Source organism: Canis lupus, chromosome 3 (assembly GCF_003254725.2).
Source record: "Canis lupus dingo isolate Sandy chromosome 3, ASM325472v2, whole genome shotgun sequence".
In the NCBI taxonomy this organism is placed as follows: domain Eukaryota; kingdom Metazoa; phylum Chordata; class Mammalia; order Carnivora; family Canidae; genus Canis; species Canis lupus.
Window position 1 is genome coordinate 57882633 of NC_064245.1, and position 71146 is coordinate 57953778.

Consider the following 71146-nt stretch of genomic DNA (forward strand, 5'->3'; position numbering starts at 1 on the left):
CAGCGAGCAAAGCCATCCCCCTGCCCCACAACCCCATGGTGGACCTTACATCCCACGAGGCACGAGGGACAGTACATGCACAAGTGAACATCTGTGTCAGTGGTGACACATAGCTGAGAAGTGAAGCAGGGGTGGGGAGGCAGGAGGCAGGGGCAGGTGGGGCGACCCCATCTTGAACGGAGTGGTGAGGGTCGACCTGCGGGTAACATAACATCTAACCATGATACGATCACACAGGTATCAGGGAGAGGTGTTCTCATGGGACACTGCGTGTGCAAAGGCCCCAGGGCAGAGGCATAGCCTGGTGCGTGGTAGGAAAAGCAAGGAGACCTGGGAGGGGTGAATGACGACACGGGGTCGAGCAGCCAGTACCCAAAGAGGCGAGACTTCACAGGCCCCCATGGCCTGAGGGACACGAGGAGCCACGGAGGGTGTCGACCAGGGAAGACATGGTCTGACCTAAGGTTTACAGAGAGAGACCAGCGTGGCTGCTGTGGAAATGGCACGCAGCACAGCCACTGACTGCTCTGCTCTATCCCCTCCTGTCCTCAGCCCCTGTGCTGGGACAACGATCAGATGCCTCCACAGTGACCTTCGGAGTCTGACCCTAGAGGATAACCAGCTCCCACTTCACTGCTTTCATCCATGGGAGGAGGGCAAATGACCCCAGGCTCTGCTCCCCAGCAAGCAGCACCTCGCACACGCCTCATGGGCAGCAGGTGTCCCCCACCCTGCACGCCCACGTTCCCAGGACACTGCACGCTCTGTCAGGGCAAAGAAATACAAGCACTAGGGTCCATGGGGCTCCTGCTTAGTTTTTATTAGGCAGAGTGCTGCCTCTGGGAGGCACGCAACTCACCTCAGGCAGCACCCAGCCACAGGCCCTTGCTGCTTACTCAGAGGTCTCCTCTGCTCTCCATGGAGCCCAGCCACATGGATAGCCCTTCCCCTCCATGGAGGACAGGACACACACAAGCCCAGCGATCCACACTCTGTGGAGCACAGTAAGCGCCCTGAGCCGCCCCCAGGAAGACTGGGCACTGGGGGTCCTCATACAGCCAGACCATGGGCCCTGCCCTACCGAATGCCCTCCTTGGGGCCACACGGGCTGCTGGGCTCTGCAGGCACTGGCTGCTGGGGGGCCACCTGTGTTCCCTGCCCTCGGGGAGCCCCAGGGCCGCCCTGGGGGAGCCGCTGCAGCTTGGCGGCAGGGCCCGGGGCAGGACGCAGACCTAGGAGTGCACCGCCCGGGGGCTGGCTCGCTTCTCCGTGAAGAAGCTCTTCAGCAGCAGCACCTGGCTGAAGCTGACCACGAACAGGGCAACCGTCTCGCCAACAGACCAATAAGACACCCGGCTGTTGAGGTCTTCTGCCCGCGCCCGGTCCTGGGCCTCGCGGAGCCGGTAATGTGTCTGGGAGTCAATCACGGTCTTCAGGGCCTCGTGGATGGTCACACAGGCGGACTCCATCTGCGCAGGAAGAAAGAGGCAGTCACACTCCCCCCAAGAGAGGAAGGCGGCCCACACCCTGGCAGCACGTGTCTGTGCGAAGGGCATCTGCACCTCACTTCCATCTTCAGGTGAGCTAACGGGCTCAGGGAGGGTAAGGACCTGGGCCACCCTTGCAGGTTGGCATGTGGCAGTCAGGCCTGCACTCACCACCTGAGTCCCGAGCCAAACGCTTTCAAGAGTGTTCTCTTCACACTCCTGACACCCGACAGGCAGGGCCCATGGCCCTTACCACGCTGGGTGCCGATGAGGGAACAGAGGCTCAGAGACGCCATGTGATGTGCCCAAGGTCACACAGCTAACAAGCAGCAGGGAAGTAAATGACAACCGTGTGGGGCTCCTCTGCTGAACACAATCTCTGCATAGTGTCCTGTACACACACACACAGGAACACGTGCCTCTCATATACATCACACACACGGGTTTACTATACCTGCCATAAAGAATCCTGAAACCATCCCAGCAGCACTAGGACGCCCGGCCCTGATGGCAGCGCCTGTGACAGGATGAGCTCTCCTTCTGGATAGCACAGCCTTCCTCGATGTGGCAACCACCCAGGGTGCCCGACCTGATCCCATAAGCCCTCCCAAGGAGTAGATCAGGTGTGCCACCGCTGGCCCTGAGGATGGAGAGACGCATGCAGGGACCAGAGGAAGGCCTGGGGCTGGTGCACGAAGCCAAGGAAATCAGGCCACGGTCCTTCAGCTGCAAGGAACTGAATCCACCGACAGCCTCCCAGAGCCCCGTGATGAGGTCCCACCAGCCACGCCCTGACCCAGCCTGGGAGGACCCCAGCCAGACCCAGCCGAGTGGCCGGACTTCCCACCTGCGGGGTGGAGGTAATAAAAGGGTGTGGTTTGAGGCCATCAGGTGCATGGTGATCAGAACTCATGTACATACATCTGTGGTCATGAGTTCTCACAGGCAATCTCTAACATGTGAGTTCATCCAAGACCTAGTAAGTTCTATCCCAACAACACGTTCTCGGGCTGCAGCAGTTGCAAAGCATCCAACATTCACCTGCTTCGGTCCCCAGACTGCAGAGGTGAACCATCCACACAGTGAGCATAAGGAGGGGAGACCGAGTCACTGCGCCACCACCTCACTGACCCCCAAGACCCTCCTCTCTCTCACAAACTAAACCGTCCCCAGGAGACAAATGGGAGACTCCAGCCAAAAAGTGCCATTGGCTTATTCCTCTGGCTGGGAACTCCTGACTCTGGGCCACATGAGGAAAGACAAGGGCGTCCCCTCAGCCTTGTATTCAGGAGGCTGTGTCCTGGGTCCGTCTGACAACCAGCCTACCTCCCAGGGCCACGGGTCTCCTCCATGCACATGGCTGGCCCTCTCCTCTGGCCTGTGGGTAAGAGGTGGGAAGAGCCACACAGATGGAGTAGTGACAAGGTCACCAAGCATCAGATGGAATTCACAGAACCCTGTGGGCAGACTCCATAATAAAGGACAGCCTGTGTGGCCTCCAATGGGCTGCCCAAGGGGTACCTCTATACTGCTTTCTGGGTGGCATCCTGCAGGCCCTGCCATCTTGGGTCATAATCTCTAGGCCAAAGTAGTCGGCACTGGGTAGATAGCTCGTACCTACTGTTGCTTGATGTTGAGAAACAGCCAGCTGATCCTAGAAGGGATCCTGATGTCAAGAAGCTGGTCCCCAAGGGGACTTTCAATGCCAACTGGCTTCAATGACAGCCTTCAGCAGGACCACTCTGGGCACAGACCTCTGTGCTGGAGGTGATGGTAGCCTCTGCAGGCACGTTCCCCTCTGCCCCCCAGGCCTCTGGCGATGCCTCTAGAGCTCATGAAAGCACAGCCACCGTCACAGAGGGAACAGGGTACCAATCTGGGAAGGACCAGGGAAGGGGCAGCAGCACAGTCAGGCTTATGCTCTGGGAGCCTGCGTCCAGGTCAAGTCAAGACATGGCATTTCCAGGAGCCTCCCTAGTGCTCACTTCTGGTCACTCCCTGTTATGCAGGAAGATGTGAAAAGTCAACAGGGTCTGCGTTCACACTGCCCTGCCCATCCCTGCAAGACCCGAATCACTGCCGGGGGGTGAGGGCTGCAGATGAGCACCTGTAGGAATGAGACAAGGACTTCAATGGTGCTGGCTGTTCTCTCACAGTCTGGACTTCCACTAACACATTCACTCACGTGTACGGCGATTCATGCCTCACCAGCTTCCGGGCACTGTGCTAGGCCCCAGGGATCAAACACAGAGCAGGCTCAGGCCAGTCCTGGATGCCACAAGTTCACAGATTAAAGGACAATAGAGAAGACTGGATGCACCCTGAATGGGGCTGGCCAGGGGGGTGTAGCATGGTGGGACCACCCAGGGCTGGTCCTACAGGGGGAGGTGGAGGCACCCTTCCCACAGGAGTGCCCAAGGGGCAGACGGAGGGAGGAAGAGGAAGGACTCAGAAGTCATGGGTGTAGAGGACACATCAGAGATATGCCATGAGAGGCACCACCTGAGCCCTGGGTCAGAGGCCACGGGCCAGATACCGGCCAGAGACAGTTCTGGGCAGAGAGCCGAGGCAACTGCAAAGTCTCAGATCCAACTGGTGACAGGGAAGGGGGCCAGGTCCCAGAGGGTAAGCCACAGCAGGTGCTAACACAGCTTTCCTGGCATCTAGTTAGGACCTGGCACAGCCCCACAGGAGACCCGATGGCACATACCCGGAAGCGTCAACCTCCCACAAGAGCACACTCCATCCCATCCACAGGGACCTTCCACCGGTGCTGGTTTAAGAGGCACCTCCTCGGCCTGGTACCACAAAATTTCAGTTGGGCAATCCGTCCAGCTGCCCGCATAATCCATTCTGTCTTCCCAGAGCCATGCGGCCTGCAGGGTGGAGTGCAGCCTTCTGCTCTGCCAAGACCACCAGCCCTAACTGCTTTCCAGGGTCTGAGAGCCCCCCGACGAGGATCCTGGTCGCTGCTCCATCGTGACAGTTGGTCCCTGGAGACACCCTGACCTGTCCCCTACCCAGGACCATCCCCTTCCTCCACTGCCCACTGTCATCCTGTCTTGACCACCTGGTGGTGCTCAGGCCTTCAGCCTGTGACCACCAGCACATTCCCCCAGGCCTCGCCTCCAGAAGTCCTCCACTGGCAGGACTACTTGGTTCTTTACAGACTTCAAGAACTCAAAGATGGGGAAGCACGAGCTGACCTCAGAGCAGGCAAAGGAAAACATTTAATCCTCCCAGACCACCAGTGAGGCAGCCCCAGGCCTCTGACCAAGTCCCCGTGGCCTCCAGCCCTGGCCTGGACCTCGGTCACTCTGGATCCTGCTCTTTCATCCTAGTATGGATTCCTTTGCTAACATAGCTGACAGGTTGTGCAGGCTCCCACACAGAACCTGCCCAGGCTGCATCTTCTACCAGAGTCATACAGCCAGGCTCAAAGCCAGTGCTGCCAGCACACCTCTCCATACGTGGCCACTAGCCACCTGTGATGCTGAGCACCAGAAATGCTGCTAGAGAGCCAACAAGGAAGGGGTTTTTAAATTTAATTTTAACACATTTAAATTGTTACAGCCATGTGTAGCCTGGCCAGTATGCTGGACAGCGCACCACTAGCCTTCCACCACTCGGAGAGGGCAGAGGAGCCCATGGGCAGAGCCACGGAGGAGCAGGGGCCACCTAGAGGCAGCCCAGAACATGACCTGGCCCTGGTGGAGACTCAGATGCTCTGGCTCTGGTCCAAGAACAGTGGCCACAATGATCCATTCCTGTCTTGCAGGGTTCCCTGGGCCCTGTCACTCAGTGACTGGACAAATACTCCTTGCCAAGCTCCAGGCACTGGGATGCAGGGGATAGCAAGGTAAATGACATGGAGCGCTGGCCTCGGGAAGCTGGGGGCCTCCACGTGAGAGGAGCTTTACCAGCAGGGGTGGGGGGAAACAGATGAAGGAGCCTGGGATCAGATTATCACTGACCCCGAGAGCCATGCACATGGGAGAGGACTATCTGCCCCGATTCCAGAGTATAGGGCCCCTGCTAGGAGTGCACCACCCAGTGGGACATATCTACCAGCCTGCCCTGCACACAGATGCACCACATGACTGTGAGCGGCAGGAACGCACATGCTGTATGTCACTTCTGGGCAGGGGCTTTAAGAAACAGGTGGGGCTTTCTCATGCCCCCTTCTTCTGTGGTCAGGGATAGAGGGGCCTGGAGTCCTGAAGGGCAGCAGAGAGATGACAGGAAAGAGAAACCCCAGGTTCTTGAGTCAGTCCCTGGAGGAAAGCTCTCCACCAACCTAGATTATCACTTGAATGAGAAAAATCTTCCACAGTGTTAGGCCATCGACACCTGGGGCACCCCTGCTACAGTGGCTCCTGTTACCGTAACTAACACACCACACAAGCAGGCCCCCGGCCTCTGATGCAGACACACAGTGTAAGGAGAGGGGAGCACAGCACTTCTAAAGCAGTGCTGCTTGCAAGCCTGGGTGGGAACCGAGGAATTCCAGAGGAGAGTACCCCAGGGATCCCGCTAAACAATGCAGGGGGGCCAGAGGGGAACAGTGTCCTCGAGGACTGAATGTGGGGAGGAATGAAGCCCACCCTGAGCCTTCCAGCCCTGCAGCTGGATGGGGTGGTGACGCAGAGCAACAGCCATGACAGGAGTGGAAGAGGGACAGGCTGAAGGCTGAGCCGGCCTATGCCCTCCAACGTCCACTCACCTGCGTGAGAGCTGTGACCCTGTTCCCCATGTCTGGGAGAATGGGGGGCTCGTCACCAACTTGAAAGTCAAAGTAGACGGTCTTATGAGAGAAAGTGGAAAACTCGTTACTGAAGCAAAACTGATAAACGCCCTTGACTTCAGCCCGGTGCGTGAAGCTGTCATACTGCTTCTTGGTCTCTCGGTAGATTGTGTTCCCCAGCGGGTCCTCCACGTAGCAGTCCACGTCGTAGTGGCCTCCAGTGATGACCTGACAACCACAAAGACACCCACAGTGCGCTGTGACCAGCGGGGCAACCACCCAGTAATACATGCCGACCAGGCACCACCATCAGACTTTAGGAATGTTTTTGTTTTCAGGTAATCTTCACAACGTTCTAAAGTAGGTGCCAGGACACTCTGTTTTACTGGGGACTACACTCAAGCTGAGAGAGAAATGGGTCATGGTCACACTGCTTACAGGTGACAGGACTGAGATCTGAATCCCTGTCTGCAAGTGTGCACTGAGCTTGATCCTCTCCATTTTACAGAGAGGACACTATGGCACCAAGCTCAAGTGGATTGCAGAGCGGGTCTAGGAAACAGTATCCTTACTGATGGGAGTGCGAGAAGGCAAGTGCAGATTAAAGTGGCCGTCGGAGGTAAGAGGGTCCCGGGAAATTCGGAAGTTCAAATTCTCTTTATAAACCTAGGAAGATGGGCACCCGGCAAAGTCACACAGGCGGTCAACAGCTACAACCCAGGTCCGCCACGGGACGTATCAACTGCCTCCATCTGCCTCCAAACTTCCAGAGTTCCTCTGCACAGGTGGGAGAATTTACTTTGCGGAGTGGTGAGCGCCCTGCGGCTGGAGGGGTTTGGACTAAGCTGACCGGCCCTTGGCAGGGGATTCCTGACCCTGCAGTGACCTCCCAGGCCCCTCCAGCCTCCTAGTGAGCGCTCTGCAGCGACAGCGCCTGGGGGACCCCCGCAACCCAGCCACGGTTTCACGCTGCGCACAGAGCTGAAGCCGCATCAGCGACCCGAGCCCCCCGCCCCCCCGCGGCACAAGCCTGTCGCAGCGGCGGCGGCCGGCCAGGACCGGGGAGGGGCCCGCCTCGCAGGGAGGCCGGGAGGCCCGGAGGACGCGCCGCGCGGGCAGCCGCGGGGGATCCGCCCCACGCAGCCCGGCCCCAGCGCACCTGCCGCGCGGCCCCCCATCCCGGCAGCGGGGGGCTCCCCGGGCCGCCCCACCTGGTAGTCCAGGGAGAACCGGACGCCCCGGTCCACGTCCTCGTGGAAACACTGGCGGGCGCTGTCGGGCAGCTCGAAGGTCAGCTCGGCGCCCCGCGGCCGCCCGGCCCGGAGCAGCAGCAGCAGCAGCAGCAGCGCGGCCGAGGCGGAGGTGGAGGCGGAGGCGGAGGCGGAGGCGGACGGCGCGGCCCCGCGGCCCATGCTGCTCGGGGGCTCCGCCGGGTCCCGGGCCCGCGGCGGCTGCGCTGTGCGGCGAGCGGGGCGCGGACGTGGCGCGGCGGCGCTTCCGGGGGCGGACGGCCGGGTGCGCAGGCGCAGACCCGAGCGCTCCGGCGGGGCGCCGAGCCTTCCCCGCTGCGCGTGCGCGCCGGCTCCGCGGGCGGGCCACGCCCTGCCACGCCCCTGCCACGCCCCTGCCACGCCCCTGCCACGCCCTGCCCTGGGCGGCCGGGCGCTCCCGGCTCTGGCCCGCCGGCTGCCGCGCGCCCCCGGGGCGCCCCAGGTCCGCACCCAGCCACGGAGGCTGCACGAGGCACGGTGCGGGCCCCGCAGGTGCTGTCTGCACCTCCAGACGCGGCGGGGTGCACGGTCCACCCGGGTCGGCCCAGGCCCGCACGCCTCCCCCCACCCGTCGCAGCGGCTGCACGAAGCACGGTGGCCCACACCGCCCCTCCCTGGAGGACCAGCCTCCGGGTGCAGCAGTAGGCGCCCCCGCCCGCACCGCAGCTGGGGGGCTGCAGAAACAAGGCCTGGGAACACAGAGGACGCCACCTCCGCCTCCCGGTGGAGAGGCTGCAGCGACGCGGGGAGGCGACCTGCGCTTGCACACCTGCGCTCACACGGAGGCGGAACTCGGGTCTCTCTGGCTGGGCAACGCAGAAGTCCCGGCCATCACAAGGTGAAGGTTGTCCTGGCATCACACCCTCCCTCTTTCCCTTTGACGTCTCAAATGCCCCGAAGCTGATCAGTTGATTTACTGCCTTATCCACTACCATTGGCTCCAAAAGATATTTTGTATAATCATTACTACAGGTTTTATAGTCTATGATCAGATAAAACAAAGAGAAAAAGACACTGATTGTGGTCTGGCTACTCAGTAAAGGGTTTTTTTTCAGGCCAGCATTATCAGATGTGCATCTTGATTTCAGCAAAGATTTTAGCTGCCCATATAGATGTCTACTCAGATGACGGAAGAACTGCCACCAGGCTCGCTGGGCGGTGCATTAACACGCAGACAGATGTGAAAGCAATCACGCATAATGCTGTTGTTAATATTTACTGACTCTGTACCAGACTCAGAGAAGTTATGGAGGACTGTGCCATGGGACTCTTGCCCTGGCTCTGTACTGCTGAACATTATTTTTTTGTTACCCATTTTTTTAAAAAATGTAAGAAATAACCATTTCATATGGACACAGCCAGGGAAGAAACAAATGACAGGTGTAAGAGCAAGATGAGCTTGGCCAGCTGGCGGGCTAACAAAATGGAATTTCACCGGGTTTAATGTGAAGTCCAGGTATAAGTTCCAAGAAAACACCTGCATAGGATCAGAGACGGGATGCCTGACTTGGCAGCCGCTCAAGTCAGAGCACTGGGAGACTGATCATCAACAGGTAGCAGAATGTCAGTCAGCAGAAATGGATGAACTGGAAAAGGAGCCTTGACTTGTGCCTGTGAATCAAGAGCAGAGCTGTTTCAGCACCTGCAGCGAGCAAGCAGCTATTCCTGGAGGCCACTGTTGCCTGGTCCCAGGCGATGATCAGAGTACATGTGTCATACTACTTTAGGAGGGGGCTAGTATATATAGTAAATTGCCAGGAACGCTTCTCAAACCAGATGAAGTCCGAGGAAACAGGATTTAACCTTAGAGAATAAAATCTAAGAATGAGGAAAGTGATAACTTTAAAAGTTTGCATAACAGGGGTAGCCCCGGTGGCTCAGCAGTTTAGCACCGCCTTCAGCCCAGGGCCTTATCCTGGAGACCCAGGATCAAGTCCCATGTCAGGCTCTCTGCATGGAGCTTGCTTCTCCCTCAGCCTGTGTCTCTGCCTCTCTCTCTCTCTCTCTCTCTCTCTCTCTGTATCTCATAAATAAATAAATAAAATCTTTAAAAAAAATTAAAAAAATAAGTTTGCATAACAGCTACCATTTACTTAGCAAATACAGTGCACCTCCTGCAGTGCTAGCTACGTATGCACTTTGCATATTTTGCATTAATTAATCCTCACTAGCAATCGTGCAAAAAATATTATCTTCCCCCTTTGATGATTAAGAAACAGCAGCTCAGGATGTGTAAAGAAATCACATTTCCGCTTCTGTCGGCCTTTGCTGTGTAACACACTACCCATGGCTGAAGCCAACAATGATTTACAATTTCTCCGAGACAGCATCAGTTGGCTGGATGGTTCTTCAGCTGGCTGGCTTGGACTTATTCATGCACCTGCCTTCAGCTGGAGGACCTCTGAGCTGGAAGTCCAAGATGGTCCCACTCACGTGTGCACCAGCTGATGTGGACTGTTGGCTACAGCAGTTCAGCCCTCATGCATCCTGTCACCTCTTGCAATTATGTGACTTCCTATATAGAAGGCTCAGCCCTCATGCATCCTGTCACCTCTTGCAATTACATGACTTCCTTATATAGCAGGCTCAGGGTAGCATCCCAGAGGCCAGGGCAGAAACAGCAAGCCCCCCCTCAAAAAAAAAAAAAAAAACTACACCCCAGTGTCTCTTTTGCCAAAGCAAGTCCCAAGTCCAGCCCAGATTCAAGGTGAAGAATTAGACTCCATCTCTGGATGGGAGCAGCTCTAAGTCCCATTCAGAGGAGGAGCATACTGGAACGGCAGGAATTTGTGGCCACTGAACAAGCGGCCATAGCACCCAAACTCACTCAGCTTATTCATGGCTAAGCCAGCAATTGAACTCGATGCGCCTGATTCTAAAGGCAACATGCCTCCCAAACACACTGTGTCCACCTGTACCTCAGGGCATTTCTATCCTGCGTGTTCCATCTTGTGTAACCTGGAACAAAGCATGAGTCTGACAGTGAGGTGCACTTTAACTCAATATAAGAAAGGACTTCTAGCAAGTAGGGCTTTCCAAAGCTTAATGAACAGGGATACTGGTTTTTTTCATCATTAAAATATTCAAGCAGAGACTAGATAAGCAAGCAATTCACATAGTGTCCAAAGGAAATGAAAAACCAACTTTAATTAGATTAAAGGATACAAGGATATCTTCTTTCATGTAGCAGAAAATTCAGAGGTGAGTGGCTGCAGACATAGCATGATCAAAGTGGATCAAGGCTCCACTTTCCTCCCAGTGCTACCCTCCTCTGCATGTTGGCTTCATCTTTAGACTCTATGCTCAAAAGAGAGTCATCAAACTGAACAAATAAGCTTTGAAACAACATGTTTATTTGGTCATGTCTAATGGAAGGAACAGCAAATCTTTCAACCATGGGACATATGTCCTTACCTTCAGCCCAACTGGTCCAATTAGGCAACCTATCTGTCTCTGGACCTAAGGCACTGACGCGAGGGAAGCCCCATGGAGATTGGTTTAGATTGGATCCTTTAGCCAAGGACTGATAAGGAGAATGGACTTGTTCTGATTAACTGTGACCAATCAGGCCTTCCCTAGGGGTGACTAGGGGTGGAGCAAATTTGCTTCAGTCAAAAGAGAGGCAGGGATATACAGCAACTACACGAACACAATCAGGTTTGTTAAAACAAGAAGGGAGAAATCGAACCAGACAGGCAACCAACAGTGCATACAGTTGCAAAAGGTGGAGGCCGGGGCGGTGGGGGGGGGGGGGGGTTAAATACTTATTAAATTCTAATGGGATAATTACAAAATCAATTCAGCTCCCTTAGCTCTCCCCATATGAGAAATCCTTTTTGCTGTAGATCAAGGGTGTCTGTGCTTCCTGGGTCCATCACCCCAAGGGAGGCTGAGGACTCCCGGATGGAGATCCAGGAGATGTTTCTCCATGTCGGCTCCCACCCACCTGCAGGACCTCGACCTCTCTGCCCTTTCCTTCTCATCCCCTCTGTTCCTCTTCCTTCCTTGTCCTTCCTCACAATGCTGACCCTTTCTTTTCTCCAGCGGGTGGCGCTACATTTTTACTGTATGATTTCAAACCCCACATCCATCGTTAGCGACTAGCGTCAGATCAGGGAAGCACTGTCAGCGGAGGATTCCCACGGAGAACTTTCGGAACCCTCCTCCCTGGGACCCTACCTGGCATCCTTACAGCTGGACAGTAGCCACCTCCCTTGTCTTGCCTGAGGTTTTCCTCGCCTTTGACCACCTCCCCCAGGCAAGTTCCAGGTGTGATGTAGGTGTCTTCCTTCTGACACTGTGCTATAGAGCAAGGATTGCTACAAATTTCATGACCTTTGGATATAAGAAACATCACACTTCTTCACTTTCTTAAATCAAATTAAAATGGATCTGGTCCCCCACCCCCGACCTTAACAAAGACGATAAGAATGTTCATCTCAATCATGGAAGAGCTCTCCTGGCCTCATTCCTTTTTTTTTTTTTTTTAAGAATTTATTTATTTATTTTGAAGGGAGGGAGAGAAAGCACAAGTGGGGGGAGGGGCAGAAGGAGAGGGAGAAGCAGACTCCCCACTGAGCAGGGAGCCTGACACAGCTCCATCCCAGGACCCCGGGATCATGACCTGAGCCGAAGGCAGATGCTTCACGGGCTGAGCCCACCAGATACTCCCAGGTGCCCCCTGGCCCCATTCTGTGGCAGTCTTCAACAGTGCACAGCATTCAGGCTCTGGGTGCCTTTCCTCCTCCTGCTCACCAGCCATGCTGAGGTATACACTGTCCAAGCTGGAATGTTCCGTCAGGGCAAGTGGCTTAGAGTCCTTCCTGCCCAGCCTGACCCCCACCCGCCTCCCAGGATGCACCACGTAGCCTCTCCCCTCTACGGTTTTGCTCTGGAAGGGAACAAGTTCTACTCAAGGGACCCCAAACTTCTAAGCCTTCTATCAATCTTGGGAATGCATCCTCTCCCTCTGGTGGGCCACTGTGGCCTTGCCCCTCATCACCTTTCCCCCATCACTCCCATCAGTTTCTCTCCCTTACCCCTGTAGGCTCCCTCAGGGATTTGGAGATGACCTGGGCCCGCCTTTCCCGAAGATAGAAGTGGGGAACAGATATACAGAACCTATTCCTTTCTTTCCCTTTTTTTTTATAATAAATTTGTTTTTTATTGGTGTTCAATTTGCCAAATACAGAATAACACCCAGTGCTCATCCCGTCAAGTGCCCCCTCAGTGCTGGTCACCCATTCACCCCCACCCCCCCCGCCCTCCTCCCCTTCCACCACCCCTAGTTCAAAGAGTTAGGAGTCTTCATGTTCTGTCTCCCTTTCTGATATTTCCCACACATTTCTCCTCCCTTCCCTTATATTCCCTTTCACTATTATTTATATTCCCCAAATGAATGAGAACATATAATGTTTGTCCTTCTCCGATTGACTCATTTCACTCAGCATAATACCCTCCAGTTCCATCCACGTTGAAGCAAATGGTGGGTATTTGTCGTTTCTAATGGCTGAGTAATATTCCATTGTATACATAGACCACATCTTCTTTATTCACTCATCTTTCGATGGACACCGAGGCTCCTTCCACAGTTTGGCTATTGTGGCCATTGCTGCTAGAAACATCGGGGTGCAGGTGTCCTAGTGTTTCATTGCATCCGTATCTTTGGGGTAAATCCCCAACAGTGCAATTGCTGGGTCGTAGGGCAGGTCTATTTTTAACTCTTTGAGGAACCTCCACACAGTTTTCCAGAGTGGCTGCACCATTTCACATTCCCACCAACAGTGTTAGAGGGTTCCCTTTTCTCCACATCCTCTCCAACATTTGTGGTTTCCTGCCTTGTTAATTTTCCCCATTCTCATTGGTGTGAGGTGGCAACTCATTGTGGTTTTGATTTGTATTTCCCTGATGGCAAGTGATGCAGAGCATTTTCTCATGTGCATGTTGGCCATGTTTATGTCTTCCTCTGTGAGATTTCTGTTCATGTCTTTTGCCCCCTTTCTTTCCCTTTGTGTTGACATAATTCATTTCAGTAGTCTAGGGGAGAACCTAAGGAAAGGTTTGAAATGTTCAGAGAATCAGGGATTGTGGGTGCAACGTGAATCACAGAGCCCTGTACTTTAAGAGACGAGGGCTTGTCCTCTTGATGCTCTGCCCTCAAGTGGGAGTTTATGTTAACACTGGTTGACATTAGACACAGGCCTCAAGGAGGGAGAGCCAGTGGCTGCATTGGGTGACAGGTGCAGCCCCAGGAAACCCAAGCAGTGGGGGCAGAGCAGACACCAGCTCTCACCATGAAGTGCACCTTCTTGTCCTTTGCCTTTTGTTTAACCAAGAGAGAAACTATAATACTTGGGTAAGTAAAAAAAAATTAATTTTTAAAATTATGCGTGCAGAGCACCTGGGTGGCTCAGTGGTTGAGCATATGCCTTCGGCTCAGGCTGTGAAACCAGGGTCTGGAATCCAGTCCCACATTGGGCTCCCCACCGGGAGCCTGCTTCTCCCTCTGTCTATGTCTCTGCTTCTCTCTCTTGTCTCTCATGAATAAATAAATAAATAAATAAATAAATAAATAAATAAATAAATAAAATCTTTAAAATAAAAAATAAAATAAAGTTATGCATGCATAAAATACTGGGTGTCTGCTGAGGTTAATGTTCCTAAGCAGTCATGTCAACCCCATTGTAAGGAAAAGTTAATATCTGTCCTTGAGATTTCACTACAAAAAATGGGGCAGGCTATGGAAGGATTGCAATATATCTTTTATTGACATGTTAGAGGTACCTAAAAAGCTCCATTACTTGCATTTTGAAATATCTTTGAGCACATTGTCAGCTTGAGACTAGAGTATAATGCCACAGAGAACCGATTCAAGCAACACACGATATGTCCAAAGCACCAACACACACAAAGGAGGAAGGTCAGACACAGCCTGCATTTTGCAAGATACTGTTTACCTGATGAAATTCTAGAATAATTGACAATGGGTTTGAACAAACAAACAAAAACTGGCTTTGGAGTGTCTAGAAACTAAACTGAATTTCCAGACTTTGAAACTTTAGGCTCCTGTTCTATAATATATTTTGATAAATATTCCAGAAAGTTAAGTGGATGGGTAATTACAACTAAAGTTTGCAGCTAACTTCTGTAGTGATAGTAGTTTTCCAAAAGAAAAGCTAATCTCTGGTCTAGAAAACATAGTTGAATCTAAAGTACACTTTTAAGAAGCATCCTTGTGAGGTCTGTCAACGTGGACAAAATCACCTACTTACGCACTAACCGTGATAAAGAGTTTTGGTCGCACTGGTTTGGAACAGTCTAATCCAGCTAATGCATCATTAAACAGGGATGAAAGAAGGTTCTCTCCTGGAGACTGTCCAGAGAAAGGCCAATGGACAGGTCATAACTGATGGAGGCAGGCTGTGAGTGCCCTGAGAGCACCTGCTGTAGGCATTCGTGGGACAGACAGGTTATTCTGGATAAATAGCTATCACGTTTCATGTCTCATGTAAGCTAATTGTTATGAATGTGCCTCACTCACTATTTAGGATAAATTAGGCTTTCAAGTCTTAGCTAAAGGTTTGGGGAAATGGACATGTGCAGTGGTAGATCTACTAGCAGAGATCTAGTAGGTCTATGAGATCCCCACGACTAGATCTACTAGCAGACGTTAGTTTTCCCTGGCACTAACGACAATTGGAGTGTATGTGTGTAGCATGTGTGTGCACATGAGTGTGTATGGGTATTTAATGAGCTGCTGAGAACAATGGTTGTCTGTGTGATTCTCTCTAATGCATTGGAGAGTTGTTTCTTTGCCTGTAATCATGTCCATTTGGTAAGGACTTTTCGTGACTCAGTGGTCCCGAGAAGCATATGGATTGTCCACGCTAAACCAGGTTCCTGAGCTCTGTTTTCACTAGTTTACATGCTTTTCTTCCCCCCTGCAAAGTACAAGAGGCCACTAGCAACCCATTTGTATTTTGCCAAGAATCCTAAGGGCCCAAGTTATGAATCGATTAATCATCCTACAAAAGCACAATTCAATTGGCTTCAAGTCCATGCGAGGGCTGACCCAGCCAGACCCACACCTCCATGCAGCTTTGTTGGTCTCCACATATTTCTGCCAGATGCACTGTCAGCCTCCCAGAGCAGTGGTGATCAGCCGAGGTGATGGTGCCCCCAGGACATGTCTGATCATGTCTGGAGACGTATTTGGTTGTCACATGTAGGAGGAAGATGCTACCCGTGTCTGGTGGGTGTCAGGCCAGGGCTGCTGCAGAACCTCCTACAATGCACAGGACAGTCTCCCATAACAAAGGATTATCCAGCCTAAAATTTCAGTAGTGCCAAGGTTGAGTATGGGCCTGCCCCAACGGAATGATTAAAAAATAAATATTTGATTTATTTGTAAACATCATCAGCATTTTTGTTTGGGATAAATGTCTGGCAGATGTGGCCAAATATATTCTACTTTGCCAACATACTGAGAGCTCAGTATTATGGAATCACTGGGAGTCTCAAGGAGACACTTGAATTTTTCAGCTGGACTTTAGTCCATTTTGTGTAGGATATCATGCATCATGTGAGATGGGGAAGCCTCAGAGGTCTGAAGATGTGAATCAGAATTAGCTACCTCCCATCCACTTACTTATCCGTGCCAGGCACGGCAGCAGGCTCTCTCGGGCACACTGCACTTCACTGTCCCTTGCCCTTTCAAGTTGAAACACTGTCAACCCCCTTTTGTGATGAGGAAGTGGAGGCTTAGGAAAATCACAAAGCTGGTGAATGATGAAACAAGGATACAAACCCAAATCTCAGAGCCTTTACTCATTCCTCCTGGGATGAGATGCCCAGGGATCACCAAATTCTTCTAACCCTAGAGCAAATGTGTCTGGGCAGCAGGAAAAGAAAAGTAGATGGGAGATAACCAGGAACACCTTCATCTGAAACACAGCTACAATCCTCCAAATGTACCAAGTCTCTGCTTCCCTCCTGGGGTGAGTGCAACGTGGCTGGAGAGGGTCATTCAGGGAGGTTATTTTTACAAATCCCCTATCACGTGGAAAATTCAGGCAAAGCAGAAACTGGATTTTTCTTGAATTACCTCTACAAGAGTAGCTGAAATGACAGTCTGCACCCCTTAGCATTTTCAGGCTATATAATTCAGTCCAGTCCCCACTGCTTCTGGCCTGAGAACCACCCACTTGTGCTTTTCATCTGTATATACCCCATCATTAGTTACCGCTCTGGCTTTGGGGATCTCTCATCAAGTTTTCTTAAGAACAAGCATGAAACAGGTCTATTCTGGAAATTGTATCACATTCAACACATTCCAAATTAATGAACAGACCCTGACTGTTTTTTCACAAGCTTTCAACGCAGAGCTTGCTTCGGGGCGGGAGGGAGGCAGGACTGTCTCTCGGAGGCATCAACGAGTGTGGCACATCAGAATTTGGGGGACATGTTATGATAGTTGGGGAAGCACATCCAGATATGCGTGCGAACACAGTGTGTAACTGGGGTTTGGAAAGATCTCAAGTGTGCCGTGCTGGATGGTGCCCTACCTGCTAGAGCCCCCTGACAGGGGAGCTCACTTCTCCTTCCAACAGAGCACAGCTACCAGATTTCCTGGCTTCAGGGTTGGTTTGGAGCTTTCGCACATCCCGACAAATGTGAAAGCCTCATCTTCTTTGTAGGCACTTTATAGATTTATTACAAAGGGCATACTTTGAATATTGTTGTAGGCTCTAAGTTCTTGTCTGTCTGGCAGAGGAGAACTGAGCCTAGATCATTGTGCTTGCTGTGCTCCTTCCAAACCCCGGAGGCTTTCTTCCTTTGGAGAATTTTTTTTTTTTTTTGTGATGATTTCCTGTCTAGAACCCAATTATTCCAAGCTCTCTTCAAGTAAGCCCGTAAAAACCCAGAGACCATTTCAGAAAGGAAACAGCACTTTGTTCCACATCTTCCACCAGCCCTAAGGGATGAACGGGATGCACAGGGTCTGCATGGCTCTGTTGGCCAAGATTACAGAGCCTTTCATTAACTACAGTCTTTTTTCAAAACCCCTCTGAAAGCTTCTAGGTCATGATTTCTTCAAAGTCAGATAGCTGCTTCATCTGCTCCACTTGCATAGAGTGCCTCCTGAGGAGCTTCTTTTTACTTCTCAAGTCAACTCTCTTTGGTGAACTTGGCGCAACAGGAACCATGGATTTTAAGCCGCCAGCAAGTGGAGAAGGAGGTTTGCTGCTAGATCTGATATCTGGGATGGGTGGGTTCAGATTTACATTTAAAGGCGGGAGGAAGCCGGGCCTGGTGTGCGAAATTCGATCCAGCAGCAGAGTTCCAGAACCTCGCCTCTCCAGAAGATGCGGTGGTCTGCGGCGTGCTGAGCTGGGGGACGTGCTGGGTGCAGCGTCCAGGGACTCCCTTGAGCCATGGAAGAGGGCCAGGTGGGAGCCGTTGAGCCTCTTCCTGTCCAAGGGTCCTTTGCTTGGCTCTAGGGACACAGAGCTGAGCTGCTCCGCTGCTGCCTGTAAATCTAAGTCATGCAGGTCATTCTCTAGCCATTTGAGGGACACTGAATCTTTGAGAGCGGGGGACCCTGTGGCACTGACACCAGCCTTCTCCTGGTCGATGGGGAGAGTTCCTCTTCGGGCCAGGCGAGGGTGGGAAGCCTGGCCCTTCTCATAGACTGCCTTCCAGGATGCTGGTGCCGGGGAGGCTGGGATCTTGAGAACCTGCTCTGTGACTGTGGGAAAGAGGGTGGGGTCTTTGCCATCGATACTGTTGGTTCTGGAGAGTGGCCCCCTTTTGGGGAAGGACATATCACTAATGCTCTTGATGACCTCACCATCTGCGCTAGCACCGTAGGTCTCATCCTGACGCGTGTTGGCAGCCAGCACGGACGGCGCGATCAGACCCCAGGGTTCAGACTGGAGCCTCTTCAGTTGGGGCAGGCGGGCCCTCTTGGGGTTCCCTGCTTTCCTGGTGGGTGACCCAGGCTCATTCAGAGCCTTGGCAGTGTTGCAACTACTCAGATGCCCTGTTTGGAGGCTGAAGAAATCATCTTCCCTCTCACTGGGTGGAGAGCCCAGGCCTGGGGCTTTCAGTTCAATATCCGAGGGCGACATGCACAGTGGAGGTGGCTGTCGGTCTTCCACTTTGGGTGAAGGAGGGACATTGAGATACTGTTTGGTGGTTTTCGTGCCTGATGATGATTTATCTGTCGTTATAATAATCACCTCCTTCCCTTTGGCTTTGCAGGCGTCGAGCAGGTGTTTCAGGGCGTCTTTGTCATCTGCATTTATGGCGTAGACCAGCGCTGAAGCCCCAGTGCGGTCCTCAAGGCTGGGATCAGCTCCGTTCTCCAGGAGCAAGGAGACCACTTCTCCGCCAGCCCCCCTGATGCAGGCATGGATAAGAGCTGTCTTGCCAGACTTATCCTGGATATTGGGGTCAGCCCTCTGGTCCAGCAGGTACTTCACCATCTTGGACTTGCTGATGCTCTGCTGGTCCACATGTTTGGTGATGCAGGCCACCATGAGAGCCGTCTCCCCTTTGTCATTGCTTTCGTTGATATAAGCGCCCCCCTCCAGGAGGAGCCTGGTCAGCCTGAGCCTCCCCAGCCACACAGCCTTTAGAAGCGAGTTTCCATCAGTCCTCAGCTCTGTGTCGTCATCCATCCTACTGGCGCCAGCGCCTTGGGGCCACCGTGGCGATCAGACCTAGCGAGGGAAGAAGAGAGAAAGAGTGTCGTGTGTTCTGGAGGTGATCTGAGTGGTGCGGCTATTACAGGGCTGGATGCGGTCAAACCCCAGCTGATCCTGAGTGATGCTACCTTGGCCAGGTGACCTGGCTTGTCTGCATCCTTTTCTTCATCTGTACTGCGTGAGGGCTGGAAGGGTGGCAGGTGCTATAGAGCCAGCATGGATATCAAATGAGAGCACACACAGAAAACCCTTAAGCACAGTAAAGCAGCTGACACAATGCTACACCTAGTAACCAGGACAAGCTGCCGTCACTGGGCTATCTGCTCCATACTTACCTCAGTTGTCGTATAGGAAACTTTGCTTCGTGCCCGTAGGCACCACTGGCATCAAGTCCCACAAGGAAAGGTGTGTGTCTCCCTTGTTTGCTCTGCAGCCCCAACATCTAGCAGCGATTTGCACATCATGTCACCTCGTAAATGATTGTCTGCTGCATTGTTCTTCCAGCAGGAAACACACCAGAATGGTAATGGAATTATGGGCAGCCTTCATCTTCTTTTTGCTGTACTTCCTAAAATAAGTGTGCATTACCACTGTAACAGGGGAGAAATCAGGAAAAAAAAATCATTATAAGGCAAAATCAGAAAAAAAAATCATTACAGAGCTACCCCTATCTGGGTAGTAGTCTCTGCTCTTCCAGCAGATGTCAGAATCCTCCTCATCCTCCTCCCAGTCTTCCAGAATGATGCCACACCACATCCTTCCCATAAACAGGTATAGAGCAGAGGACCAATGGATTGCACGCCTGCCTGCACAGGAGCTTCCTCAACCTAGCCTGTCAAAGCTAGGTTTTCTGGTCTGGCTGTCCCCATGTCCATCACCCACTTCCTGCGCCTGGAGCCTCCAAACTGGGTGTTACTCGAGAGGACTCCCACAGATAAGTAGAGGTGGGGGCCCGGGCACTGGCACCCCTGCCAGCCCATGGGTCCCTCCCTGGCCCCTACCTGTGCCATCACAGCCCCTCCCCATGGACCCTGTGCCCCCTGGGTCCTGCTGAGCAAACAGCCACAGCTCTGCCCCCCACCTTACCACCTCAAGCATTACTGATCAGTTTATGATCCTCTATTAAATTGGAAGTCAGGAGCCTTTCCTGGCTGAAGCTGAGAGATGGATACATAGCCTTTATACATTTGTAATGCATTAATAGATACTTGCTATTTTTTAAAAGCCCAAACCACATTTAATTATGTGAAGAATGGAGATCCCTGGGTGGTTCAGTGGTTTAACACCTGCCTTTGGTCCAGGGCGTGATCCTGGAGACCCGGGATCGAGTCTGTCAGGCTCCCTGCATGGAGCCCGCTTCTCCCACTGCCTGTGTCTCTGCCTCTCTTACTCTCCTCGTCTCTCATGAATAAATAAATAAAACATTTAAAAAATAATAATTATGTGAAGAAGAGCTCTCCTTATGCTTGCGTGTGAACACACACACACATGCCACACACACACACACACACACACACACACACTTGCCTCCTTGAAGCCACTGTCTTCAGAAGCGACTATGTCTAAAGGTCTAAGGAAGCATTGTTCTAAGAGCTACATCTCAGCAGGATCTTGTTGCAGTTCTGTTTGTGTTCCCAGGAGATCTTTTCTGGAAATGTTTCCACCCAGGGACCACATGCTGTTAATTATGTGTGCAAGTCTATGTCTTCCTATCTCTCTGCTTCCTCCTTCTAAAGGTTCCTGCTGACCTGTGGATGTGTGTGCAGTATGAGTGTGCACACATATGTGCGTATGTGAGTGTGTGCACATGCGTGTGTGTGTACACGTGTGTGTGTGCGTGTGCATGTGGGGTATGTGCACATGTGAGTGTGGGTGTCTGCACACATGTGGGTGTGTGCATGTGTATACATGCATGTGTGCTCTCATGTGGATTACATGGGTGTGTACACGCATTTGGGTGTGCACATATGTGAGTGGTTGTGCATGTGCTCCCGTGTGTGTGTGTGCACAAATGTGGGGTGTGTGTGGATATGCAGTGTGCGTTCATGTGGGTATGCACACACATGGATGTGAGGGGTGTGCATGTGGATGTGCATGCATGTGGGGGGTGTGGATGTGTGTGCACATGTGAGTGTGTACATGTATGTGCACACGTGGGGTGCATGTGTGTGGGAGTGTGTGTGCACATGTGGATGTGGGTATCATGTGGGGGTGCACGCGTGTGTGAGTGTAAATGGATGTGGGGGTATGCACACATGTGGATATGTGCTCATGTGTGGATTCTGAGGGTGTGTGCACATGAGTGTGCACACATGTGGGTATGGGTGTGTGTGCTCATGTGTGCATGTGTGCTCACATGTGGATGTGTGTGCACATGTGGGTGTGGGAGTGTGTTCATGTGGGTGTGTGCGCACGTGTGGATATGGAGGGTATGAGCGTGGGTGTGTGTGCCCATGAGGCATGGCCTCTCTTCTGTTTCCACCATCACCATTCCTCTCTGGTCCCACACAAACAGATCACTTTCCTGAGGTCTTCCGTGTTAGGGGTGCCCTCCCTGCACTCTGGACACCTGAAGCAGGGTTTCCACACGTAGGCGAAGGAGCGGAAGTAGCCAGGAGCAGGTCGCCTCTGCTCTGTCTCCTGCCCCCTGTCTGTGGCCCAGCCTCCCTGGCACCACCCACTGCGGCTCCTGCCCCCCCAACACACACTCTGTGGACCTCAAATCTGGCTGCTTCTCACATGCCCGACTTTGTCCCTTGTAGCCCTCTTCATGTTTCTAAATGTAAGGCCTCCCTGACCTTTAATTATTCATCAGCCTGCAAACCTCAGCTCAAATGTTACTTCCTTTTTAATCAGGAGGAGACTAGGTGGAGATGGAAGCGGGAGGGCGGCATGAGATTACCACTGACTCACACCCAGGCTATGGAAACAACTCCCACAAATCACTTCCTCCAAAAGAGGATGCACAAATGGCCAGTAAGCACATAAAAAGGTGCTCAGCCTCATTAGTAGTCAAAGAAAATCAAATTAAAGCACAATGAGATAGCACCACACCTGGTGTCTAACTCAGCGGGGCCGAAAACCAGACCAGGGATGGACGAGGGTAGAAGGCAACAGGAGCCCGCAGCCGGGGCACAGACCAGCCCTCCAACCCCGGTAATTCCCTGCCTGCACTTCCACTTCTGGTAGATTGAAAAGCTTGGCCACAGAGTCCCCCCACCCCTGCCTGTACCCCGTGTGCAAGGAGATACTGGCCCTCCTCCCGTCAAGAGGAGGAGTCGGCGTGTGACCTGCTTCGACCAATAAAATGCAGCCAGAGTGACTTTCAGGCAAGGCCTCTGTGGATCTGACAGCTTCCAGTGTGCTGTCTGGAGCCAAGCTGCCTCAGACAGATGTGTCAGCTGTCCTGCAGAAAGGACACAGGGAGCCCCAGCTGACCACCCCGGCTGACCACCACCCTGTGACCCACCAGCCAGCCCCCAGCTAGTTACAGCTGCGGGAGGGAACCCAGGTGGGGGCAGTAGAAGTTTCCAGAACCTAGTCCAAACTGCAGAAATATGCATGAATAAATGGTTATTGTTTTAAGCCTTTCATTTTGGGAAGGTTTGTTCATATCAGCAAATTACCAATAAATCTGTATAGCCACACATATATGAAAATGTTCCCAGCAGCGCTATTCATAAAAAATAAAACCTAGAAACAGCCCCCCAAGAAGAAAATGAAGAAACGGTAGTATATTCACACGCTGGAGTGCTTTACTACATCTTTGCATTCTCGCTCTCTTTCTCACACTCACACACAGCACGCAGACTCTTACCCACACACACAACAAAGACACACAGCCCACACTCACAACACAACACAAGAAAAGCTGGATGCTGCATGGGCTCCTAGATACTTCGCAAGCTTCTTTGCTGAGCATTGGCTTGTTAATCTCCTGGGCAATGTCCTCCCCAGAGCACTGAGCCCCCTTGCCCCCTCCGAGCCCCCAAGGGAGAAATGAGGTCTTCTCTCCCTCATCAGTTGTGCCACAGTTGAAAGAAGAATAAAGGAAGAGTCAAAGGGAAGGAGGAAGAGACAGGAAACGGAGGGTGGGGAGGACATGAGGATGGACTGTCGAGTGATCCCTCTGTGGCACATGCTCGGGGCAATCCCAACCTTCCAGAGTACTCCAAAGTCCAGGGTAGGGAAGGAAGGAGGAAGGGCGAGAGGGAACAGGACGGGATATCTAGCTCTTCCTTCACTTGGAATGAGGGGTCACCTGCTGTCCTGAGCTAGGGCCTCGTCCCAAATCCTAGCTCCTAAGGAGATAACAGAATGCAGACAAAGCATTGGGTTGTTTCCCAGCCCATCCATGGACACAACACCCTCTGTGTGCAGGGAGGATTTTTCTCTTTGTCCACAACCATTTTTCCACTGTGAGCCTTGCAACTGGCATTCCTGAATGACAAAAATGCAAGAGCTTTGAGTGAGGACAGAGTTGGACCCTGAGCTGACCCTTGCAGCACTGATCCGAGGCCAGCTGACTGGAGTCCTGCCATTCACTTTTCTGCCTCCCCCAGACCGACAAGGTCACGTTGACCTATCCATCTCAGAGCGGTGGCCACTCACCTGGCTTTCCCATCGTCATGGCCTCAGATCAGTGCTACAGGGGGCAGGTGGCCCGAGCCCCTGGTTTTAACTGATCAGGAGCCACGGTTTCCCCAGTGAGGCCACTGGGCACAGAAGTGGGGGCAAGTTAACCTTTTCTAGAGCAGACATTGACTAGTAGGGGGCAGAGTAGGAAGGAGATGTCAGGCAGTCTCCTCTCCCTTTCTTCCCCCCAGAGCCTGTGGGCAGGTGGGTTTCAAGGATTTGGGCGGGATGTGGTAGAGGATGTGATTTCCACAAGACTGAGCTCTCAGTGAGCTTGTTGTCGGGCCGCAGGCTGGCTCCATGTCCCCCTTCTATTGGCTCCTCCTCCCTCTTCACTCTACTTTTCATTCTCCTCACTCCTACTCCCCAGGGTTTGATATCCCCATAAAGAGCTGATAAAATGGCATGTTTTTATTTAGGAAACTTGAATTAATTTCTATCACTTATAATAAAGCAAACCATGACTGACACCCTGGCATTACTTGCTCATCCATCCATCCATCCATTCATCCATTCACCATCAAATATATACTGGGTGTCAGTATACATGCTCAACATTAAGGACAAAGGAATGTGTAGAAGTCAGATTTGGAAGAGTCTGGCTGGAGGCTGGAGGTCACTAGGAGCCTCTGAGGGATGAAGAGGGTCAGAGGCACCAGTTCAAGGAGGTCAAGGAAGCATCGCGCGGGAGAGGAATTCTAAAGGTAGATTTGAATAGTGAGCCGCTGGATGGTGGGTCAACCAAGATCTAATGTATGTTGATTTGGGAATTTATCTCCCATTGTGCACAGTAGAGAAGAATGTGAGGAGCACCGGACACAGGAAAGATCAGATGCCTTCATGGTTCCTCAGATCACCGGCGGAAGGAAGCAATTCTGACTGGACAGAGCTGACATGTGCCCAGAATTTTGAAACCCCAAGCGTTTCAACTGCTAGGCATCATGTTTTAAAATTAGCAACCCCAAAGTGGGTTTTTTTCACATGTTTCAGAAACAGAGTTAAGTGATAAGTAAGCAAAATTTGGGGCGCCTGAGTGGCTCAGTGGTTGAGCGTCTGCCTTTGGCTCAGGGCATGATCCTGGGGTCCTAAGATCAAGTCCTGCATAGGGCTCCCCACAGGGAGCCTGCTTCTCCCTCTGCCTGTGTCTCTGCCTCTCTTGTGTGTCTCCCATGAATAAATAAGTACAATCTTAAAAAAGTGAGCAAAACTTTCTGGGTTCCTTCCCTGCTCCCTGCCCCCCCGCCACCCCTCCGCTCAGGGTAGTTTCCTCCCTCCCTCAACCACAGCACAATGGACCGAACACACCTCCCAGAAGCCCAGGGACTGTAAGAGAAACACTGAAAACTAAAACATCACCAACACCAAAAAAAACAAATCAATGCTTTCCCTGATGAAGTGGGTGGGTGGAAGCAGTTGCCTGTTTTGTCCAGAAGCCCTTGCATTATTTTACTGTCCACAAAATTGTGAAAGTCTAAGACTTTTGAAGCTGCGAGGAGCCATCTTATTCAATTGTTCCCCATTTAGAAATAGGGAATTTAAAGACAGAGTCTTTTATCTTGCTGAATGCAAGCTCTTGCGCCTCTGCACATCTTTAGCCTGAGCAGCGTAGATCAAGGCTGTACAATAAAGGGCTGGGGGCCAAGTGTGGCCCCCAGGGACATCTTGCTTGACTGGCACCATGTTTTAATGTTTTTAATTTGAAGGTTTTAAGATGCATCATTCATTGTTCAGTTTGGCAAAGGCCCTGCCATTCTCTGTAGTCTTACCACTGGCCTGATTCACACATTCAGGCCATTTACCTCTGCAGAGATGTGGTTTTATGACACTAGATATAAAGTCAAATACTTGAGGGTGCCTGGGGGGCTCCGTCTGTGAAGTGTCTGCCTTTGGCTCAGGTCATGATTCCAAGGTCTTGGGATAGAGTCCTACATCGGGCTCCCTGCTCTGCGGGGAGTCTGCAGCTCCCCCTGCTTGTGCTCTCTCCACCCACCCCCTCTCTCAAATAAATAAATAAAATAGTTTCTTTTTTTAAGTAAAATACTTGGAATACAAGTCATGATGCTTCATTTTTCCCATCACTTCCTAGATTCTTCTGTCTAGAGGTTTGTTAGGAGGATCCAGTGAGCTAATAGATGCAAAAGCCCTTTTCATAAACTTTAAAGTATGGTTTGCTTCTGTGAGCCATTATAAACTAGGTAATCAACAATTACTTCAGTGCGGGGATCCCTGGGTGGCTCAGAGGTTCAGCGCCTGCCTTCGGCCCAGGGCATGATTCTGGAGACCCGAGACTGAGTCCCACATCAGGCTCCCTGCATGGAGCCTGCTTCTCCCTCTGCCTGTGTCTCTGCCTCTCGCTCTCTCTGTGTCTCTCATGAATAAATAAATAAAATCTTTAAAAAAAATTACTTCAGTGCAAATAAAATACCATCTGCTTAATCTCTTCTTCCTTGAGTCATGGGGCATCAGATTTCCAGTTAAACTCCCTGTTTGGCACCAAGATAAATCAGAGGCTTGAGGCATTGCATTCATTTGTGTTTGACCCCAGTGGAAAAATGATGCAAAAGGAGGAAGGCCAACTGAGTCCTGCAAACGTCTACATAGTGCCTCATGTTCCCAAGAAAGGGACTGGAAATACACAGGACTGTACTCAGTGCCCCAGAGCAAGTCTCTAGGACTTTCTAATGCACATGCTTTGTATTCATCTTACTTCTGGTTATGGCCTTAATCTTGTTGCTTGCCTACTTTCTCAACTTCCTCCTCCTCCTTTCCTCCTCTTCCTCTCCCTCCCCCTCCTCCTTCTCCCCTTTATCCTTCCCCCCCTCTTCTTCCTCTTCTGTTGTTGCTGAAGGACGAGTTCAATGCAGTGGTAGTCTCAGGGAGATAAGCATATGGCTGTTCTTATGTTTGCACACATAAGTTTGCACACAATTAAATCTTAATGAATCTCAACTACTTCTGATATGTGTCAACCTAACACCTTGTGGATCTTTATAAATTGCTTTAAAGTCTTTGTAGAGGGGCATTTGGGTAGCTCAGTCAGTTAAGCATCTGCCTTCGGCTGGGGTCATGGTCCCAGGGTCCTGGGATGGAGCCCCACATTGGGTTCCCTGCTCGGCGGGGAGTTTGTTTCTCCTTCTGCCTCTGTCTGCTGTTCCCCCTGCTTGTGGTCACTTGCTCTCTCTCTCTCTCTCTCTCTCTCAAATAAATAAATAAAATCTTTAAAACAAGTCTTTGTGGAACAAAATAAAATGGACTCAATGAGCATGCATTCGGTTAATCTATATGAATTTGCTGTTTCTGTAGGTCAAACAGTGGTTTAAAAATCACTTTTCTTTCACATGGTTTGTCCTGATATTTATGTGTTTCTCTAAATGGACCCTAGTTCTGTAATTGTTCCACAGTCTGAGCTCCCAAGGATGGACAACTGTGGCAGAAAGATTCCAGAGTAGAGAGGCAGGTGACCTGGATTCTAATCTCAGCCCCCAGCTACTAGGTAGCTGTGGAGCTGCTGGCAAGCATCATTTTGCCAAAGAACTTCAGTTTTGCCTTATAAGATTGTTATGAGGGTCAAATGTAGGCAATATGTGAACACTCCCTACAAAGTCCTGTAAATAAGGAATTATTATGTTGAATTAAACTCATCCAGGATCCTCCCTCTGAACCCTCCCACTGGGGTGCCCAGCACCCACCCCAGTGCCACTGCCATTCATCACCCACCCTCTTCCTCTTCCAATCACCTGCTCCTCCCTTTCTGGCCTCCACTTCCCAACCACAGTCTGCAGTTTGCAGAGTTTTCCCACATCCATGATCTCTTCGATCATCTTCCTCAGCACTCTTGCAAAGGAAGCATTATTATCCTAATTTTACAGGCACTGAGCCTGAAGTTCAGACAGGTTGGGTGATTTTGCCCAAGAGCACACGTTCGTAAGTGGTACAGCTTTGGTTCAAACTCTGCTCCTCTGAACCCAAGCCCGGAGCTTTCAGGAGGGAATTTCACCCACTCAGGCACACCTCCCCAGGACCGCAGCCCCTGGTGGGGTTTACAGGTGCGGGACAGCACTAGCCGGTTGTATAGAATGGGAAGGGCTACTGAGCCTCTCTTGCTGCGGTTTTCCATCGATCGATCGATGGAAGATAATAGCACCCAAGCTCGCCGCGGGCCATGCGTAACAAGAGCAGAGCGCATGGAGAGCGCTTAGCACAGGGCCCTGGCGCAGAGGAGCGCTCAAAAAATACTAGATTTTGGAGGAGTTTGGGTACGCCTTTCAAAATGCAGGAGGAGGGGGTATAGCTCAGTGGTAGAGCATTTGACTGCAAAATGCAGGAGGCCACACCGTTCCGGAGTAGCATTCGCGGAAGCGTGGGGATGTTTTATACTCCGCCTCTTCCTTCCGCAGCCACGGGAAGCAGTCAGAGGCGGATCAGAAGCTGAGCTCCACGTTAGCGTTAGCGATTCAGGAGGAGTCCCTTCTCCGGGGCCTTCGGGCGGCGATGCGCAGCGGGTCCCGGCGGCGGGGAGCGGGGCGCAGGGCGCGGGGCGCGGGGAGCCCGGGGCTCAGCGCGATGCTGGCGCTGTCCGAGGTGCTGGACGCCGGCGGTGAGCGCTCCGGGGCCGCCGCTGTCCGCGGGCACCTCCGCGAAGGCCAAGCGTGGCGTCAGGTGCAAGCAGCGCGGTAAGTGCTTCTCCATCACTGCTTTGAAACGCTCACATTCAAACTCTTTACAATTTCTCAAACGTGTTCCGGATCATAACCTCTCATAACCCGATCCTCACAGGTTTCTGCAAAAATGTAGGCTTTGCTCCCCCTTCAGTCCTTGCAGGAATTCAGACGCCTATCACCCAGCACCACTCCGCAACCATTTCCTACAAAAACCCAGGCCCCTACGCATCTCACCCCCACGCGTCAGTGCAAAAATGAGAAAAAATGTAAATCTATCTTCCACACCCTTCACCCACAATTTCCTGTGATAAAAGCAGCCTCTCCCAGCCTCCCACTCCTGCCTGGGCTAAACATCGTGGACTTACTTCTCGGGAGCTCAAGATCCCTCCCACCGGCTGCAGCGGGGGGGAGACCCTTGGGGTGCTCTTACCTGGCGGAGACGCTCACCGAACCAGGCCACCTGAGCGCAGACCACCGGTAGGGTCATTACTCCAAAAGCAAAGTCCAGGGTCACCTGGCATTCCCGCCCTCGGCTTCAAGCTGGTTCCCCAAGGGCACTGCCAGGCTGAAAGCGCCGGGAGCTGGGATGACTCCGGCCTCGTGGGTCCTGTGACTTGCCCAGAACTTGGTCAAATAAAACCTCTGCGTCAGTGCCTTTCTGATCCCTCCCTGGCTCCGCCAAGTTCGAGTGAGAACAAGAGAGTTCTCTCTCTCTTTTTTTTTAAGGGAAACAAGGAGGCGTGGAAGAGGAGAGCTGCGCGCAGTTCAGTCTTGCAGGTCTCCTGCGCCCCGCGCTCCGCGCTCTGCTCGGTCCCGGGCCGGGCCGAGGGCTGACTGGCGGCTCCAGGTCTCCAGCCGCGGCACTGGCTGGCAGGCTGCGTGGGGTGTGTGCCTGGGAGGAGCGAGCACCGCGGGGGCAGCGGAGGCGGGGAGAGGCGTCCGCGCCCCGCCCGCACCCGCACCCGCACCCGCACCCCAGAGCAGGGTCAGCCTGGCCACACAACCCAGCCTGAGCTGGCGGTGAGGGTGGGGGGCCAAGGGTGGGCGCGGCGCCCCGGGGCAGGAGCAGGGCCGGCGCCCCCCCCCCCGCCCCCCCAGTCTACGCCACACGTGCGGACCCAACTCAGGATTCGAACTTGCGTCTCCTTTGCTGTCCACGTGGCCCTGCCTTGCTCGGGTTTCCTCCTCCGCCAAACTCCCCCAATCCAGAATGTTCGTCCACAGCGTGGAAGGGAGAGGAAGGGTGGAGGAGGGCAGGGCAGGAGACCTTCCAGCCGCCCCCCACCCGGGGCCCTGCATGTACAAACCACTGTCCTACTGTACAGACCCTCCAGGTGGGGGGAACCTTCCAGCCCCCCACCCCGGGGAGCCCAGCATATACCAACCACTGCCCTGCTGTATAGCCCGTCCAGGTAAACATGCACACGGGGTCCTTTTTCCTAAGAAAGAATTGACTCCTACTTCTAGGATCAATTTTAATTATTTAGGTTTTCCTACAAAATTGTCCATCTCATTTAGAATTTCGAATTCACAGGCACAAGATTACAATGAGCGTTAGCTTTTAATTTTTCATCTCCTCTAATCTGTTCTTACATTCCCTTTTCATTCCTGATATTGTTGCATTTCCCTCCTCTTATTTTTGGTGTTTATGTGTAACGTTACTTTGCCATCATCAAATTATATGATCTATGTAATTTCTATTTTGTTGCCTGTTAAATGACCAATTTAAACTCAAAAACCATTTTTCCTCTTACTCAATGAAAGAAAAAAATGAACATTCTGTGTTTTGGGGTATAAACATACAAATACACCTGTAAAGTTAGTTGCATGTTGTTACCATCTGTATCTTCACTAGTGTATTGGTTAAGAGCAGAGTCTGCATGCATTTAAATTCTAATCAGCCACTTACCAGCCACAGATTTCTGGTGAGTCACTAAACTGGCCGGTACCTCAGTTTCCACCTCCATAAAATGGAATGAATAATAGCATCTATTGCAGATAGTAGCTACATTTACGGTGAGCATAGCATAAGGTAACTATAAACTTGTTGAATCGTGTCATACACTTGAAGCTAATGTAACATTGCGTGTCAGGTAGGATCTGTTTCCTGGGACCAGAGAGAAGGGAACTGGGTTAACACATGTGCAGTGTTAGTGCCACTGCCTGGTCAGGGCAAGCACTGTATAAGTCTTAGCTATGTGCATCTATCTGGTCCATTAATATCCAAAGTAAGCTGTTAAAGTGTTTCAGGATGCTCGGATTCATTTATTCAAGAAAAATTTATTGAGTTTGGGCTGTGTGACCAGATCTGCATTTTTGGGGGATGTGCTGGAGATTCAGCTGTGAACAAGAAAGACAAGTTCTCTGCTTTCATGGTGGGACCTTCTGAACATCTATATTTGTCAGCATCTCTTTGGGTGTGTTAGCGTACGTGTGAATCAGTGTTCTGCTGTTGCATCCTACCTGTTTCATGCAAGAGAACATGGGTAAATATTTTACAGCCTCTTCCAAATCTGCCTTCCAGTAGAATCTCAGTCCCTTCCCCAGAGATGGACCCATATGCTAGACCCATTTGATTAATAACAACTATATTTTTCAAAAATAATCATGACTAATAGTAGCAATAAGGAGTTTTAAATCCTTACTGTTGTCAATACCTTCTAGCCATAGACCTCGAGGAACACACCAATTATTATATTATCATTATTATTATTATTACTTGTTGCAGCAAGGGAGAATGCACACCATGGGAAATAGTAGGCACCTCAGTAAGAAGGTGTTAGAATGTGTTAGAGTTAAGGCTCTGGTTGGGAGATTTGGGGAAGGGTTCGCTCCACTCGTAACAGAGGAGAATCACATCAGATGGTATTCTAACACCACGAAGAAAATTATGAAGTGACCCTTGGTGCCCTGCTTCTCGTGCACTCTGTTTTTGTTTTTCTATTTTTTTAGAGGCAGTTGGCATATAACCTATTAGTTTCAGATATACAACATAATGATTCAGTATTTGTATGTATATATTGTAAAATGATCACCATGGTAAGTCTGGTTAACATCCATCACCGTCAGGTTAGAATTTTGTTCTTGTGATGACAACCTTTAAGATCTACTCTCTTTGCAACTTTCAAATATACAATATAGTACCTATTCTTAACCATAGTCATCATGCTATACCTTACATTCCCATGGCTTATTTACTTACCCTTCTTCCGTCTTGCCTGCCTCTCCATCCGCCTCCGGTAACCACCCATCTCTTCTCAGTGCCCACCCAATACACACCCTGCTCTAAGCCAGGGGAGGGATAGTGCTTGTCTCTTGTTCCTGAGCAGTTTCCCTGCACAGAGCATATTTCCAGCCAGTCATTGTCCTTAGGGAAGACAGACTCAGAGGTCACTACTGAGTGGCTTAGCTAGTGCTCTTAGCAAGAAGCCGAAAGTCATTTGAGTCACAGTCTTTCCACACTCTGGGAAGCTATGTTCAAGAGCCATGAGGTGCTTTCCTGAGATCACACAGCACATTAGTTCTAGGCTACCTGGCCTCTTGGGATCAGCTTCGTGGGACTGGATGTGTTCCAGACTGTTATAAATGTTTAAATAACTTTTACTAGATTGTTATTACAAGTATGTTATAGGTATCACCTAGAAAACATGGATAAGATATGGACATTCTGGCTTTTAATATTAAGTAATGGTTTCTTTCAAATGCTTTTATAAACTCCACAATTAAATCAGAGAAGTTTTTGCTGCAAGTATCATAAAATCCATCTTAAATGGACAAAGAAGGACTTCTCTTCTTACATAACAGAATGATGATGGATCAGAGGCTCCAGACTTCCAGGGCCAGCAGTGGTGCTTGTGGCATCTCCCTGGAGTTTACCAGAAGGCTGCCATCAGCTCAAGCCATAACATCACATCCCAGACAAATGTTGAGGAAGGAGTACAGCCAATCACATGGGTCCCTCTTATTGGGGGAGTAAACCTGCCCCAGCAGTAAATACACCACACAGCCAGGTTCTCCTCGAATCTTGTTATTCAAAATGGGGCACATGTGAGGGATACTAGGAAAATGGAAAGCCAGAGTGCTGTGATTGGTTCAGACCACAACCAGTCCTTTCCTTGGTCTGGTCTAATGGCAGTCCAAATGAAATAGAATTCTTTTAGCAAGAAAACAAATAGGAAGTGAATGATGTGAGTGTCACAGTGCTTGTTATTAAGCCCTTGGGAAATGCAGAGGAGCAAGAAAAAGAGGCAATCAATAATATTCATAATATATAGGTATAATTTATAAAACTAGAATTAAACAATAAAGTACATTGTATTAATCTTGTATCTCTTCTTTTTTCCTTAAGAAATCTGCTATAAAGCTATCAAGTCAGATAATTTTTTGCTCTATGACTTATTTCCACATGGTTGCATGCAACTCTTCTGCTTCGTTGTTAATGGCTACAGTATATTGAAGTACATGCATGAGCCAATTCTCTGTTGAAGATGTAAAGGTTTCACATGGTTTCTCTCTGTTGTAAATCACACTGCAGTGAAGAGCCTCTAGTTAATCTTCAAATTTCAGAATTATTTCCTTAGAGCAAAATACCTGAGGTTTTTGACTAAAAGGTATGCAAAATTTTATCATTTTTATACATATTTCAAATGCATCCTCCATGAAGATTGCACCATTTTTCATCACCCCTTGGTCATATTTAAGTGCATCCTCAACCACGTGAGATCTTATCATTAAGGAAATTTGCTGATGTGATAATTAAAAATGTATCAGGTCATTGTTTTCAGTTGTATTTCTTTTATTACCAGTCAGGTTGAATTTTTAAAAAATGTTTATTGCTGATTTTTCTGTAAATTGCTCATTTATATCTTCTAAATTTTGTCTTGGTGTTCGTGATTCACACTTGAATAGAAAATGGAATAAAGCAAAGAAGATTGTTCATTATTTCCCAGAGATGATCACTATTACTCATTGCTCATGCAGGTTCATGTGGGTTATATATTCTTCTCTCTCTGTTTCTGTTTCTCTTTTTCGGTTTCTGTCTCTATCTCTCTGTCTCTTTGTCTCTGTCTCTCTCTGTCTCTGTATCTCTCTGTTTCTATCTCTGTCTGTCTCTGTCTCTCTCACGTCTCACATCTATCTACTTAAATATCTTATGATTATTTCCTTTGAATAAATGGCCAAAAGTCAGATTTCTGAGTCCATAGATAGCAAAAATGTTTAGGCTTCGAATAATTGTCAAATTGTTCTCTGAAATGTGGTAATAATATATCAAATTCATGATACACCCTCATGGGCCCTACCTACAATAATGTTATTTTTAAAAAATACGTGCCACTGGAGAGGCAAGATTGTAAGTCTTTTCTGTGATTCTAGCTTTCTTTGGTATTCCCAGGGTTGGCTATTTGGGGCCTCTTTTCTCTTCTTCCTTCCTAAGACCCGATCAGACCTGATCTACTTCTTCATTTGTCTTCCACACACAAATCTTTGACATTTGCTAATTGTAGTATTTTTCTAATTTACTACTGTTTTCCTTTAATTCCTATTAATTCCTTACTCTTGTTTTCCTGATTTTGTTTTTTTGAGTTGAATTCATGGTTAATTCTTACTCTCCTTTGCACTCAATTGAATTCCTTTAAGGATATAAATTATCCTCAGGGCACAATTTTGCCAATCCCTTTCTCTTTTGTTGTCTTCAAACTGAAAATAACTTTTTGAAAAAAAATGACACTTTAGTAATATCAGAAATTTTAAAGAAGACAGAAAAGCACACACTCACACAAAAACCAGAAAATCGTTTGAAAGTCCACAACTTTGAGTTAACTATTGTTAACATTTCAGGGAACATCTTTCCAGAATTTTGTCTTATAAATGTACATACAAATTTTGTGCAAATGGTGTCTTACCATTCTTTTAACAATATACTGTATAATGAAAATGTTTTTCTCTTAGTGAATGCAACACACACAATAACTTTCAATGAGTCCACTGTATACAGATATTATTGGGGTACCTGCTTGGTTCAGTAGTTGAGCATCTGACTCTTGATTTCGACTCAGTTCATGATCTCCGTGTTGTGAGACTGAGCCCCTGTTCTTACTCTGTGCTCAGCAGGGAGTCTGCTTGGGATTCTCTCTCCCTCTGCCTCTGCCCCCACCGCAAATAAATACAAATAAATCTTTAAAAAAATACATTGTCATTTATCTAACCAACCTATAGGAGATGCACATCATAAGTCTTTCTAATTTTTCACTGTGATAAATAACTATCATACCTTAGTATATTTGCCCAGCCATCCTCTTAAATACCTACAAAATAAATCGCTGAGATGGATATATATATATATATATATATATATATATATATATATATATATATATGATATGGAGAAAATATTAAAAGTTTTAATAAATATTTCTAGACAATCTTCCAGAAAGATTATAAAAATTTACACTCCCTAAACAGAGTATGAGACTAACCATTGTCTTACACCCTCATGGGTTCTGGATAGCATCAATCATCTTAATCCCTACAATCTAATAAGCAAAAAAAAAAACAAAACAAAACTTCTTTTTGCATTTCTTTAGCTACTAATCACCTTGATTCACTTGTTATGTTGTGTTGTGCATGTTATGTTATGTTTTGTGCATGTGCATGTGTGTGAGTTGATTGCTGGCATCCTTTCCCATTCTTCTATTTGACTTGTCTTATTAATTTTTGAAACTTTCTCTATATATTATGTTTATGTTCTTACTCTGTCACACATATTACAAATATTTTCCAGTGTTTTATTTGCATCTTAGTTTTATTGTGTTGCTTGTGTCATAAATGAGTCTTTAACTTCTAAATTGTCTAAATCTATCTTTATTTTCCTTTAAATTTCTTGCCTTTAAGGCATCATGTTTAGAAGATGCAAACCCTGCCTTGGTGCACCCAGGTGGCTCAGTTGGTGACACGTCTGCCATCAGCTCAGATCATGATCTCAGGATCCTGGGATCAAGTCCTGCATGGGGCTCCCTGCTCAGTGGGGGGTCTGCTTCTCCTGCCCCCCCCCCACTCGTGCTCTTGCTCTCTCTCTCAAATAAATAAATTAAATTAAAAACAAAAAAATTAAAAAAACAAAAACACACAAAAAACCAGCTTCCTACTGATGCTCTTCGGGTTTGATATTTCACAGTCAGATGTTTGCTTCTCCTCATCTGTAGTTCATGCAGTTAACTTGATGTGCATTGAGATTAATTGTGTTTCCAATGACAAACTAATTACCCCAGTGAAATTTTTGAAGAATCTTTCTTTCCCCCCTCTGCTCTTGAATGGTGTTTTTATCACAGGCTACATTGCTATAAAAACTTGAATTTATTTGTGAACTTCCCATTCTAGTTAATTGATGTACCTCTTCCTCTATTTATGCCCCTTCTTTCTGGTTATTATAAGCTTATGTTACAGTGTTGGATGTAATGGTGTAGATTTCTCTTTAAACTACTTCTCCCAAACTTCCTGATTTTTACCACAGATTTACCCTTTCAGATTAATTTTGGAATCATCTTAGATTCTAAAAAATACATTTTTGATCAAATAGTGTCTTTTTTCTAATCATTATGACACTACTGAACCATCTTCTTATTGCTGAAAATAAGCATGAGCTCCATATTTCCAGGGGAAAAGCTCACATTTTTTCTTGGGGTCCTCAGCCACAGTCTCGTGTAGAACTGCCCTGAAGACCTCCACAGAGAAGCCCAAAAGCCTCCAGGCTGCTATATGCAATGGACTGAATTGTGTCTCCCCTCTCCCCAGTATTCATAGGTTGATGCCTAACCCCCAGTGTGATGGTATTTGGAGGTGGGCCTTTGGGAGGTAGTTAGGGTAAGATGAGGCCATGAGGATGAAGCCTTTATGATGGGCTTAAAGCCCTTATAAGAAGTGACAGAGACCTTGCTTCCTCTCTTTCCACCATATCAGGACACAGCAGGAAGATAAGGGGCCCTCACTAGGAACTGAAACAGCCAGCGCCTTGGTCATGGACCTCCCAGACTCCAGAACTGTGAGAAATAAATGTTTGTGATTTGAGCCACACCATCTATGGTATCTTGTTATGGCAGCCCAAGAACAAGAGAATCTACATGAATTTGGCCATATGCTGAGTTCAATCATCTGAGTCTGTTCATTGATGATTCTCTCCCCACAAGACTCATAGTTTATTTCTTTGGATAAGATTCCTAGAAAAACCAGAGGTATTTTCTGACTGTAACTCCCAGACATGTTCTTATTTCTTCAAGTCTGTGTTATAAGCATAGAAACATTTAGCAAGATTGGTTGGATTACGCACTCTGGTGATGGCAATACGCCTCCTAAGGGACATTATACTTCAAAGCAACCATCATGGGGTAGCATCAGGGCATGGACTTCCTAGGCAGTGAGACCCTCCCAAAACCCCTCAAAACTTTGGGCACCAGCCTATGTAAAGCACTAATATTGATGTAAGTTAGTACTCAATGAGGACTCATAGATTTATATATGTCTAAGTGTATGTACATGTGTATATGTGTACATGTGCATATATATATATACACTCAATCTATATATGTGTCACACATCTATGTATAGTGTATATCGTCACAAAGGCTCTGGCATCAACTCTAAACACCTCAGTGGAAATTTGGGACAAGACTCTAAGGAACTTGTGCCTCTCAAAACTTTTTTTTTTTTTTTTCCAAAACTTATCTCTAATTGTGACTTCCAAGTTATTGTCACCTGGGAAGCAACTTGGGAAGATATTTTGGAACACTGGCATCTTTGCATGTAGTTGTGTGCTGGCAAAGGAAGCTGGTTTTCTGCTGGGAAAATGGATGTACATATCTGTAAATATATACATCTGTATAAATGTATGTATATATATGTATATATGTACATATACACAGACATACATATAAAAGTTTATTCCTAACCTGATTAATGGGGTACCTGGGTGGCTCGGTCCATTGAGTGTCTGCTTTCGGCTCAGGTCATTCATGATCTCAGGGTCCTGGGATAGAGCCTGTGTTGGGCTCCCTGCTCAGTGGGGAGTCTTCTTCTCCCTCTCCTTTTGCCCCTCCCCCACTTGTGTTTTCTCTCAAAAAAAAATCTTTACAAAAGCTTGTCAAAAAAAATAAATAAATAAACCTGATTAATATAAGTGGCATGTAGCATGGTATTTACAAATAATAGTAAAATATACAATCTATTTTTTGTAAATTCCATACAATCAATTGTTTTTCATAGAACAGGTTCATCGATTTTTAACAAACTTTTATATCCCCAGTTTATGAATGCAAGCCAACTACAATTTCACAAATGGAGCTGCATCCCAGCCCACCTACTCCTTCCCCCCAAAATGTACTGTCATCCCGTCAGACATGGGATCTACTCTTCAACTGTTTCTCACCGCATACAAATTACATTCGTGAAACGGAAATCTGCTTCAGTTTCCACACTAACTTTATGTTTGATCTGCATTATTATAAGTTTTTCCTGTTAGGTACTTTCTTTGGTGTAGACAATCAGTCAAGCAATAAATCAATAAATAAGGTTTGTTGCACCTGCCAGTTGGGTTGTGCCAATTCTTCCATGTGGCCTATTCCAAGCTGCCATTGGGCTATCACCGAATGCAGAGTTGGGAAGAGAGACAAACCTCTATATAGTATTCCCAGCATACCGACACAGCAAAGCTAAAGAACCTCAAGAGCACAGATAATATAGTAAGAGGTATTAAATAATTAGGAAGGGATAAATTTTGAGTATTTATCCCCTTTGTTTCTTAATGGAATTTAATTGTAAGTTTATATATTAATTTTTAATAATGTTTATGTTTGACAAAGGCTCAAAAAATTCCAGGAACTGCAACTACCAGTTCTCGTGAGCTGACTCCAGCTCTGCTGCCCCACACCCCTGTGATCGTGGAACGGCTGGGCTGGAAAGGTGTTAGCCATGACACACTGTCCACGCACATCCTATGTGGTTGGAGAAGCAGCAGTCTTAGGGTTACCCGAGACCAGAGCTAGTGACCATCAAAGAAACCCTCCGTTTCCCAGCAACTGGGCCAGCATGTTTGGCTCTGCATCCTGCTCTCCAAGTGTGGTGCCAGCAGCAGCAGAATTACTTGGGAGCATGTTCAAGACACAAAATCTCAGGCCTCTTCCAGACTTGCTGACTCAGGAAAATAAACTCCAGGTGATTTAATGCCCGGGGTTAAGAATTTCAGGTACACTGTCCTTGCCAGAATGTCACTGTGGACACCCGAGGCTGCTGACACCGAGTCTTTCTGGAAGCAGGGTGAAGGTGAAGCTGTCTACACCTGCGGGTGGCTGGAAGTGAGCACATCCACAGTTCCCCAAGCTCACCCTCCTTCTGCCAAGGGAAGGAGTGAGGACCCCTTGGAACTTCCTAGCACTCTCCCGTCCTCTGGGGAAAGTGGGAGCTATGGGAAAATCAGCAGAGGTACTGAGCTCACAACACTCGTTTGATGCCCAATTTCTGCTGCCACCTCTGCTCTGCTCTTTCTCACTTGGCTCTGAAGAGGTGGTATTCAAAGTGTCGTTGCACCATAAACGCTACAGCATTGTGATCGCCGGTGTCCTCACCACCCTCTTCTGAGGGCTCCTGCGGAGATTGTTTTTATCTTTTCGGATTTGAAGTGCTTTATAAAAATACTCAGCAAATATTTCAGTGAAACGAATGTCCCTAAATAGGCACTCTATCCAGTGTAAGTCATGATCACCAATGTTCCTCTGAAATGCCCAAAATAGAGTCCGTGCTGGCACTTCCCTCCGAGGAGCAGCCTTGTTTAGCTAACCTAGTTAGAAGCTGTCAGCTTGTGCTTTGGGTCCTGTGAGTGTCTTGTGATTCTTCGTCTCCAAACGCTTCTCATCCCCCGGAGGAGCTTCACCATGTGCAGGGTTCCAGGATCCAGGACAGGGGCCCGTGGCCCACCTGTCGTGGGGACACAGCCCCTGTTTGCAGAGCCCATGGGAGCAGCGTATGGGCTTGCAGCAGGGGCAGCCCCTGAGCAGAAGATGCTGGAACTTCTCGGAGATGTTTCCTTTGGGCGGTGTCTCTGCTGGTGCGGTGGGCAGGTGTGATGTCCCCCTTTCTTCCAAGACCCCTTGTCTGGCTCCAACAGTTGGTCACTTCCTTTAGGCCAACATATACAGAGGGAAGTTCCTTCATTTTAATCTGATTCCTGCAGTGATCCAGGAGAAGAAGGGGCATTTTTCACATCTGTCGTTCCAGGGGGACAAGTGTCCCTGACACCACCAGAAGCAGCCGAGGACTAAGGTAGCATTGAAGTCCAGGTGGGTGCCTGATGGTGGCAGCGGTGTCTGGCTCGTCCTGATGTGTCAGGGAGTTTCTGTTTCCACACCGAAAAGGTCCGTGTCCCAAAACCCCTTTCGGTCATGGGCAAAGCAGAACTACTGGTCACCCTGGGTGGCAGCCCAAAGCCACCTCTCCTATGATCTGGAAAAGTAGCCTCTGCTGAGTATCATGATGGAATTTTATAAAACTTGAAATTAAAACAGATAAACAAACAGAGTTTCATGTACATGAGTCAGACTGGTACAGCCATTAACAAAACCCTCATTTTGGGGAGAGACACAGTAGATCCCGGGGTAAAGATGCAAGGCCCCCCCCCCTAGAGCCGTCGGCTACTTGGACCCCTGGGTTACAGCCCAAGCAGAGCCAGCCAGAGAGGGAGTTGCTTGGGAGTCAGAAGAGGGACCTAGCGAGGGCCACGGGGACACCTACCCAGGGCTGCGGCACAGGCAGGCAGGGGGCCGATGTCCCAGGCAGCTCCTCGCTGCTACACAGACACTCCCTAAGGGATCAAGGGAAAGAAAACTATGAAAGCTTGTTTTTCTTTATTATAAAGGGAATACATTTATGGTGAGGAAATGTGAAAGGCACCGAAGCAGATAAAGAATAAAGTTAAACCCCCACGTGACGCCACTGCCTTGAACAAACCATCTGTAATATTGCCATGTGTTTCCTTCCTGCAAAAGCCAGGAGTCCACGCAGTCCAGCCCCAGCCCGGTTATGTGTGTTGAAAAACCACTTCCTAAGAGCAATCAAAAGCAACTGGGATCTTCACTGGAGATCTTCAAAGAAAATCAAAGGGAATCCAATTCATAATCCACAGATGCACTTCTTAAACATTCCTTCCCATTCCAGCCTCTGGACACCTACACACCTGCACACCTGTTCACCTGCACACCTACATACCTGCACACCGACACACCTGCGCACCTGCACACTTGCACACTTGCACACCTACTTACCTGCACACCTGCGTGCGTGCCTGCATACCTACGCACCTGCCCACCTGCACACCTGTGCACCTGCACACCTGTGGCTGCCCCAAAGTGCTCTTGGTCCCTCTGCAAGCCACTGCCAGTGGCCTGTCAACCCCGATAGAAGGTGCCCCAAGGCTCTCTTTCTCATCTGAGAGCCTCTGATCCCTTCTCAACATTAGATTAGGTGGCCTTGCTTCACACCCTGTAGCTTCTCCTTTCTCTTGATGTTGGAACTGATGCTCAGTTCCCTGGGGAGAGTCCAGGCATGTGGACTCCTTCCTTCCCCTAGAGGTCGGGGGGGGGGAAGCAGAAGACTCCTTCACATGCAAGGGAGGAAAAATAATACATGCAAATGCCTGTCTTGTAACAGCTTTTAGGGAAAAAACTATGAATATTTTACATGCATTTTTTTATAAAACTGCAATTATATTACAGGGGCTATTTTGCTTTTATTTATTTTTATTTTTTAATGATTTTATTTTTAAGGGATCTCTGCACCCTACACAGGGCTTGAACTTACATCCAGGAGATCAAGAGTCACAGGCTCCATGGACAGAGCTGGCCAGGAGCTCCTGCAGGTGCAATTTTATATTGTAATCTGTTAACTTTACATTATATTCATTCACTCATTAATTAATCAATTCATTCATTCATTCAGCAGCTGTTGTGGGTTTATTATGTGTAGGACACATGTGTATTCTTTCCCTTTCAGAGGGAAAGAATAGTGATAAAAGGGAAGCAGACAGAAATTCACACCATGGTGAAGCATAGTCCCCCGAATTCCTGGGGGAGGCTGGGGCGGGGACCACCCCTCCTGTGATGCTCCAACCCTGATGTGTGCAGGAAACACCTGCCCAGCTTACGGGGAATGTCAGTTTACAACCAAACATTCTGACTCTCTGGGTCCTGTGCTGGGCCCAGAGCTACCCTCCAAGAAGCAGTATCCTGCTGTCCTGACACCACCGTTTTGGAAAACTCGCTTTGGAAAAGTCTGCAACATGTCGCACCAGAAGCAAGTAATGCTGTCTGTCCTGCACCTGGTGAGCTGCCCTCCTGGAAGCAGGCTCAGTCGGGCTGGGGCAGGTGGCTAAGAACAGCAGGAGCACAAGGGCCAGGCCTCATGGGTCACTGACCTAGGACAGGGGAGGAGAGGGCACAGGGTTAGCCACGCTGGCTATGCGAGGCCCCAAACTTCCCAACCTGAAGCTCTGAGAACACAACTGAAGACCACCTGGTTGGGGAGCCGGGCAGCAGCGTAGCCCTCCAGACACCACCTGGTCCCTAAGGCACCTCATCTGGGCAGGGCCATGTGTTGTCAGGATGTCACCGCTCAGCAGGACCAAGCTCATAGGCAGGACTGTTTCCATGGGTCCTTCCTCTCTCATGCTTGGCTCCTCCTCACCCCCCACCCGTCCACCCAGGCTCTGACTTGCTGTTTGCTCTCTTGTCTCCATCCTTACCTGACTTTCTTGGCTTTGACACAGCAGATTCCTGGGCTTCATGGACAGTGAGGGATTGATGGAGCCAGCCAGGGTGCTGCCAAACCATGAGGTCTGGCCCCAGCGCACAGCTGCCTCAACCGCTGCTGCTGACAGCACTCCCACACGCGACACAGGACGGTCCCCACATGCGCAGGGGACACACATGTCCCTCAACTCTAGAATCGTGTGACCTCAATGTCCTTGGATCTGAAGACCAGAGTGGAACCAACAGAAGCAAGAATTAAGAAAAGACAGCAGAACACACAAAGCTTGATCTCATGGTCATGAGTTCGAGCCCCACACTGGGTATAGAGATCACTTTTTAAAAATTAAAAAAAAAAAAAGACAGGGACACCTGAGTGGCTCAGCAGTTGAGTGTCTGCCTTTGGCTCAGGTTGTGATCCTGGAGTCCTGGGATTGAGTTCCCACATTGGGTTCCCTGCAGAGAGCCTGCTTCTCCTTCAGCCTGTGTCTCTGCCTCTCTCTGTGTCTCTCATGAATAAATAAATAAAATCTTTTAAAAAAAATTTTTAAAGAAGAAAAGACCTGAATATCAGAAGCTCACAGATGACATTAATATTAATATGATAGTTTCCTTTAAACTGAAATGTAGGCAGCCACTAAACCTGACGTTAGGGAAATATGAAATATGGGCTGACATGTATGATCTGTAATGTTGAACAATGTGTGTGTATAAAATTATGGGAATTACAGCAGCTCTATCCATGTGACGGTGTTTTGGTGGTTTTCCCTTCTATTCCTCTACATTTTCCATGAAATGTTTTCCTACAATGAACATGCATTTGATAACTAAACACAAATTTAAATTACTTTAAAAATAAATGTAAGGGCACCTGGGTGACATGATTGGTTGAGCGTCAGAGTCTTGATCTTAAGTCAGGTGTGGATCTCAAGCCCCGCATGGGACTCAGCACCGGGCATAGAGTCTGCTTAAATAAATAAATAGATAAATACATAAATAAAGAGAAATAGATGTAGCTTAAAATGAAGAAAACCTGCTCGTACATCACTGGAGGAGATGCAGGAAGGTGTGTGCTCCCACACATTCAATGAAAGATGAGGATACTCTCATGCACACACTTGGTGTGTAAAGATCCTCAACCTTTTTCTCAAAATGATGCTGTGTTGTCAGGCGCCGAGAGCAGTTGATAAGCTGTCTGGGATCAGCCATGTTCCCTTGAACAGCGTACTGTGTTTGGCAGAAACCACATGATTGATCTTGGATTGTCACCCATCCCCAACTCCAGACCTTGTCACCAAGTGTCCTCAGCAAGAAGGGCCATGTCTACACGTCAGCAGAACCCCAACTATCTCCCCCAACACTTTAGATCCTCCTCCGGAAACCCAGTCTTTGTGTCAACTGATAGGAATTTGGGATGAAGGGCCTCGGGGACCATGTGCTCTTGCCCCAGTGCTACCAGAGGCCTGTGGGTGGGGATGGCGAACCCTGGGGGCACACAGACCAGTGGCCGGCTCAGTGTCCCTGACTGCTGGCCCATGCCTGTCATCACAACGAGCTTCAGTTTTCTGTTGGGGACCATGGCTCTGCCTTCCCACACCGTGGGCCCTCCCCAGGCCACTCCCTTCTGACCCGCAGCCACTGGCTATAGAGCAGGTGAATGGCACCACTCGGGAGGCTGTGCACCCCAAGGCCATCTGTAAACCTTCTCGTGTAGTTTAAGGGGTGAGGCAGACATGATGGGGACAATGGAGGCCTTGGGGTGAGTCAGCTGAGCCTGGGGAGGAATGACACAGGTGAGTCTCTTCTGCACTGGGAGCATCCTATGCACACCATGTACAGATCATCACAGCAACGCCCCCAGGTAGAAAGTGTTGTGATCCCAATTTTGAAGATCAGGAAACCAAGAGGTTGTGCTAGTTTCCAATAGTGGCCATAACAAATGACCAAATTTAGTGGCTTAAAACAACACAAATTTATCTTACAGCTCCAGAGGGCAGGGGTCAGAAATGGGTCACACTTGGTTAAAATTCGGGCAACGGAGGGGCCACCTGCCTTGTGGCGACTCTGGGAAGAACTGGCGCCTCACCACCTCAGCCTGTCTGGGCTACCCACACTCCTGACTCCTGGTGGCTCCCCTTCTCTCTGACCCCTGCCTCCCTGATCCTTCCTGAGGACCCTTCTGACACACTAAGCCAGGTAGTCTGGGGTACTCTTAACCACACCTGCAGTGTCTCTTTTGCTGTGGAAGGCCACACATTTCACAGGCTTCAGGGCTTAGGATATGGACATATTTGGGGGCCATTATTGTGCCTGTGACAGGTGTAGAGAGACGTGAAGTGCCCAAGATCACAAGCTACCAGGCCCCCACGATTGTGCCGATGGGCAAATAGGAAGATAATGGGGGGCTTGCCCTGAGGAGCCCCTTGCCCCTCCTTGGCTCCACCTGACACCTGAGGGAGGGACCCCTGCCTCACCCAGCACCCACCTTCCAAAGCCCTGTGTGGCCTCCCCACTCCCTCAGCCATCCTGGGGAATGCTCTGGGGAGCCTTCCACATTCCCACTGCACTATGAAGGCATTTTGCTCATGGTGTGGCTGGATTTCACATCTTCCTGTCCTACTGGCCTGGAATAAAGACCACATCGGATCCTTGCCATGTTCACAGGGTCCATGACACACGTGCCAGCCAGTCCCTGCTGCCCTAGTGACCAACCGAGTCCACACCTTACCCCACCATCTTCATCAAAGACTCTGGATATGCCTTGACCAAGAAAGCCCTAGTCCTTATCCAGCATCTGGCATCTAATCTATGAGACTCAGCAAATGGACTAACAGGTGTTGCCCACTGACTGACCTGTCACTCACTCTTTCAGTTGTCATCCGCGTACCACCCACCATGTATTTAGTGCCACTGCATTAATTAATTGTCTCTCCTCATCAGAAAGTCAGTGCCAGGGCAACAAGACTCTTTCCTGCCTGTTCGCAGCTAGACCTGGCATGTGTGACCCTAGGAACAGCAGTCAGAACATCCTGTGCACATGAGCTCACAGTGTGGGATGTGTGATGAACACAGGAAGGAAGGAAGGAAGGAAGGAAGGAAGGAAGGAAGGAAGGAAGGAAGGAAGGAAGGAAGGAAGGAAGGAAATGACAAAGCAGGAAAGGGCATTCCTAATTACATCTACACTGAGATGACTTCTCTTACCTGTTATATTCATGCAAACACAGATGCTGAGTCATAGCTGCCAATGTCAGGCTGCAGAAAACCACTCACAGATGACCCGTGAGGATGCAAAATGACACAAGCCCAGGAGGGGGACTTGGTGATCCTAGCTGGACTATATATGCCATTGCTAATGGCCACACAGAAGAGATCTACAAGGTCAGATTTGGGGTGGGGGAGCCCAAAGCTTCATGTCCTCCCGCCATCCTCCTGCACATCTACCCAGAAGCTCTTGGAATCTCTTTGTTCAAAAGTCTTTCCAGAGCTTGATCACTGGCCCCAGGCTGTTAGGTGGGGCTGGAAGTTCCCCATTGTAATCACTTTCAGGTATAAGCCTTTCCCCAAGACTGTGCAGGGGCCCCCACCCCAGATCAACTCATTAGCCTCAACTCTAGTGCCACCAGAGATCTAGGACAAAAGACACTCCCATCCCTTGGGAACCATCAGGGACAAAGAACATATATATTTTTATACCACAGGCACCAACTCACCATTCCAAAAATTAGTAAGAGAAAAAAATAAGACACTTATGCAGCTTCATTCTACAGGGACAGTATTTCAGGGTAACCAAATAGTTGATCGGGGAAAAATTCTTCTTTAGAAAAGTAGTCCAGTGAATAAGGACAGAAGCAGATGATTGAATTAGAAAAAAATATCATCACTTTCGAGCCCCAGTGAAATAGCTGATCCAGGCCACAACCATCAGTGGTGGTAAAACTTTAGGAGGGCTGGCAGGGGCTTTACAGGTGGAGGATTAGGATGAGGCAATGCCTGAACTCATAGACCAATCTTACCATCACCGAAAGTGGGACAAGCAATCACTATGTGCCTCCTGAGAAGATGCAATGAGAAACGCTCTGAACCACCTTTGACTTATTCTTGCCTAAATAAAAGCTGAACCAGGATCTAACTGAGCCTCTAGAAAGAAGTGGTCCTCAGCTGGGGTGCCTCATCCCCCAGGGACAGTGGGGAGAAGATGCTCCTGGCAGCCAGTGTGCAGAGGCCACAGATGCTGCCAAACATCGCCCTGTGCCAGGAAAACCCCCAGCAAAGAATGTTCTTGTCCAACATATCAGCAGTGGAGGGCTGAGAAGTCCTGCTCTAGATCTAACCTGTTCACAGGAAACAGAAAGACCAAGCAGTCTGTTAAATGAGGGCAGGAGGATGCCATCAGCCAAAGCCAGGATGCTGAAAATTCTGCAGCACAAATCACATTTATTCAACAAATAAATGGAATAAAAATGCAAGAAGGAAGAGACACTTCAACTTTCAAAAGTTGACTTTTTAGAAACAAAAACCAAAGAAACAAAACCAAAGCTGCAAGGCGGGCCATATCTTGGATCCTGATTCAAATAAAGCAACTGTAAAAAAAAAAAAAAAAAAAAAAAAAAGGTGTTGAAACACTAGGGGAAATTTGGACACAGGCTGGACACAGTATCTTAGGTGATACTCGGAGCATATTATTTGTTGTGTCACACATATGATATCAATGTTGAGATATGTGTTTTCATGTCTGCATTTGTTAGGGATACATGTTATTTACAGGTGAATGTAATATAACATCTGGGATTTGCTTAAAAACTGCAGTTCCCAGGGGACCTGAGTGTCTCAGTGGTTGAGAGTCTGCCTTTGGCCCAGGGAGTGATCCCGGAGCCCAACGTGGGCTCCCCGCAGAGAGCCTGCTTCTCCCTCTGCCTGTGTTTCTGCCTCTCTCTCTGTGTCTCTCATGAATAAATAAATAAATAAATAAATAAATAAATAAATAAATAAATAAATATTTAAAAAAAAACAGCAGTTCTCAGTGTGAGATCCACAGACCCCTGGAGGTCCGCTGAGGTTCATCTAGGAATGTGCAGATGTGACAGCAGGTAAAATGGTGGGTGCTTTGGGACACATCAAGGCAGTGGCACCAAACTGTCCTACTCAGTGTGGGGGGAAGGGGTGACTGGGTGACAGGCACTAAAGAAGGCACTTGATGAGATGGGCACTGGGTGTTATACTATATGTTGGCAAATTGAATTTAAATTTAAAAAAAAATTAAAAATGTACTATATGAAGCCATAAAAGCTGCTTTGTTAAATTTTGATCTTTAGAATACATCTTTTTAATATTCTCTGTGATAAAATGTGAAATGCCTCTGACTTTAAAAGAGCCAGTTATTTCACCAGCAAAATGGGTTTGGTTGGGAAGAGCAGCTGGAAGGACCAAGCTGGAGGCTGCATCCTAGACAACCGGGAGAGCATAGCAGAGGAGGCTCTTTTCTAGAAGAAACAGGGCAGGGCTGGGAGGGGCTGATATAAACTAAAATTCCATTGGAGTCAACTGGGAGCTCCAAGCCACTGCTTCTCCATGGCTGGGCTGTGGCTGGGGGAGGAGGAAACGCACTCTCTGCGGGCTGCTAAACTGGGTCTGCAAAGGGCTGTGGGAGCGGCAGGTGTCCGAGCTCCCTGCGCTGGCCGTCCAGCTCTAATTATTAACAGGTTTCCTTTATTCGGTTTCAAGTGCCCATCAAGCAAGCACCTTCTGCTCTGTACCCAGGAATGCTATAATCCCAAGGAAAAGAACTTGTGGTATTATTTACATTTTGAGCTGAACTAGCTGCTTCTTCCACAGAGCATGATGTTTACTTGAAAAACTAACAGGTTAAATTATGGTTAATTCAATTATGGTCAGTTTGGTCCTATTGGGTATTAGGCAGACATTTGCCCAAAAACAGTCAGCTGTCACTTTAGGTGAAAAAATTGGCAAAATGTGTTGCCAATCATAAAACTTGAGCTTTCAAATGAAAATTAGAATTCAGGAAAAGTATCTCCCAGCTTGCCAGAATCTACGGATATTCTGAGAAACTAGTAATGATATTCCCAAAGCAATTTTTCAATATTGTGTAATAAAATATGTCAACATTTGGAAGATCCACATAACTTAGCAACCAATGTTTTCCAAATGACCAAGGCATGATGAAACAAAAGTATGAGGGAAAGACCCACTCAAAGTGGATCAAGGGAGAACAATGGATTTTAATGTAACAAAGTACAAAAAGTTTGTAGATGTAATGTCAGATTCCACCTTGCAACTAACATCTAAAAACTAGCATTTATCAAGTTTTGGTATATATCAAAAAAGAATATCCACAAAGGTCTCAAAAGACTGCCAAAATATATCTTTATTTTCCAACTGTGAATCTGTACAAGGCCAGATTCCCTTTCTGTATTTCCATCAAACAACATAATGTAACCAGAGAATATACAAGCAGAAGCAAGAATCTAGCTTTTATTGAGTCCAGTTGCCTTAAACCAGACATTGAAGAGAATTGTAAAAATGTAAAACAATGTCACTCTTTTTACTGTTTTTTTAAATACAGTTATTTTTCTTTCCTTTTTTTAAAAAACATTTTATTTATTCATGAGAGACACAGAGAGAGAAGCAGAGATACAGGCAGAGGGAGAAGCAGGCTCCACGCAGGGAGCCCGATGTGGGACTCGATCCCAGGACCCTGGGATCGCACCCTGGGCCAAAGGCAGACGCTCAACCACTGAGCCACCCAGGAGTCCCAATATAGTTATTTTCCATTAAAAAATAGGTCATTTATGTGAACATGTAATGGGTGTGTTGTACTGCTTAAATGAATCAATAGGTAAATATTTTAGTTTCTCAGCTTTAATATATAATATGGTAAGTACCAAAAGTTTAACTCACACAAACAAAAGCTGTTTGGGGTCCTTGACATTTTTTTAAAGTGCAAAGGAGTCCTGAAAACAAAAAGTTTGAGAAACACAGCTTTAACACAATCTAGAACAATCCTGTCGAGGGAGGAGGCAAACATGGCAGGGTTAGGTTGAAGTTGACTGGGGATTTATTGTACTATTCTTTCTCTTCAAATTATCTATAATTCATCTTTTTTTTTTTTCCAGGCATATCAGTGGTTTTCAGAGGCCAGGGAGTGAGGGAGGGGGGGTGGGAAACAGAAAGAAAGAAAAAGCCTCAAAACATAAAATTACTATAAAGTTCTTAGTAAAGCTAAGACAAGACAAAATAAATGTTAAATGTAACTCAAAAACAAAACTCAAATCCTTGCTGTTTCCTTGAAGCACACCTAAAACTAAATGAAAGAAAAAAGATGTCCCACCTTATGGATGGGACAAAATATAATAAAATTGAGGCAGTTATGTGTAGCAACACCCAGACTAGACAAAATAGAATTCTAAATAAAATGATGCTAAATAAAAGTAGAATAGCAACAATAGAAATGTTTGATTTGATAAGATGGAAATCCACACAGAGGTTGAGTCATTAATTATCAAGTACTAACTTACAGCATCAGATGTATCATCACCCAAATTCATCAACAAAAGAAACCCAGGAAATATATCATTGCCGCTGATTGGCTAGAACAAAGGGAGCCAAACACTCAACAAACAGATTTCAGAAGTAAGAAGTATTTATTTCACCTAGCTGAAGGTAATGGTTTCAGATGCTGCTTGACCCCAGCGCCCTGCTCAGGCTGACAACAAAAGAAGAAGAAGGAGAGGGAGAAGGAGGAGAAGAGAAGGAGAAGGAGAAGGAGAAGGAGAAGGAGAAGGAGAAGGAGAAGGAGAAGAGAGAGGAGAGAGAGGAGAGAGAGCCCTCCCCTCCCTAGGACGTTGATAAGCACACACCAGCACGTTCCCTCCCATGACCTCAGGGCCCAGGAGCCCAGCCGGAGCAGCATCAGCTCCCACTCTTAAGGACGCAGACCTGGAGGGTGAGAGGAACAGTCTCTGGTCAAAACCTACAGCCTGGCCCAAGACTCTCAGCTAATTGCAGGGTGTCCTTGATGGCCTCGTGTCGCCCCAGAGCAATCACCATGTTGAGGATGTGGGGAGGTCTGAGGATGCCTCTCTGCACCACTGGAAATGCACTGCGGACCACAGACCCCTCTCTGGCTGTGTTGTCATCATATGTCCCAAGATTGTGAATCTGAGAAACCACCAAGGAGCTGACACCCATGCAAGCACAGTGCATGAGGGTTTATTTGCAAGCTCGAGCTTGGGTCCAAGTATACCTGACACACCGGAGCAGGGGCTTGGACCCCGAGGTTAAGAGGCGTAGCAGTTTTACAGGGGCCAGTGGCCAATGAGATTGTAACACACACAGAAAGTTGCATAGTCATGTGGGTCCACGCAGGTGGCCAATTGAATTACAGTTTACCCTATAGTGACCGTTTGAACTAGCCTATCACTCTGGTCAGAATTGGCACGCAGGTTTGGCGGGCAAAAGGCGGGGTTTACATTCTTTGGCGGTTAGGGGTAAGGGTGTGCTCAGTGGCTTGACTAGGGTGGGGGAGTGCCTTAAGCAATAAGCAGGTCATGTGGGGGTTTTACATGAGATGGCGGGTGTAGCACAAAATGGAGTTAGTCCTGCTCTGCTTGTCCAGGGGTAGGGGATTTTTGTTAAATTCCTTGGGTCCCACAGCTGCAGTTGGACCCAATCATCTTTGTGAGCTTCCAGCTAATCCGCTTTGTAAAACACGATGACTCTTAGTTCCATGAACTGTTGGTTTAATAATTGTTAAGTGTTGATTGTCTGGCAAGCACCAGGGCTGCTTCCTACAGAATACAAAGCACAGCAGCATTTGTGATTTTAGCGACACTGGTCTCCACCCCCCATCTTCTTATTCCAAAAATTCAGCCATGAATGTCACCACTGCTTTGATTCCTTTGGAAATGAGTCCCTGACACTTTATTAAAGGAGTCTTACCCTTTCTGGAGATAGAAGTGAAACGGAAGGAATGGGTCTGGGGGAAAGGTGTTTCATTTCATTTAAGACACATAGGTTGATGGCTTGGGCACGTCTTAATGGAAGCGTCCAGTTTGGTAGATGGATCTGCAGTTCAGGAGAGGGGTCTGACTGAAGAGAGATTCAGGAATCGTCCACTTATACCATAGTGAGGAGATGGGTGTGAGTGAATTTGGTCAGGTTCCTGGGGAGCAGAAGGAACTCCCCCCACCAACCCCATTGGAAGAAAGAAACTAGTACAGTGTATGCGGAGGGGAGGGCGGGAGATCAGGGAGCAGGAGAGTGTGTAGTCCAGGAGGACGAGGAGAGAGGGAGCAGGTATAGAGCCAAGTGCGAGGATGGAAGAGTGTCTGCTGGACCTGGCAGCCAGGAGGCCACCAGTAACCTTGCCCGGGCACTTTGGGTCAGTGGTGAGGCAGCAACCACACTAGCCTAGTGGTTAGATGGTGGGTCCAACTGGCTCATAGCAAGTCTGGCCAACAAAGGAAGGAGGTCACCATGTTCAGGAAGAGTTCGTGTTTCTTTTTTTTAAATGGGAAAGACTTAGCATGTTTTAAAGTCAGCATGTTAATTGATTATATTGATGGGTAGAAAGGAGCCGATGCATGGAAAGAAGTTGAAGAGACAGCGAAGGTGGTGGATAACCAGAGGCTGAGGAAGCAGACAGGTTGGGGTTCGAGCCTCAGGCTGGGGGATGGCCAAATCGTGCGGGGTCTCACACACAGGACACAAACCCTCAGAGGGACGGGATGAGCAAGAAATTACAAGAAACACAATCAACCGGCCAAACTACAGTTTCAGCCAATGATGAGATTCTAGTTTTCATCCCTCAATTTAGCTATTGACAGGTAAGGAAACTGAGACACAGATGGGTTAAGATCAAGACCATGAAGCCAGCACCTGACAGAATCAGCATCAGATTGCAGGCTGTCTGGCTGCAGGCGGAGCTCTCAGCCATTATATGATGGCTTTTTGCTAAAAAAAACACTGCATAAATGTGCATTTCCATAATTAGTGCATGTCAATACACATACGTGTGCATGTACAGTACATAGTGATATTCACAGAGAAGACTAGATACCAAAATGTGAAGAACGGTTATCTCTGGCTGATGGGATTACAGCTGGTTCTTTCCTTTTTGCCTTTCTGTATTTCTAAATTTCCTCCAATGGGTAAATTACTTGTGTATAGGAGTTATTTTTAAAAACAGGCCTGGGGGAGGCCAGGCTGAAGCGTGAATCTGACAACACCACTGCTCAAGTGCAGCCATCCTGGGAAGCCCTGGGACTGGGGTGAGTCCATCTCTGAGGTACCCGCCGAAGCCTGGAGCATCTTCCCTGGGGTCTGAGTCTTCCGTCCCGTCTCCGAGGGGACCTGACACAGGGTCTCAGCCTCTCCCGTTCAATCTATCCCACCAGGTATCCCCGTGGTGTCCCAGAAGCCACTGAAGATGCATGCCCTCTGGATGTGCTCCTGCATTCGGTTGGGGACATGCCTCCTGGGCCCTTTGCAGAACCAAGACCAGGATCAAAGGCCTCCTGGGCCCCTCCAGGGGGCTCAGCCGTGGTGATCCCAGCTCTCAGGCCAGAGGGTTCTTCATGACGCCACACCTGCAGCCCCTCCACCCCAGGCTTGTGCTCCCAGGTAGTACTCCTTCTCTCGAGGAAGCCCTCACTTCCTGCCAAAGCAGGTGCGCGCTCCCAGACCCCGCCTTCCACCTATTTGCAATCATCTGGGAGAGGCCAGGTCAGAAATGCTTCTTCCTTCTTTCCATCCATCACCTCTAAGGCCGATCTTTGTAGCTGGAAATTTTAGAGTGAGCTACTAGGTAAGCCTTTGCTGCTGCTCAAATATTATTTTTTAATAACGATAATTATTAATAATTATCTTAAAGGATAATTCTACCAGCAAAAAATTTTTGAAAAGAAGGAATTTCTGGTTGTCCTCTGAGAGAACTAGAAAATCAAAACACAGGTGTATGAGAACTGACCCGCTGTAGGCCCATCTGAGCAAGTGAGAGGCCAGTGGGAAGCAGGTGGGAGGAGAGATGTGACACCTGGCTGTGCAGGGGGAGGCGTCCTCACACTAGGAGGAGGGCACAAGACCCAAGACACATGCACATCACAACTTTGTGATCTTTGTTCTGAGCCAGGCTCTATGGGGTTTCCCATGATGCTCTGCCCACAGAGTGAGGGTGCTTCTCCAGGCTCCAGGACTCCTCAGAGCACCCGGTGAAGGCCCGTTGCAAGATACACCTGCTACACACATGCCCATGATCCTGTGCCCAGGACAAGGAGCACTGCTGAGCAGGGAGGCTGCTGCACTCAAGGTGGTGCTTGCTATGGCCAAGCTGGACTCCTGTCCTCCTTCCTCTGGCAATGCCTCCTCGCCTCCCAGAGGGCCAAGTGGAGAGAATAGAGCCAGAGCTTCGGAGCCAAAGCACAAATACTGCACACGTCTCTCAGCCACTCACTGACGCTGACCAGCCAGCCAGTGGCCGGGCTGGAGGATAGAGGGAGAAGGAGGAGCCACCCCTTCATGCCCTCTGGCCTCAGCCTCCTGTTCTGTGAAGTACAGACATGGTGAGGATTAAACCAGAGGTGCTGGGGCAGCGGTTCCTCCTTCTCCCTCCACCCTCTGCACCCTGACTCAAGTCCTGTCTCTCTGGGGAAGCATCTCCCAGAGACAGCCTCCCTGGCTTGCTATGGTTCTGTGCCCTGTCCCAGCAGGGGGGCTGTTCTGTGTTCTGTGCAGCTCCCCACAGCCAAACTCAGATCTGACACTGCCCACCTGGAGGCAGCATCAGATTCCACAGGGGAAGGACTCGGTCCCCCAAGACTGTCCCCTCTCAGACACTACTTGCATGTCCCAGTAGTTACCTGTGCCTCTGACCCCTGGCCCCACCCCGGGGCTGTGAGCAGCTCACTGAGCTCCCAGAGACATTTCCCTTACTAGAGTACTGGGTTATTATAAAAATTGCCACCCTGGAACAGCCAGATGGAAGGGGTGCAGAGGCCAGGTGTGGGGAGGGGGGCAGAGCTTCTGTGACCCCCCCAGTGCCAGGTGTTCCCCAAGCAGGGAGCTCTCAGGATCCTGTCCTTGTTGGGTTGTGCTGGAGGTTTCACTGAGTAGGCAGGATTGATTACATCACTGACCACTGGTCACTGGGCTCAATCTCTAGCCCCTTCTCTCTGAAGTGGGGATGGGAAGACATCCTCCAATCACGCTGGGTCTCTCGGGTGACTGCCCCCATCTGTAGGTAACCCACAGAGGTCACCTCATTAACACAACAACAGATGCTTTATCATGCCCACCACTTAGGAAATTCCAAGGGTTTTAGGAGCTCTGTGCTGGGAACAGGACAAAGACCAAATATGTATTTCTCATCATAAATCACATACCACCTTTGACTCCCATTGGCCCTGGTGTCCCTCCCTTCTTCTGACAGTGAACAGAACCAAGTGTGTGTCTCCATCCTCAGGCTGGGGCAGAGTGGGGGTGGGGGTGGGGGTTGGGGAGGGTGGAGACTGCAGTCCCTGCTCCCGGAGGGAGGGATGCTGGGGATGTCAGGACCAGGTGGGGCCAGGGCTCCAAGCCCACCTCTCCTGGGGAGGCAGATGCAGGAGTTGGTGCAGGGGTGCCCAGCGGTCTGGAAACAGGGCAAATATGTGGGCAAGGACATCACCATCTGTCAGGAAGTACCTGATATTGTCTGTGTTTCCAGAACCAGACATGAAGGGCCGGAGTGGGTCCTGGTGTTGCCACAAGATTTGGCATTAATGAGGCAATGTGACCCCCAGCCCAGACTCAGGAAGGGAGGCAGCTGTATTTGGTTTGGGCTCCTTTGAACTAAAAGCGCCCCTTTGCAGATGCAGAAGCGCAGAGAAGTCCTGCTCTAGCTCTGCCAGTTGTAGGCAGGGTTTAATACAGATTCCCTGGGCGCTGGCATGCAGGGGCTCCAGACGACAGGGCAGCAGGCGTCTTGAGTGCTGTCACAGAGGCCACATCTCTCCCAGCGGTTCTCACGCTGCCATGGCGACGGGCAGTTAAAAATAGTTCAGGCGCCAGTTGAGGAGTCAATGCTCACTGACGCTGGGAAAGCTCCTGGCGAGGCTGGAGGATGAGCAGCAGGCACGTTCCCTCCCAGGACAGGTGCTCCCCGTGCAGGGACAGGGTGCAGCACACCCTCCCTCCAGGCATTCTGCAGGTTTTCTTCTGCACGTAGAGGTAGACTCAGCATGTCCTCAGGAAAACTGCAAGCCCGGGGCCTGGGACAGTTGGGACAGCCTCCCCTCAGCCTCCCTGCCTCCTTCTTGCTCTGTCTCACCTCACACTTGTCAGCTCCTGCCTGTCCTGTCCCCCTTGAGTCCTCAGAGGGACTGCCTGTCCAATGTTTGCTTCCCCGCTGCTTCCCCCGCAGCGTGCACAGTGCCCGACCTTTAGTGGGTGTTCCAGACACATTTATTGAATGAATAAGCAAGCTCATGAAAATTATCATTTTTAACTCCTTGTTTTGAAGTACATGTTAATATTTCTGACTCATGCACTGGCAGACCATGGTATGCCGGTGTTGACTAGAATCAGATGGGCTGGGTCTGGACAGCTCATCCTGCCCAACAGACATTCCCATTTTACAGAAATTCAGAGACAGAGACATCCTAAGTCACACAGCGGCCACCTGCAGAGGCCCCGGGCACTGCTTTCTCTCTATGAGCTTTTCTCATTAGAGATAGAAATAGACTCTAAATGAGCATTCCCATCGCCAGAACTGTCTGAAGACAGTGCTGCCAATTAAGATCATGGTTTACAAGAAAAGCTAGGACACAGGCTTTGGGATACCTGGAGGAAGAACGGGCTCCTGCTGAAGCTGCAGAAAACTCCAGAGTCCTGGGGCCTGCGGACAGGGCATTTGCATGATGAGCTCAGTGCATATATTTGCTCCAGTGTCTCAAAGTCCTGAGAGGTGACTGGGTATTATTAGTGTCATCTTAGCTAGAACTGGGTCACATAAGAAAGGACAGGCCTCCCAGATGGCTCCCCGGGATCCAACTGCTCATGCACTCTGAGGACCGCAACCCCGGCCAAGGCTCTGGTGGAGTCCCCAGACCACAGACCCCTCCTCTGGGAAGTGGAAAATCAGCCCTGCCTCCCGCCCCCCGCCCCACCCCAGGGCTGGAGCCTCCCTCTCCACTCACATCCTCTATCTGCCCGCTTCAGGCACCCACCTGGCAGGGAATGATGGCCAAATATCTCTCCCCAGACCACGTTTTCTCCTGGCTTCCAGACCTTTGTATCCCTCTGCCTTGGAGATGTCTCTACTTGGAGGTCCTGGACCCAAACAGTACATCCAGGACCAGACCCAGCATTTTCCCCTAAAGCCACTCTCCTCTTGAGATCCCCATCTCCATGACTGTCCCTGTATCCAGAGCCTAATGGGTGGCATCCTCCCCTAGCCACACATCACCCTTAAACACTGAGTCCTGACCCTGTCTCCTCCTAAATGTTCCCCCTCCTCACCTGGGTATAGCTCACCCTCACTCACCTGCATAGAGCTCACCTGCACTCACCTGTGTAGTGCTTACCTGTACAGTCAGAGTGCCTGAACCCTCTTCCAACTTCAATCTGGGCTTCTGGGACACCCACCCTCACCAGCTGTCCACAACTCACCCCCGTGAACTTTCTGATCCAACTATGGCTCTGCTCTTCGTGACATCATTCATGGCTTCCCAGGGCAATGAGAGAGTTCTTGGCCTGGAGCCAAGTGACCACCACGTGGAGCCCAGTGGCCACCCCACCCTTCCATCCTCACCCCCACAACCCTTCCCACCAGGGCTCATGTCCTATACCTCCCCTGGGTTCTCTCATTGCTTCACCCACCGTGGTGGGTGAAGCCGTGAGGGTTTCAGAGCAGGGAGCTAGGGCCAACCACAGGATTTGAATGCCTGATGGCACCACCTCTGGCTCCTTCTCTCTTCCCACATTGCCCACGTGGGGCTGTCAGAGCTTCTGTTGGCCACAGAGCTGGATGCCAGTTGGGCCTCTCTCCCTGGGAGTGCCAGCTAGCTGTCCAGCTAGTAGTGCTCAGCTGGGAGAGGCTCTGGCCCAGGGGGCCGTTGTCTGGCTTCCCTCTTCTTTTCTGTTCTCTGAACTGGACATACCATCCTCAAACTGTAGACCAGCACGTCTTACCCAGGGCACAGCCGGCCACAGCCAGCAGCAGGGAGAGATGGCACCAGGAGGAAAGCATGTGCCCATATGCCAGAGGGTCCAAGGGAAGACATTGGGAAGGGCCAGTAGTGGATCACCAGTGGGTCACCAGTGAATCACCAGTGGATCAGCCTCTCCCCTCTGCCCTCTGCAGGAGTAGGAGTGAGGGTCAGGCTGGGAAGCAATGGAAGCTCCTCTGGGAGCAAAGAGCCCATGGCACCCTGTCCCTGGACATCGCAGGTGCAGGGTCTCATGTGGGGTCCCCACAGGGTCTTGACAGTTGCTGGTGCTCCAGACTCCCTGATAGTCCTCCCCTCTACACACATGAGGGATCCAGAAGTGGCCCTCCTCCATCCACATGGGCCATCTATGGGAACTCGGTACCAAGCAGAATTCCCTTACTGGACCCAGAGCATCCCGCTTAACTCCTGCTTTCCCAGGGGCAGCCCCAAACAAAGGCTGTGACTCATCTTGTCACAGAAGCCTTGATGAGAAAGGCCTGGGATCATAGTAAACCGAGCGGGCTGTCTGAGACTCTGAGATGCCATGTGAGGCGTCATTGTCCAAGCTTCTGGTCACCCAAGGTGTAAAGGGAACCATAGTAATGGTATCGCTAAATGCCACAGGCTTCATGGATCATGTACGGACATGGCACAAAGTAGGTGATCAATAGAGAGCAGGATCTTCCCCCACATGTGCAACATCTTGTCCCTTCAGGTAGACACCGTCACCTCCAGCCCTGGGCTGGACTGGATTTACCTTCTCTGGCCAGATCTCCACAGCTTCGAGGAAGTGATGGCATCCCGGGATGCAAGGGTCTTATGGGCATAGTTGCCTCAGCCTCATGAGCCTATGGGATCAAGTTTGCTGAGCTCCTTGTCTTCTGACCGGCTCTGAAATGGGGATGGGGTACATCCTACCTATGGAACCTCAGAACCTCACCCAAGGGCTTCAGGGAAGACAGGCAGATGGAACCAGGCAGGACACCCCACGGCTTTGTCCTTCAAATCTGACAAGGCAAATTTGGAAGTAAAGGAGGAGCTTTACCTCCAGCCTGTGTGCTACCTTCTGGAGCCTCAGTTTCCTCACCCAGAAAATGGGATAGCACAGCCTTCCTTGCAAGCGTGTCACTTGCAGTCACAGGCTGAGCCGTTCTCTGTGAGCTGCCTGCACCCATGCAGCTGGAGGGGTTGGTGATTATGAAGCTGTTGCCCAAGGTCCGTCTGTTGCTGCTGGAGACCGCAGCCGTTGGACTCTGTTCCCGTCTTTCCACAGGTTGCTAGAACCACAACTTATAATTAATGCATGATGATGTGGCTTGACCCAATTTCCCAAATTGGAAGGTTTCAACGACGACAGATGAAAAATGTGTAATTCTTGTCTTCCTAGCAGAACAAGCTGCATAGACCTCCCTTCTATGGGCTTCCAGCTTTCTTCAGAGCCAACAAGTAAATACAGACATTGAGCAAATCAAAAGATCCACTCACTCAACAGGTCCCGATTGACTCCCTACACTGCGCCATCCGTCATACCTGACACTTTAGCGGGTTGACCTGTCTCGTTTAATCCGCACATGAATTCTATGAGGTGGGCTTTGCCTTCCTGAAACAAGTGAGGAAACTAAGACTCATGGGGTGAGGCTACTGGACAGGAGGTGGCAGGACCACAGGTAACCCGAGTGTCCTCACCCCAATAACACCACGACGCTTCTCTAGGCTCCCTGGGAAGCAGAGCGAGGGCTACATGTGGCAGATGGGATTGGAGGCTTCAAGAGCAAGTGCCGGCATCAACCATCCCAACCTTTCCTGGGACCCAGCTACTGGTCCTTGTCCCCATTCCAGGCGGGTGGCCTTGGGATGCACATACTGCCACTCCTCTCCTGGCCAGCCTCATCAGGTCTGTACCATGGGGCAGCTGGACCAGTGCTGGAGCTCGCTTTTAACTTGTGGCACTGCCACCATCCCAGGACCATCTAGGATTAGACCAGCACTGAACTTAGTCTTCTAAATGGGGCAGCCCCATCTCCCCTGCAGCCTGGGCAGAGGGCAGTCGTCGGGCAGCACAGGGCGTGGAGTCAGACAGGGTGAGGTGCCACTGCTTGCTCCCCATCTGACTTGGATAAAGTACCTGGGTTTCTCTGTGCCTCAGTTCCTCTCTTGAAAGCTTGGGATAGCACCCATCTCCCAGGATTGTTGTAAGCAATCACCAGACAGGGAAACATCCTTGTGGTGCACAGGGGGGCTCAGCAGGTGCAGGTCCCTCCTCCTCCTTTACTTCCAGAGAAGCTTGGCCAAGGGCAATTTCTGACTGTTCCTTTTTCCTCTGTGATTTCTTAGAGATTTAATTTTGTGGTGAGTAGAAGAAGGTATGAATCTAATTCCTCTTTCAAACTCAATCCTCTGTTCCTGATGGGACAGTTTGTTAACCTTTCCCTTCCGTGCTGCTCACTGGTGCTGGGTCCACCACACAATCATCTTTCTGGTTCTTTGATCTCGTTCTTGACCATCTTCTATGTGGCTGGCAGGTGGTTTCTCTCCATAACTGCACTCCAGTGTTTTATCACTATTGCTCTAAAATCATTTTCTGTGCAAGGCAGATAAATCTCCGCCCCCCCCGTGCCCCCCTCCCCCAATTCTTTATCATTCTTGCCATTTATTCTTCTAGCTGTGCTCTTTTGTTAAGTTCCAAAAGAAGTTTGGAATTTCAGATTAGGATTTGCTGGGCTAACACTGGCTTTTAGGAACTTGTGTCTAGATCCCATGAGCTTTGATATCTCCAGGACTCAGACCACACGTGTACTCACAGGGCCAACCCTCCTGCTTTCTTGCCCTCCAACACCACCCACAAATAAAGTGTAGGAAGAAGGCAGTAAAGAATGGCAGCCACTTGTCACCCACATACAATCCCTTGCCAGGCCTGCCTCCCAAGGAAAGTCCTGGGGATGAAGCTGGAAACTGGTCTAGTGATGGGCAGGTCCAGGGGACCCCCAGAGCTAGAATTGCTCTGCCAGCTTCTGGCTACACTGGGCCCTGAGACACTTGATGAATCCAGTAAGTCTCAGAGTGGAGCCCCCCGCCCAGCAGCTTCAGCAGTTCCCGGAACTTGTTAGAAAAACCAATCCCTGGGCTTGGCCCAGATCTGAGTCAGAAACTTCCGGTGATTCTGGCACACACCCAAATTTGAAAACTACTGGACTAAGGAAGCGTAGATTTGCTCAAAGGTGACCTTTTCTCATTTCTGGATTATAGGTGTGCTGGTAGCCTGGTCGGCTGCGTGGAAGCAGCTGGAAGGGTGCTCCAGATGTAGAACAGCAACGGTAAAACCATATGTGTCGTGACCAGACCCTGCCCACCCAGGCATTGATGCAAGGAGAACCAGTATCTTTTGTTCTTTTTTAAAGATTTTATTTATTTGTTCATGAGAGATACAGAGAGAGAGAGAGGCAGAGACACAGGCAGAGGGAGAAGCAGGCTCCCCACAAGGAGCCTGATGCAGGACTCGATCCTGGATCCCGGAATCAGGACCTGAGCCGAAGGCAGACGCTCAACCACTGAGCCATTCAGGTGTCCTGGAGAACCCATATCTTCAGGAGGGAACTCCTGCTTGCCTCCCTCTGTCCCGGCTCCTTCGATGACCAGCAGTCTCCGCCCAGGTCCCAGGCATCTTATGTCAGCTCTGTTCCAAAGCCCCTGCTGTGTTCTGTTACCGCGCTTGGGATCTCACTTGCTGTGGATTTCCTACCAGACCGTGGTGGTCGTCCAGTGTCCTGAGCGTCCATCGGTGACCACTTTCCTAACCACTTCATTTCTAGTAATTTCTGACAGCTGATTTGTTTGTGTGTTTTAAGGTGTCTTTGCATATGAATACTGCCAAGTTTGGGGACCTGATCATTATTATTTGCATTTTCTGCTCAGGTGGCCTTGACACTGGGTGATGGAAGGGAGGGCATTTCAGAGCCTGGCCTTGTCCTGGAGCACACTTCCCACCTGCCCACTCCCTGACCTCAGCTGGGCTTCAGAGTTCACCTGGCAGTAGGCCTTTGACCCCATAGGCTTCTGAGACAATCACCCCCTGGTGCTTTCACCACACACCTGAAATGGGTTTCCCTTTTTTTGGAGGGGTTCCCTTTTAAGACTGTAACTCCACCTTCATTTTAATCTGTGTTCAAATCTGTTTGCATGGAGTGATGCAGAGTCCTCTGTAATCACTCTTTTAATTTAGCATTTAGGGGGGATCCCTGGGTGGCTCAGCGGTTTCGCGCCTGCCTTTGGCTCAGGGCGCGATCCTGGAGTCCCGGGATCGAGTCCCGCGTCGGGCTCCTTGCATGGAGCCTGCTTCTTCCTCTGCCTGTGTCTCTGCCTCTCTCTCTCTCTCTATCATAAACAAAAATAAATCGTTAAAAATTTTTTAAAAAATTAATTTAGCATTTATGGTTCTATTTGTTATATTTAACTTTTGGATCTATGTAAAGTTTATTTGCACACAAAGAATAAGGCAAGAAATACAAATTTTTACTTTCAAATAACTAATGAGGCTCCCCAAAGGTTTATTAAATAACCCATTCTTGGAGACAAATTTAGCAATGCCATCTTAATCAAATCCTCAATTCCCAGACGTACTTGATTCATTTCTAGACTCCCTGTTCTCCTATGTGATCTCTCTGTTTCTCCTGCTCTAAAATTATATTATTTAAAATGTCTGTGGCCTTAACCAATGTTTTAATACCCAATAGTGTCATGGTCTAATGATTATTCTTCTCTGTCAGACCTTTATCTGATCCTAATCCTGGGTTAATTCCATCAGATAAAATCTAGTTTTAATTTATCATATTCCAAACAACATTCTGTTGGAATTGGATGGGGAACACACTGAATTCAGAGATTAAACTCAGGGGTTGAAAGTTTCCCCCCTGCAGTGTCTTCCAAAGAGAGACAAGGGAAGCTTTTACTTACTAAAACCATTTTAATGGCTTTCAGTAGGAATTTCAAGTTTATAGCACAGAGCCCTAAAATTTAGTGCATTTGTCATTAGGTTTTTTTTTGTTTCTATTGTAAAGGGCATCTTCTCTGATATCAGATTTTCTCACTGGTTTTCTCATAATATAGTAAAGGTTTGATCTTGGCATAAATGTAAAAACCCTATACATCTTCCTGTACATGTTCTGTGCCTCTTCTGTCATTCTAATACATGACAGTGGGAGTTTTTACTTCTGGCTTCAATGGGAAGACTTTCGACCTCCTACATGAAGTCGTACTAGCTTTCTGGGCGAGGGATTATAATGTCTTCTTGTGTGAAGGAAGTCCCACTAGTGTCTATTTCACTGAGTTAAGGAGACTGAAATGAAGCTTGGTTGATAGCAGTGCATCCGTATGCATAAGAGGCTCTCAGATTGAACCATCCTTGCATGCTCGGGATTCATTTCTCTTTGTGTATCTTTCTTTTAATATCTTCTGTGTTCTTCTTTTTGATATCTTATTTGGGGCTTCTGTGTGAGTTATCACAATGGAGACTGACCTATAGATGCTTCTCTTTCTTTCTCTTTCTCCATTTTGTATCAGGTTTGTTCAGACATTGGGTGAGACTCTCCTGTGTCTGGAAACAGTAAGCAACAGTAATTATCTGTACCTTAAACATTTGAAAGAAGTTACCTATGAAGCCTACAGACTCATAATGAAAGTGGCTTTATTATAATTTTCTGAATTGATTTCTCTACCTTACAACCTTTAAAAGATCATGCCTCCCTATTTTCCATCGATATGGGATCCACCTGCAAAGCCACCTTTTGGAACTACCGTGAACTACATGAACATCTCCTCTTACTGTGGGCATACCTCAGAGATGTAGCAGGTTGGGTCCCAGACCACCACAATAAAGCAAATTTCACAGTAAAGCAAGTCAGATGAAATTTCTTTTTTTTTTTTTTTTTTTTTTGGTTTTCCAGTGCCTGAAAGTTATGTTTTCACTACACTGTAGTCTATTAAGTGTCCAATAGCACTATGTCTAAAAAAAGTACATAACCTCAATTTAAAAATACTTTCTTGTTGGGGCACTTGGGTGACTTGGATGGTTGGGCATCTGCCTTTGGCTCAGGTCACAACCCTGAAGTTTCAGGATTCAGCCTGGCATCAGGCTCCCTGCTCAGCGGAGAGTCTGCTCCTCCTTCTGCCTTTTCTTCCCCTCACGCTCTCTCTCATTCTCTCTCTCTCTCACTCTCATTCTAACTCTCTCTCTCTCTCAAATAAAAGAATAAAATCTTTTAGAAGAATACTTTATCGCTAAAAAATCACCTGAGCTTTCAGTGAGTGGTAATCATGGATTGCGAATCACCATCACAAATATAACAATGATGAAAAGTTTGAAACCTTCAGTCTGTAAAAAGTATGATATCTGTGAAATGCAGTAAAGTAAAACACAATAAAAGAAGAGGTGTGCCTCTATTTTGTTTCTATTCAGGCTCCCACCTCCTTTTGCAGCTTTAAAAGAATTTTTAAAAGCTTTAAACGAATTTTATGTTGATACTATTTTATTAGTACTTAAGGATTTAGAAAAGCTATACGTTCATGGGCAATTGTAAATTTTACAATTTGTAAAATTTACAATAAATTGTAAATTTTATCTTTGTTCTGTGCCTCTTCTTAGCTTTAAAAGAATTTTATGCTGATATTATTTTATTAGTACTTAAGGATTTAGAAAAGCTATACGTTCATGGGCAATTGTAAATTTTATCTTTGTAAAGTATCCCCCTTTCAGTCTTTCTCTTTTCACCTTAGATTAAACTTTTATTGGTATTAATATACAACTTCTGGTTTTGTTTGCATTTATTGACCTGAATTAATGGCCATTTCTAGATGAGGTTTTTGGGGGTTTTTTTGTTGTTTTGTTTTTTCTTTTTTTTGTAAATAGCATATCACTGGTTTTTCACTGAGCTAATGTATATTGTTTCAATAACCAGTTAGACACAGAGATTATGGTCAGAGGAAAACAGAATTGTTCCTCTGCTCCCAGTGAATACAACTTATCTGTGGGAGGAAGGTCAGAGCATCTGCAGCAAGATCTCAACTCCAGCACCAGTGATATTTTGGAAGAGATAATCCTCTGTGGGGGCTGCCCTGGGCACTGCAGGATGTTGAGCCGCATCCCTGGCCTCTCCCCTCCAGATGCCAGTGGCATCTCCCCTCCCCACCCTCTCCATCCCCCGGGGTTCGACAACCAAGAATGTCTCCAGACACTGTTGTGCGTCTGCTGCAGGACAAAATCTCCCCCGCTTAGAATCCCTGATCTAGAAGGTACATTCCACACCTTTCTCTGGGCTTCCCACCCACCGATCCCCATCTGTTCCCTCCAAATAGAGGTGTCAGAGTGAGATGTGTGGCAGACATGCTGCTCTCAGTGGTGGAGAAAGCCCCAGCTTTGAATTCGAGAAACTTCCATCTTTGGCTACACCTCTGGAGGTTGCAATCCTCCCTTTATTTGGACATGACCACCTTATCCTTTGCTGATGTGTCTTCCCTCACTGTGTCTTACTATGTTGACGGAGAAGTAGGTTCTGCTCCTCTGCACCGCCTTGTGCACCTGTCTCCCAGGCCCGGCTCTGCTTCTTCTCACCACGTGTCTGACAGGGAGAGACACGGCAGGTCTCAGTAAAAGTATAATTAAGTCGATTCAGCTCGGATCAGATGGCATTAAACAGAGGAATCTGGAATGAGGAACAATGTTCGCTGAGGGAGAAATATTTTTACAGGAATATTTTGGTATTTGTTAACGTGCTAGAGTTAATAGGGAAGCGTGGGAGATCCTGAATAGAAATCCAATTTGTAGTGATTATTTCCAAATTAAGATTAGCACAGAAACCTGCCTGGAGTGGGAGGCAGAGTCTGCTGTTCCCAAGAAGAGGTTTCAAAGGTGTGGGTGGGGGGATGAGGAACACCGAATGTAGGTGCTCTTGTGGTAGGAATGGGGATGAGCTGGCAGGTGTCGGGACAGCCAACCACGTCAGTTTGGGACGAGGCTCAGCGGCCAGCCCAGAGAGGACCCGCAGTGGCCACGCCATTATCCTGACCCCATGACGACCTCAAGCGCATCAGATAGCTTATGGCTTGCAAAGAACTTCTGTGGGTTCAGCATTTTAGGTAAAATTGGTAAATACACAGGACTGCCTAATAAAGGGATTGATTATGGGATTCCTAACTAGATGGAGATTTAAATAAGCCATATAAGTTGTGGTGAACAATTGCTTATTCCATAAATGACTATAGGGCACCTCATGGGTTTCATACACCACTCAGGGTACAGGGACTAGTGTTCCACTCTGTGCCACCAAGAGGCTCACGATTCTTGGTGGAAGATGCAATTTCAAAGCAGTGTCATGGGCCCTGGGAGAGAGATCTGATGGTCATGCAAAGGAGGAGCTCCAAACACTGCCTGGGAGATGGAGCAGGGCCAGAGAAGTCAGAGAGGGCTTCCTGGGGAAACCAGAATGAAGCTGCACACGATGGTGGGTAGAAGTCAGCTGGTGAACATGGTGAAGGCATTCCTGGCAGAGGGGGACACATGAGCCAGAACAGCGTGGTGGGCGCTGAAGTGGTAATAGCGGTTCAGTATTGCAGGAGCAGAAAGCCTGGGGCAGGTGTGGCTACGATGGGTGTTGGGGTGCTCTCCGGTATCTGCATCTGAATTAACATTCAGTTGCAAGTAACGAAGACCCCAAATAACAGTAACTTTAAAAGGATAGAAGCCATCTGTGGCCAATATGGCAGCTCCACCATCATCTAGGAAGCAGGCTTTGCCAGACTCCTTCTCCAACAAACTCAGGGCGTGGCCTTCAGCCCCATGGCACCAGGGGGAGCCCCCCCCCCGCAACGTAACTGAGTTCACGAAGCAGCAGGAAGGAAGGTGGGATGGAGGAGCTGTTGCTTGTCAAGTGCCCAGGAGGCTGACTTGCAGACGAATACTTGCATGCAGGAATTTGCTGGGACGGGAGCTCCAGGTCAGCATGTGTGGGGAGGAAGGCAGGAGGAAGAGTTGGACTGTGACGCCAAACAAGACTCTAGCCGGTCCTATGGGAAATTCTGCAGCTTAGATGTCCCTCCAGAGTTTTCCCAAATTGGGGCAAGGGGACCAGACTTTCTTAGCCCCATGTCACCCAGTCATTAGACACAGGCTGCACCAGAACGAGATGGGACTTTGGGTGTAGTGTGGCTCCTTTCCAGCCCAGGAAAGTCCCTGAGAAGAGGGGCTGAGCTGAGATATGGCATTTCTGGTGTCCGTGCTTCAGCCCTGCAGGCAGGAGAGGCCCCGTGTTACTCACACCTGTTGCTGTGTGCAAGTCCTGAGAGCAGCTCCTGCACGGTTTCCGGGGGGACTTACACAGTGAGGGTGAATGGGGTGAATATGGTTCTGCCACTGCAGCCTGTCTGGAGGCCACAGCTGGACTCAGCGTTGGCTTCCCCCATTGAGCGTCTGAGTGAGCCTCTTCCCTGACCTAAGTGGCTTCTCCCGTGGGTGACCTTGTGGTCGGAGCCCTTCTCAGGCTGTGGCTCCACCACCTGACCATTCACCATCAAAGTTGGATGGGGGTTACTGAAGCTGATCGCTTTGGGGCAAACATGATCTCCTCTATCCCTTTGGGTGCAGGCAGCCTGTATTCACCTGATGGTTCGTGCTGGGACGGTGACTTCATTCTCTCCCTGTCAGCATCACGATCCCAGGGACCAAGCAGCAGTCTGAACTTTAATGAAACTCGTCACAGCCCCTGGTAGCATCAATGCCCCCACCCAAAGGGCAAGGTCTCTACACCAAGAGCCCAAAGCTGTGTGAAGGGGACACACCCATCCCCCAGGGGGGCAGTGGGAGTAACATCAACAAGACTGCTCCTTCTCCCATCCTGGTTCCTGGCCCATCTCCAGGGAGCCAGTGAGGCCAGCAGCGTGGACAAATGGCAATTCTAAAGTGGCGGTGTTGAGGACAGGCCACTGAGGAGAGCATTTGAAGCAGGAAGGCCAGTGATAAATTGTCCAGGCAGGAACTTATGTGGCCTAATAACAGAATATTATTAGAAACTGACATTTCCTTCAGCAGGAAAGAGAACACTTGGCATCCAATTAGTGTCACTGGGTACTTCAGGAGGAACAGTGTCGGGTAGGGAAGACATTTGTGAAGCTTTCCCTGCACCCCTAGAAGCAAAACGATTACAGAGCCACGCCAAAAATAGCCCAGACGAACTGGTGAGCTGCAGCTTGGCTGCACGTCAGCTCCGTCAGCAGAGACACACAAGGATCGCCGAGTAAAGAGCCAGGCAGGTGGACGCTACATGAACCCCGCCCAGCGTGGGGCCGGGGAATCTGGATTCTGCTCCTAGCCTCTGTCTGTTTGCTTCTCTGCCCCAGAACTCACCACCTGCTTGGAAATCAAGGCATTTACACATACAGCTGCCCCTGCTCTGGAGGCAACCCTGTGGGACAAGAAGCCTTCGTCCCCCTGACTAACACAACCCCTAACTCCGAGAACAAGCTCAGCAACTGGTGACTGCAACTGAGAACCTTTGCAAGTGAGATGGCCAAGCTCCTCAGGGGTCAGTAACAACACAGGCAGCACCGGCCGGGCTGTGGGGGGTGGTCGGCGGTAGGACACACCACCCGCCCATGGTGAGCCAGACCCAGGCAGCTGAAGGCTCCTCACCCGCTCCTGCCCCCAGAACAGACATTCTGCCGGCTGTCCCCACAGTGGAAGCCGTGTCCGAGGACATAGACGTGACATGGTGATGTGGGGTTGGGGCCATCTGGATGGCAGGTACGATGGACCCAGTGAGGTGTCTCTATGAACTTTTAAGATTCTGGAGGGTGGACACAAAGACCTACTCATCATGTGGCCGCCCCAGACAAGCCTCGTATGCAAATTCCCTGGCTTATTCGATCCCTGCCAATCTGGTGTGGGTCACCTCATTCCTCAGCCTTTCCTGACCCTCCATATGTGGGGCCAGTTTGCAAACCAACACGGGCTCTTCCTGTGGGCCAGACACACTGCCAAGGGGTTTTGTGGTTTATGCTACATAAACCTTTCAGGAACACTACAAGGCAGATATTATCATCATCCTTATTTTACACAGAAAGAAATTTGGTACAGGGGGCTCAGTAATTTTCCCTGAGCCACCCTGCTGCTAAGTGGTGGTCCTACCTCCCAAAAAAACTCATATGTGGGTGCCAGCAAATGTGGTGCCAATCTGAGGCTAGATTCCAAAGCTAACTGAGAGGTCAGTGGCCCCAGGGCACTTTCAGACGCTGACTAGGAACCCAAGGACAGGCTCATCAAGGACAGGCCACGCAAGGTTAACCTCTTTCTTCAATTATACATTTTACAAATATACTAAGTCTTTGTATGTGCTAGACACCATGCTGAACATAGCTCTAAGAGGCTGAATGAGGGGCAACCTCTGTTTCTGGGATTATGGCACATGAGAAGGGGGGAGACAGAGACATGGCAATATGTCTGAGTAAGTGGAGGGCTCTGCGAAGACCACCTGGGCTTGCCATTGGACAAGTGATCAGGTGTTGCTAAATGAATGTTGAGGTGTGACTGGGATTCATGACAGGGTCAGGGTTTGGACTTTGGGATGGAAGAAGAGATGAATGTTTCCAACAGACAGAGCAGTTGTCATGTTTAAAAGCTGGGCTCTGAAAAAGTCTGTGATGTCTACAAAAGAATGGAGATGGTGTGGTTTGGCTGGAGCAATAGTTTCTCAGCAATGGCTGCCACTACAATTATGTGGGCAGGCTTCACAAAACACCGGTGGGTGTGCCCCACAGCTGCACCTCAGCACCTGGACCAGAGTCTGTGTCCGGAGCACACAGGGAAGGGAAGGCAGGGGGCAGGAAAGATGAACATGTGGTGAGGAGAGGGTGAGACCACAAAGGTTTCTGAATGATGTTTTAAGGAATCTGGGCTTGGCCCTGGGGAGGGGAAAATCATGGCGTACAGCTATGTCTGCAGAGTGGAACAGAAATTGAGGAGGACGTGGCCATAAGGAAGGAGCCAACAAGGAGGCTGTAGTCTCTTTAGGTGAAAGACGAAGATATCCTAACCCAGAAGTAGTCCTGGGAGAAGTGAACAGATCGAGATATTACAGAGCCATAATGAGTGAGCCAGGTGTTTGATTGGATATCATGGTCAAGAAGAGATGAAAGGAATGATGGCCATGTTTCTGATCTGATCAGCTAGATTGATGGAGGTACCATTTACTGAGATGGGAAAGCCTGAGAGATGCTGCCTCCTTGGGCAAGAGGTGAGTGGGTGATAGGCCAGAGTATCTGAGAAGTCCCTGGGGCATGTAGGCAAGGCAGTCCAGTAGACAGTAGAGTCGAGCCAAGGGAGCAGAGGCTGCTGAGAGACAGCCCAGGGACAGCAGCGGGAATCAAGCCACTCAGTTGTTCCAGCTGAACCAAGTTCTAGAGAGTAGATGTAAATTAGAGAAACTGGCTTACCAGTCCGTGTAAACCAGGTTCTGCTGCTATAACAAACAATCCCAACAGCTCAGGGCTTTGAGAACACAGATGATTATTAATTTTTGCTTCTGTTATGTGGCTACCAGGGGAGCCTGCTCACAGAGTCCAGGTGACAGAGGAGCTTCCATCTGTGTGTTGCTTCAAAACCTTATAGAGGAGAAGAAAATTCTAGACAGCCTTACATTGGCAATTTACAGCTCCAGCCTGGAAATGACACACGTCACTTCCATTCACGACTCACTGGTCAAAACTAAATACGTGGTCCCACTTAATGGCAAGGGAGCTGTGAAGTGTGTCTGCAGACAGAAGTCCCAGCAACATCTGGACGCCAGCACTAATGACAACTACCCCTTGGAAACAGGATTCCCAGAGGCCCTATGGCAAAGTTCTGGGAAGAAAGAGGACAGTAGTTACTGGAACCAGACTCTGATGCAAGTTTATCTGATTCCAGACCCCATATACACCAAAGCCTCCATAACAGTTATCTCTGAGATACAATTTATGGGAGACTTTTATTTCCTTCTTTATCATTCTTTGTCTTCTCCAGTATTTCTACAGTGAATCAATGTACTTTTATAACCAAATATACATGTTGTAGGGGAAATAATATCTGTATCACTACCTTCTGCTAAACAAGGAATTCCCTTCCCTACCCTCCTTCTTCCAGCACTCTCTTCTTTGCTCCTTCTCCCCAAACCTATTATCAGAAAACCTTCTGATCAAATCCATGACACCGTGAGGTCCTCACTGGTGCTCAGTGAGGACTTAGCCATTGTGAGATGTTAGTCTAGTAAGTTACTGCCTATATGGTAGCATTTCAAGTGTGAGGTGCCATCAGGCTGGATGGAGAGCTGCCTTTTCCAATATGAAGAAGGGAACTACCCCGACATCCCTGAAAACCCCCCTGCTGTGGCTATGTATTCTAATTCGGGCCCTGCGCCCCCAACCCTGCTCCCCAACCTCCAGCCATATGCTCCTCTGAGAATTTCACACATCCCTCTTACGTAGGCATTTATTTTCAAGGAATTGAAGGTGTCATCACAGTTTCTGTCATCCCTCCTCCACAGCTGCTGCCTTTATCCCGCAAAGCTTCCAGTGTGTCAGCACCAGGCACAGTGCACCTGCCCCTGGGATATAAAACCCACTGCCTCTGATCAT

General features: G+C 49.1%; 2 protein-coding genes and 1 long non-coding RNA gene across 4 annotated transcripts; 1 reads left to right on the forward strand and 2 right to left on the reverse strand.

Moving 5' to 3' along the window:
• Positions 1 to 795: 795 nt before the first annotated feature.
• TMED3 (transmembrane p24 trafficking protein 3) lies at positions 796 to 7702 on the reverse strand. Its single transcript, XM_025437541.3, has 3 exons — positions 7443 to 7702; positions 6211 to 6459; positions 796 to 1469 (listed from the first exon to the last, which is right to left on the reverse strand). Exons 1-3 carry the CDS (start codon positions 7641 to 7643, stop codon positions 1233 to 1235), a joined length of 687 nt encoding a protein of 228 aa, XP_025293326.1. The 5' UTR covers positions 7644 to 7702; the 3' UTR covers positions 796 to 1232.
• A 6542-nt stretch (positions 7703 to 14244) lies between these two features.
• Positions 14245 to 29408, reverse strand: ANKRD34C (ankyrin repeat domain 34C). Its single transcript, XM_025437866.3, has 3 exons — positions 28937 to 29408; positions 19546 to 19800; positions 14245 to 19225 (listed from the first exon to the last, which is right to left on the reverse strand). The coding sequence occupies exon 3, from the start codon at positions 19181 to 19183 to the stop codon at positions 17579 to 17581; it is 1605 nt and encodes a 534-aa protein (XP_025293651.1). The 5' UTR covers positions 19184 to 19225; positions 19546 to 19800; positions 28937 to 29408; the 3' UTR covers positions 14245 to 17578.
• On the forward strand, positions 28263 to 43174 carry LOC112653611 (uncharacterized). Of its 2 annotated transcripts, none has more exons than XR_003132302.3 (3): positions 28263 to 28518; positions 41313 to 41404; positions 42311 to 43174. It is a non-coding gene; the product is annotated as an uncharacterized LOC112653611 (long non-coding RNA). The 2 variants fall into 2 exon arrangements; XR_004814243.2 differs by having other exon boundaries at positions 28265 to 28518; positions 42314 to 43174.
• Positions 43175 to 71146: the final 27972 nt, after the last annotated feature.

What these genes read in the sequence shown, in the direction of transcription:
- TMED3 (XM_025437541.3), bottom strand. Translation starts at nt 7,643, where the DNA reads ATGGGCCGCGGGGCCGCGCCGTCCGCCTCCGCCTCCGCCTCCGCCTCC. An exon ending in GGTTCTCCCTGGACTACCAG is followed by an intron (nt 6,460 to 7,442) that starts GTGGGGCGGCCC and finishes TGTGGTTGTCAG; the next exon opens with GTCATCACTGGAGGCCACTA. An exon ending in GGGTCACAGCTCTCACGCAG is followed by an intron (nt 1,470 to 6,210) that starts GTGAGTGGACGT and finishes CTTCCTGCGCAG; the next exon opens with ATGGAGTCCGCCTGTGTGAC.
- ANKRD34C (XM_025437866.3), bottom strand. Translation starts at nt 19,183, where the DNA reads ATGGATGACGACACAGAGCTGAGGACTGATGGAAACTCGCTTCTAAAG.